The sequence below is a fragment of the Ochotona curzoniae genome, unplaced genomic scaffold (genome assembly GCF_017591425.1).
Source record: "Ochotona curzoniae isolate NIBS_2020 unplaced genomic scaffold, NIBS_Ocur_1.0 contig_2364, whole genome shotgun sequence".
Taxonomy (NCBI): Eukaryota; Metazoa; Chordata; class Mammalia; order Lagomorpha; family Ochotonidae; genus Ochotona; species Ochotona curzoniae.
Window position 1 is genome coordinate 948,422 of NW_024465434.1, and position 72,089 is coordinate 1,020,510.

The 72,089-nt window shown below is 40.0% G+C and overlaps 1 pseudogene; it reads left to right on the forward strand.

Annotated features, from left to right (window-relative positions):
• The first annotated feature begins 20,226 nt into the window (after positions 1 to 20,226).
• On the forward strand, positions 20,227 to 42,708 carry LOC121152135 (annotated as a pseudogene).
• Positions 42,709 to 72,089: the final 29,381 nt, after the last annotated feature.

Genomic DNA, 72,089 nt, shown 5'->3' on the forward strand with positions numbered 1-72,089 from the left:
CTGTGTCTTAGTATCCCTGCCTCATGCAGACCAGTTGGTGTAAGAGCCCAGCTCAGCATGACATGTGCTCCATTCTGATTTCTGTTCTTCCTTGTGAGTTGAGATTTGGCTTGGCCCTGTCTGGTCAGCCACCTTCCAGTTGCAGCTTGGCTCACCCCACATCCTATTTTAGGATGCGCTTTTGGGTACTGCTGCCTTGACTTGCCCAGACTGTTGTTGGTTCCTTTATCATAAGTGATGGCAGGTTTCAGTGTCACACCTAGCTCAGCCCATTGCTACCCCAGCTTGCGAGCTAACCAACAGGACTTCTATTTCCATAGGGTTAAGGCCACATTTCCCCCAGAGCATCTACCCCCAGACCTGGCTCTCTCACGTGCTGATTAGTGTCATTACCCGGCCTAATGTGACCCATGCACTGTTCTACCACCCAGTCAGGTACTGGTGCCTAGCCATACCATAGCTTTCGTGTGGACTGGTGTATGGCAGTCAGTGATGCTCTATGCTAACGGCCCATCTCAGGATTCACGTGGAGGCTGGCGTATCAGTCTGACACGAATAGATCTTATGGACTGTCCCCTCCAAACCACCAGGTCTCAGTCCCCATGCTTGCCAGAAAGTTTTGGGACCCCGTTGTTGGGAATCACACAAATTCATCTCTCACCTACACTAATTTGGCTTATTCATGTGTGTTCCTTTTGGCAGTAACTTTGGCCTGAGTCCCCAGGATTGGGTCCGGCTTGGCTGGGGCACTCCCTATAGCCACCACACTACAGGGAGCTGCTTTTGCCCCAAATCCATGGTCCAAACCCCTCCCAAGCTTCTCCTGATGCAAGATATTAACGAAAGGGCTAAGATTTATTTATTTTTATTGCAAAATCAGATATACAGAGAGGAGGAGAGACAGAGAGGAAGATCTTGCATCTGATATTTACTCCCCAAGTGACCGCAATGGCTGATGCTGCGCTGATCTGAAGCCAGGAGCCTCTTCCAGGTCTCCCACATGGGTGCAGGGTCCTACAGCTTTGGGCTGTCCTTGACTGCTTTCCCAGGCCACAGGGAGGGAGCTGGAATGGAATGGGGTTGCTGGAATTAGAAATGGTGCCCATATTGGATTCCAGTGTGTGCAAGGCGAGGACTTTACGCACTAGGCTATCACACTGGACTATCACACAACTTTTACTGTTGTGTCAGTGTGGCTTGAAGTATAGATAACAGAGAAATAAGAGGTGCTATTTTCTTTAGACAAAGACAAGAGGACAGGAAAATTGGCAACACATAATTTCAGTGCAATGGCATCCTCACCTGGAGAGGTAGAAGGAGCTGTGTCTCCATGAATGTCCATGTCTCTAGTCATTCCCAAATAAGCTCGGCTAATTTTTAAAATCCCATTCTTTTTAAGACGTTGGTTCTTTCCTGCTGTCTCTCATGTCTTCCTGTTGATTTTTACTTGAGTTTCATATTCCTGGCTGCTGCTCTGAGAGTAAAGTCCTGTTTACACAGTTTGACTATTTGGATCTGGCTTTCTGGTTTCTGGGTGGTTAGCTCTGCAGTGGGCTGTGTGACCCACGACTTCTCTGGTCTGTTCGGCCCAAGGTTTTGGTGTTATTGACCCCAAAGTTATCAATATCCTAGTGTCCCTGGGTATATTCTATGTGGAGAGGATAGATTTGGTGTTTTAAAGGAGATCCTGGGTTTTTTTTTTTTTTATGTGGTTATGGAATGAGAAGCCAGAGGGACACAGAAGCTTGCACAGTTTGGAATGTTTGAAAGCGCCTGTGATAGTTTGAGACAAGCACTAGTGCTTGTGTGAAAGTTATGAGATGAGCATGTCAAGGGTGGGCAGTCGCCAGGCTTTGAAGATTGAGGAACATTGGGTTTTATTCCTAAGCAGGAAGACCGCATGGGAGGATTTGAAGTAAGGGAGCCATGTGTTGCAGTTTGTTTTTTTAGAGAGCTTGTGAAGCTTGTGGAGGGGAAGACTACCACAGTGGTCCAGGAGAGAGATGATGGTGACCAAATGTGTGATGTTAGTTGGGCAAAGAAGAAACGGGATTTGAGAGGCCTTCATTTTACATCAGATCCCCAAACTTTATAATTTATCCAAGATGAAGGTTAGGTGAAGGGAGGAAGTAGCAGAAGGTGATTGAAGTGTCCTGACACTGACATTGGCTGAAAATTGCAACTGGAAAGATAGAGGATCAGGAGGAAGTGTTTTGTGGCACATTCTGTTCTTTTGTCTATCCTTCATTAAAAACCATCAGATATCTGAGTTAGCCATTGTTATTCCTCTCGTCTTTTATTGCCCAGCCTAAAACATAATTCACGTAGTTCTTTCAGCTATGTCTTTATGTTTCTCATCATTTTAATTTGCTACTCAATTTTTCCTTTTGCTTTCTGGCCTATAGAAAGTCTCCCTACAAGACAGCGGTGTGACAGCTCTTCCTCCATGATACATGTTGACATGGTACAGACATTTGCAGAGCAAGACTTTCCCCCTTCTACTTTAGAAGCCTCACCAAACTTTTCTGGCTATGTGTAGATTTCTTTAGTGTTGTCAAGTATGTCAGCTAGGATATCTTCAGCTAATAGGGACTCCAACGATAAAAACTTTTATGTCTATTTGCTAAGTCTGGAGAAATGTAATCTCAGGCTTGCTTGGTGGATAAATGATGTTATCAAAGAACTCATTTCTTCTTTCTATGCTGCTGTTCTCAGAGAAGTAATTTTCCCTTCATGTTTGTGGCCACGTGGTTTCAAATTGGCTGCTGCAGTGCTAAGCATCAGATCCTAATGAACTTTTTCTTCACTCATCTTTTATTCTTTCTTTTTTATTTCTAGAAAGAAAAAACTTCCCCAGAATTGCCCAGTGGACTTGGACTTTCCCTTATATCTCATTGGTCATTCACTGGACCAAATGGATTGAGATTGCTAATAGTTGGCAAAGACCAAACAAAATTCATGTCCTTGAAACTAATGTTGCCTAAAGAAAACCATGGTTTAGTTATCAAAGAAAATGGTATTGATGCCTACAGAAAATCAAAGAAATATCTGATCAGATATAGGAGTAGTATGGATCAATTCAAGGTTGAAGTAACCTTTAATCTCTATATCATATATTTTGTCATGTATCTTATGTTATTATCTATCTAGAGAGCTGCTTTCTATTTCCACTAGCTTAAATCCAATAAACTCATGATCTAACTTAAATTTTTAGCATTTTTATTCAAAAACCAAGGCAGAATTTTTGAACTTTATTAAAAATGAAAATAATTTGCCATAACATTATTAGTAACCTAGCAATTTTAGAGATCATCAGACATTATTTTCTATATATTCACGAATCTATAGGCTGGTCCAAACTTTTCTTTGGTATTACTGGAATTCAACTTTTGCTTTTGGCAGATTGGGGCAGTACTTAAAAAATATCCCTTAAAAGATATCTTCCGTGGTTTAGATTTGTTACTTAATAACTAGTAGCCTTGATGTGCTCTCAAGGCTCAGTGTAAATGTTTTGGACTTCAAAGATTGAGCTCTTTTGAGATGATCTGGTCTTAACTCTTTTGTATTTATCTTGCATTGCTGATAGTTTGCTACGTGTTCCAGCTGGTTTCTTTCTCTCCCTGTCTCCCTCCCATACACACACGAAGTGCAACTTAGTGCACTGTTCTTTATATTGCCTATCAATACTCACCATTCTTTTTCAAGTTATAGGCCAATCTTTACCTCATTCTTCTGGATTTAAAACAACTTGTTTTTTTTTTTTTTGAATCTCTAATCCCTGGTGCACTGGTATAACGATACCGCTCTCTGTCTTCATTTCTATAATCTAGATCACAGTGAAGGCAAGATTAATAAGCTTTAAAGAGGCATATTTAACCTTGCCAAGAAAAATTCCTGGTTTGCAGATTGGCTAAAAATATTTCCTTTGATTCCCATAGCAAATCATTGCTAGGTGTATTTTTATTTGTTTAATAATATAAATATTTTATTAAAATTTTAATTAGAGGGAGAGAGACAGATATCTGCTGGTTTACTTCCCAAGTGTCTGCAGAAGTGGAGCTGGGCCAGGTTGCAACCAGGAGCCTGGAACTTAGCCTAGGGCTTTTCATGTGGGTGGCAGGGGCCCAATGAGTCATTACCTGCCACCTTCTTACATATTATCAAGAAGCTGGATTCAGAAGAGGAGCCAGGCCTTCAGTTCAGGCACTCCATTATGAGTTGTGGGGGTCCCCAGCAATAATTTGATTGCCATGCCAAGTGCCCATCTTAAGTAAAAAAAAAGCTTAATTTAATATTTTATGATTATATATTGTTATATAATTAATAATACATATAGTCATAAAATTTTATAAGGCCAACTCCTGTTTCATTCCAGGTTGAATAAATATGGTGGTTATTACTGATTTTTATATCAAAACTTCTGACCTTTTCCCTTTAAGAGGTTACCCTACAAATAAAAGATTGAGGACAGAGCTTATCTTTGGGTTTGGGTTTGGGTGGGGGCCAGGAAAGAGGGAACAAGAAATTTTCTGACTGTATTCTTAAATGGTTTGTTTCTTTAAAAAGGTGGCACCCTAATACTATACACTTTTTGTGCATATATAACATTTCATAATTAAATATGATTACTTCTATAAATGAAGTACTTGAAAATAAAGGTATAAATTGAATACTCTACTTAATATTTTAAGATAGAATTTTAAGCAGTTAATTCCTTTATTAAAACAATTCACTTGTTTATTCAGCAGACACTGAGAAACTTAGTGTTTAATGGAGCCATTAAGGCAAATTATGTGCCTCAAGTGCCCAGCATTTTGTGGGAAACCATAACCATTACCTTCACCTGACAGCCATTATGGGGGATGATACGGAGTTTCCTCAAAATCTAAAATCTACATCTACTGAATGATCTAGCTATTTCACATCTTGGAATATATCCAAAAGAAATGAAATCAGCCTATCAGACAGCTCTATTGCCATGTTTATTGTACCATTCATAATAGTTAAAATGTGAAATCAGTTTAGATATCCATAAGTGTATTAATTGATAAAATGTAATACACACACACACAGAGTGGAATATAATTCAGCCGTAAAAAAATTAATGAAATCTGGGCCCAGCGCGGTGGTGCAGTGGTTAAGGTCCTCATCTTGCACGCCCTGGGATCCCATATGGGCGCCGGTTCTATCCCAGCAGCCCCGCTTCCCTTCCAGCTCCCTGCCTGTGGCCTGGGAAAGCAGTCCAGGACGGCCCAAAGCTTTGGGACCCTGCACCCGCTCGGGAGACCCGGAAGAGGCTCCTGGCTTCGGATCGGCATAGCATCGGCCATTGCGCTCACTTGGGGTGAATCATTGGACGGAAGATCTTCCTCTCTGTCTCTCCTCTCTGTATATCTGCCTTTCCAATAAAAAAATAATAAAAATAAATCTTAAAAAAAATAATGAAATCTAGACTTCTACAACAAAATAGATGAAGAGATCATTATTGCTAAGGGAAACAAACTAGACATAGAAATAAGACGATCACATTTTTCCATATGCAAAAGCTAATTATGTGTCTATATATAGGTGATATAAATCTAAAATAATGATTATTAGAAGCTGAGAAAGGTAGAGAGCTAGTTGGGCATCTGATACTAAATTCCAAGAATAGGAATAAATAAATAAATACATATATCTTAAAAATTTATTTTTTTATGAAACAGTTACATAGGCTCAGGGACTTCCCTTCCCCCTCCCCCGCCGCCACTGATTTCCCCTATTACTACAAAAATATAGTCCTTTATAAACAGTCATAAGATCAGCATCCTGCTATTTAAGTGTATCCTGACATTGTATGTATGGGTAATGACAGACTGTCCAAAATCATATCCAATGAAACTGCTAAATATATCTTGACAATAGGATTTTGGACAGTCTGTCATTGGAAGTATAGATGCATACTGCATTGTATCTTCACATCTGGATACGGTAGTCTCTTTTACACAGTTATTATACATCCCCTTACAGGAAAAGCCATAAGACAAAATCACCAACAGGAAACAAATAGAAAATTTGCAACAACATGAAATTAAATAACATGTATTGAATGACTAATGTGTTGCTGAAGATATGAAAATCACAAATCTTCTTGAAGCAAATGATGCTGCTCTATGACCTAGGAGTCAGTGAAGAAATTAAGAGAAATTCCCTTGAAGAAATGAAAATAAATATCTCAAAACCCATGAGATATACCAAAAATAGTATTGAAAGGGCGATTGATCTCATATTTTTGCATGAAGGTTGCCTTCATGCAGAGTGAACATATGATGAGAAAATCTTTGCAAGCCACACAACTGATAGGAGGCTAATATACAGGATTTGCAAGGAGATTCAGAAATTCAATGACAGCAAAACAACCCTATGAAGAAATGGGTGAGGGAAATGAACACTTTTTTTTTAAAGATTTATTTTTATTATTTTTTCATTGGAAAGGCGGATATACAGAGAGGAGAGACAGAGAGGAAGATCTTCCATCCGATGATTCACTCCCCAATTGAGCACAATGGTCGATGCTATGCCGATCCGAAGCCAGGAGCCTCCTCCGGGTCTCCCAGAAGGGTGCAGGGTCCCAAAGCTTTGGGTCGTCCTGGACTGCTTTCCCAGGCCACAAGCAGGGAGCTGGAAGGGAAGCGGGGCTGCCGGGATTAGAACCGGCGCCCATATGGGATCCTGGGCGTGCTAGGCGAGGACCTTAACCACTTGCGCCACCGCGCGGGGAAATGAACACTTTTAAAGAACAAATTCAAATGGTGAACAGACATATGAAAAGATGCTCAGGCTCCCTAACTGTCATGGGAGCATAAATGAAAACTACATTGAGGTTCCACCTAACTCCACTGAACTTGGCTTTCCTTCAGAACTCTACTAGCAACCTATTAACTCTACTAATTTGTTGGCATAGATGTGGGAAGAAAGATACCTTTCTTCATTGTTGGTAGGAGTGTAAGGTAGTATAACTACTATGGAAGTCAGTATGAAGAATGCTAAGAGAACTGAAAACTGACATGCTGTATGACTCAGTTATCTCACTTCTGGGAATATATCCACAGGAAATGATATTTGCATGTGAAAAAGGGATCTGTGATCCTATGTTTATAGCAGCACAATCTCCAATAGCAAAGACATGGAAACAACCCAGATGCCATCAAAAGAAGAATGGATAAAGAAACTGTGGTACATCTACTCCACGGAATATTACTCAGTGATTAAAATTAATGAAATTCAACCACTTGCAACCAGATGATCTCAAGTAGAGACTGCTAGGCTCAATGAAATAAGTCAATCCCCAATGGTAATTTTTACTGAGTCACATAAGTAACATAACACACAAAGCCTCTTCTCTTTTCCCTGAAAGTTGCTCAGTTACCTAAACAAAATTTTAATGTCCCTGTGGAGGGACAAGCCATATTTGGAAAATTTTTTATTTTGTACAATTGTGATTTTATATCTAATTGAATTATTTAAATAAACTCATTCATACAGTTGAAAAAAAAAACAGTGATATTTTCTATTTCAGCATTGTTTTGGGGAAACAAAGAAGAGGCAAAGAAGGTAGTTTCCTACCCCTTCCCTAGAAATTAAAGAATCCAGAACACTGAAGTAAGTTATAAATAGCCTAGGTATTAGGAGGGGACCTGGCAGGAAAGGATGAATTGAGGAGATGGAAAAAACATTTCCTGTGCCTTCTGTTTTCTTAGGGTAAACACAATGGAATATCTTAGAGCAGGGAACTTTGAGAAACCACAAGGGATGGTCTGACACCAATTATTACTGCTGAGAAACAGAGAGCAACCTGGCTTTAGAAAGGGCTAGTCCTGTGAAAGGGAAATAAATCTTTTTGTCAGTTTCTAACTCTTAAGACCAGAATGAATCAGGGATTTTATTTGAGGTTGGTAGTGACTCATCTTTGGGGGAAAAAAAAAATCTAACCAAAGTTTAAAATCAGAGGTCACCTTAGAAGATGAGATTCTGACCCCCTCATAGTAAGCAGTGTCTTATCAATATTCACATTTAATAAGAAGAGATTGTGGTCAACTCAATTGTATTTTTGCTTTTCTATTAATAGATAATGAATGGCAAAGGATTTGTTTATCAAGTACCATTCTAAAGAGAGAGCTTATTTGACAAACACAAATATTTTCTGGTGCTTGCATTTTAGTGCATATCCTAAATTATCTGGAATCAGATTCTGAGATGAAGATGGATATTGGAATACCCTTGAGACCGGCAACTGTGTAAGGTAAGGAAGATCATTGTGTAGGGAGTAAGGTTGACCTGAAGAGCAGTTCAATGAAGGTTGAAGTCACCTCTACGGGAAATCTTGAAGCTGGGATCACTGCAACCAGTGCAGCATGAGCCGCGTTGGAGAGGAGGCAATATGCAATTAAGAAAATAAGAGACAAACACAAGATGTAGACTGTGAAAGTGGGAGGCCAGAGGGAAGCATCCCCCTCTGAGGAAGGAGGTTTACCTAGAAGGCTTGCTGCCTCAATCTTTTATTGAAATGTTTGGGGAGTCAGATTTCAGGAACTGGTGTAACACAAATGTTGATAGCTACATCTCATACTGCTGTTAACCAGCACATGTTTAATGAGCAGGAAGTGATAGTGTAGCCCAAGGACAGAAGTCAGTATGTGCCTTCCCAAGGATATCTGATAGCATTCAGTCCTTGGACCATTGCCCAGCTGTGGACTGGTCTCGGACTTATGTCCGTCACAACAGTCCATTGCCTGCAGAATTTGATCTCAGTCTCTGGCACCGGCGGTCTGTGAACTTAAGACTCCGGACACAGTCTGTGCTGCTCTTCTATATCAAGTCATACTGTTAGTTTTCGCAAAATGCCAGCAGCAGAGATGACCATTTGGGGTTGACCTGAGTGATGGCAGGCATGAGGCCATTGCACTTTTGTGTGAGTCAGTCGTCTGAGTTTGGCAATCCTAGAAAGTGACTATGATCTTGGCTGAGGCAATTCTTTTTAGTTGATACAGGAATTCTGAGAGCTTCTGTCTTCAACACTCCCAGGTGAAAGTAAGTCTTATTCCTGAAGGAGGGCTCAGTAGTTTATTACAGCAGCCACCGCAGTCTATCCCTCGAGCCATTTGGAGCCACTTTGTTATATAAGCTCTGAAAACAGACCTCTAGGATTTCAGTGGATTTCTTCTCTTGTGAAAACCTAAGAAAAAAAGGCAATTGAAGAGAAAGATTGTCTTTGCATTTGCAGTTGGTCTTGGGGCTACAATAGATACAGCCCTCCTCCACTACCCTTCATTTTAAATGATCGTCACCCTGTTAGCATCTCTGCTGATTTTACTCGTTGGTATGATCTAGACTTGATTCTTGAAGGATCTGCACCCTGGGTCATCATGCCTTTCCTCTGGAAGAGGCTCCTATATTAATAATCCCTTTGCTATCAAAATAGGGAAAGGAGGTGCAAGGCAGCACTCAGCAGGATCAACAGTGTGTCAAGGATAGCCCGTCTGTCCAAGTCACTTCTACAGCAGCCTGATGAACAGGACTCGCTACTGCTAGAATGGTGACTCTTCTTGCCTCCTGGTCACTTGTTATGAGAATGAATGAACCATCCAGGCGTTCTTTGGAGGGAGGAAGGATTCCTTCTTTGGGGGCTTAAAATTTCCAGTGAAAGTTCTGCTTGTGTCTACAGCTAATGTGGGCACAGAAGTTTGGCTACCCATTATAGAGAAAGTTTGCTTTACTAATTTTTTTTTACTCAGAATTACGTAAACTAAACCAATTGAGATGCCCTTCCATTTTAGAGTCCATGGTGTTCTGGTAAGAGTTCTTTTTTCTTTTTTTTTTTCACTTTTTATAGTTATTATTTTCCATGAAACAGTTTTGTAAGTATAGGTGTTCCCCCATCCCTTCCTTCCCATTTTCTTCCCCCACCATTTTCCCCCATATTATTACAGGATAGGCTTTTAGTAACCATTACAAGTAAAACATTATGCTATTTAGGCGTATCATAAAAGAACCCAAACAAGGACAATATTCTAAAAGTTAGGGGGAAATGATTGCTCATACAGCTTACAGTACTGCTTTAGCTCCATCCGACTAATTTTGTTTCCTAATTTTAAAAAGCCTTTAAAGTATTTCAGTTTTCTTCAGTTACAAATGTTAAAAAATGCATTTACATGGTTAAGTCCCAGGCCCCTCAGCTCTTTATTGATTGATTGTTGGTCTGTAGCCATTGCTTACAAAGATGCCTTAACTTTTGGTGAAGTTTATGTTGATAAAGCTTATACTTTTTTCTCACATGTATGTACTTCTAATTTTAATTTTAGATGATGTTAACATAGTTGACCAGAGTGGGATAGATCAAGGGCCAGGGAAAAGTGGATGTAACCATTGTTTCCAAATTTTCTGTTTCTCCTTCTTGTTTTGGGGGAGGGGCAGGGATAAGGGGAGAAACCATACCCAGCCTCCCAACTGCCCCAGTACCCGGGGATGGGGAATGGTCACTTGATATCAAGCCAGGGTCCCAATGTGGTGCATACTCTGAGCGTTCTGCACAGGTGGTTTTGATGGTTCTGAAATGTTGTTGATATTGCCAATCCAAGACTGAGGGAACCCTTTCAATGTCCATTGGCTGATACAGTCGACCTTAGAGTTTCCATTCACCCAGATATTTTCTCTCATTGTTTGGTTGGGGTAGTTGTCCAATTGTTCTGTCCCCTTCCTCTGGGATGGTACAGATGTCCTCTGCAGGGCCCAATGAATTGCCATATCCTCCACTTGGATCTGGGCCAGATGTCTACTACTATGATTTTTCCACTGAGGAGGACCTGTTCTTGTAGGTGGTCTAAGGACCCTAACCAGGCAATCTGAGTCCTGCTACACCTCCCACCACTGGGGCTTATGGGCATGGTATCCACTGCGCAGGTGAGCCAAGGACCTGGGCCCCACTGGACTCCATACCATACCCGTGGGACATGCAGACCCAGCTCCCCTCCCTGTGCAAAGGTGGCCCAAGGATCCAGGCCAAGCTACCTGGGCTTCGCTGTCCCCCAAGTCTCATGGACCCAGTACACACCATATAGGCTGGCCAAGGACCTGAACCAGGTGACCAGGGCCCTACAAGACTCCCCACTCCCGGGGCTCATGGACTTGCACCCTACCATGCAGGTGGGCCAAGGGCTCAGGCCAGGAAGTGCAGGCCCTGCTGAACCTTCCGCTTCACTCCAGGGGCTCATGGACCCAGCACCCACCGCCCCCTGACTGTCAGGGTTTGTCTCACCTCGACATCTATCAGTGGGTGCTGCAGACTGGCTTGGTCCAGCCTGCCCCCAGTCCTGGCCCTGATGTGAAATGGCTGGTGTTGCAGCCCTACCCAGTCCCTCCTGCATCCCATCCTGGTTCTCAGATCTGCCAGTGGATGTTATGAACTGGCCCAGCTTGGTCTATTCCCAGAGATGACCCACATGTATGCCAGTGAATATTGTAAACTGGCCTGGTCTGGGCTGCTCTTTGCCTTGGCTTTGCACTCATCTGCAAGGACTATGTTCTGACAAAGGAGTTTCAAAGCTCCTCCATCAGGCCACTTCCCAGTGGTAGATGTTACACACATCTTTGGCCCAGGTAGATTTTGTCTACCTCTTGTCCTTGCAGGAACAGTAGCCTTGCTCAACTAGCCCACAACCATTCCATTTCTTACTGTTGGGTGCTACAGTCTAGTCATACCTGGTCCACACCCAGTCATAGGTCTCATGTGGTTCAACAGGAGCTAAGACCTAGCCCAGCCCATTATACACCTATGCTGATGCTCATGTGTACCTGTGGGTGCTGGAGTCTAGCCCAATATGTTACTCCTCAGACCCAGTCCATACCCATGCCCAGGAAGCCTGCAGCCATGACCAGCATAGATCATTGCCCCCATTCTGGCTCTCACACTCACCAGTGGGAACCCTACCTACCTAGGGCATCTCCTTAGCTCCCCAACCAGGCCTGTTCTCTGCCACAAATCTTGTCTGTGCCAATGGAGATTGTTGTTCCACAGCAATGACAACCCCTTCGGCCCCACAAGTTCTGCTTCCAGTCCTGATTCACTCACGTGCTGCTCAGTGTCACACGTTACCCATTCACTGTACCAGCTCTCACTGGCACCTTGATCCAGCCCTGCCAGGAGGGCCCACATCCCAGCCTCAGTATGTGCCTGTGAGTGGTATTGGTGATGGTTGATGTTAACTGCTCCAGCTCAGGACTCCTAAGTGAACTGGTACTTTGGTCTGATCCTTAAAAATCCTCCCACTCCCTCCTCCAAACAACTCAGTCTCAGCACCCATGTCCATGGAACTCCCCTGGAAGTCATTTATCATCTGGACATGGAACTCTTAGGTTCCTATATGCCCCCACCTGTGCCAGCCAGAGGCCCCTTTTAGGCCCACATCTGCAAGTCCATAGAGGTCATTGCCAGGTGATTAGAGGGCTTTGCCTGTTGTCATCGATGCCCTGGCTGCCTGGCCCAAGATGGTGCCAGCCACATCCAAGCAGCTGGTGGAATGAAATTCACGGGTCAGGAGGCCAGGCTGTGCTCCCTTAAAAGTTTATACTTTTTATTTGTGTCTTTTAGTTCAATTTTCCCACAAAAATTTTGAAGTCCCTTTTATATCCTGTAATGAGAATTTTTTTATTACTTGAGAGAGAGAGATGACTCTCATTTTGCTTCATTCTTAAAATGCCTGCAAAAGTTTGGATTGGGCTGGGCCAATTTGGAATCCAGAAATTCAATACAGGCCTCCTACAATGGGTTTGAGGAACCCAGTTACTTAATCCATTACTGCTTCCTTTTAGGATTTTCATTAGCAGGCAGCTGGAGTCAGGAGCCAAGAATTAAACCTAGGCATCCAAGCTGGTCAGATAAGGACATCCAAGCTGGTATCTTAACTGTTATGCCAAAAACACATCCATCCACTTTTCTTTTATCATAATGCTTGTACATATTTATCATCCCATGATGTTCACAATTTCCCCTTTGTGATAGTTTTAATATATTTTTTTGATGATAACTGCTCTAACAAAGATAACATGTGGTTTGTATGCTTCCTTGGTTAGTGATATTGGGTATTTTTTCAATATATTTGTTGGCCATGTATGTAACTTCTTCCTTTTAGAAATACCTTAATGAGCATTTGCCCATCTTAAACTAAATTACTCTGTTTTGGTTGTTGCTGAGTCCTTTGAGTTCCTTAAATATTCTAGACATTAAGCTGTTTCAACATGAATCGTTTATAAGCATTTCTCTTATTTTTAAGTTTCTTTTTATTAATTTGATAGAATCTCATTTATCTATTTTTGTTGCCTGTGCTTGTGGAATCTTGTGCAAATAATTTTTGAAAGATCTTTGTTATTGAAAAGGCAGATATACAGAGAGAAGAAGAGGCAGAGAAAGATCTTCCGTCCGTTGATTTACTCCTCAAGTGGCTGCAATGGTCAGAGCTGAGGCAATCCAAAGCCAGGAGCCAGGAGCTTCTTCAGGGTCTCCACGTGGGTGCAGGCTCCCAGGGCTATGGGTTATCCTCTGTTGCTTTCCCAGGCCATAAGCAGGGAGCTATATTGGAAGTGGAGCTGCTTGAATATGAACTGGCACACATATGGGATCCTGAGAGATGCAAGGCAAGGATTTAACCACTAGGCTATTATGCCAGACCACAAAAAATTCTTTGCCTACACCAATTTTTTTTTTTAAAGATTTATTTTTATTACTTTTTCATTGGAAAGGCGGATATACAGAGAGGAGAGACAGAGAGGAAGATCTTCCATCCGATGATTCACTCCCCAAGTGAGCGCAACGGGTCGATACTATGCCAATCCGAAGCCAGGAGCCTCCTCCGGGTCTCCCACGCGGGTGCAGGTTCCCAAAGCAGGTTCCCAAAGCTTTGGGCCGTCCTCAACTGCTTTCCCAGGCCACAGGCAGGGAGCTGGATGGGAAGCGGGGCTGCCGGGATTAGAACCAGCGCCCATATGGGATCCCGGGCGTGCAAGGCGAGGACCTTTAACCACTTGCGCCACCGCGCCGGGCCCCCCTACACCAATTTTTTAAAAAAAGATTTATTTATTTTTATTACGAAGTCAGATATACAAAGAGGAGGAGAGACAGAAAGAAAGTTCTTCTGTCCGATGATTCGCTTCCCAAGTGAGCGCAATGGCCAATGCTATGCTGATCTGAAGCCAGGATCCAGGAACTGCTTCCTGGTATCCCACAGGGGTGCAGGGTCCCAAAGCTTTGGGCCATCCTCTACTGCTTTCCCAGGCCACAAGCAGGGAGCTGGATGGGAAGGGGAGCTGCCAAGATTAGAACTGGCGCCCATATGGGATCCTGGTGCATTCAAGGCGAGGACTTTAGTCGCTAGGCCATGCTGCCAGGCCAGACACCAATGTTTTGAAACCCTTTTTCTCTCTATTTTCTCCTAGTGGTTTCATAACTTCAGGGTTTGGATTTAGCTGAGTGTGATGCTTTCTGGGATGCCTAGTTAGTCTAAGTCTCAATGGACCATATCATGGCAGACGATACCAAATATTTACTGTTGTTTATTTCAGATGAGTAGAGAACTGTTTCTGAGCTTCTTTTCTGGTAGGGATAGAAAATGAAGCATACATCTGACCAATGATTACATGGAAGGTGCCTGGAGCTGCTGTAGCAGAGAGCTACTACTCAGTCCTGAAAAAGAATGAAGTCTTGTCTTTGGCAGTAATGCAGCTGGAAACCATTAGGCTTAGTGAAATAAGCCAATCCCCAATGATAAATATTATACGTTCTTCCTGATCGGTGATAACTAATACAGAGTACAAAAAATGAATCTATATGAGAAGATTGACGTTAATGTTTACAGCGTTTGTCTATAACCCAGAGGAACAGTGTATCTAAAAAAATAGTTGAACTTGTTGTGTGTTGATAACTTTACCCAATGGAGTGTTAAGTCTATCATGGCAGAGAAGCAAAAGTATACCATTGTGCTATTGTAAAAAAAAAAAATAATGGAGGAAGGTGGGTGGGGAATGCAGGCAAGAGGAAGGGTAAGGTGGGAACTATTACTTTGCTTTTAAGTCTGTATTGTGAGATATGTGAGATTTATTCACTTCACATAAATAAATGAAAAAAAAATTTAATAAGCATAAGCCTGACCAATGACCGTATTCCATGTTCCTGGAGCTACGCTAAGCAAGATTCCACCTACGGAACATCAGAAGCAAGTGGGGCCTCTACTTAGTTGAATTTGTGACCATTAATTTCTTCTCCTTAGATACTCAATATTTTCTTGGGACCAGAATTGTCAGCTAAAGACCATTATATGAGGTGGCGATCCTCATCCAGTTTTATCTCTTAATCCAATATGCATAATGCTCTCTCTGCCATGGTCCCTGGTGAGTAGTTATATTTCTGTTTTTATGTTTTGTTGGTGATGGAGGTTGTAGTTTTTTTTTAGGAGTTATTTATTTTTATTAGAAAGTCAGATATACAGAAAGGAGGACAGACAGAGAGGAAGATCTTCTGTCTGATGATTCACTCCCCAAGTGGCCGCAATAACTGGAGCTGAGCCAATCTGAAGCCAGGAGCCTCTTTCCCGTCTCCCAAACAGGTGCAAGGTCCCAAGGCTTTGGGCCATTCTTGACTGCTTTCCCAGGCCACAAGCAGGGAGATGGATGGGAATCAGGGCTGCTGGGATTAGAACCAGCGACTATATGGGATCCTGGGTGTGCAAGGCGAGGACCCTAACTACTGTGCTATCGTGCTGGGCCCCGGTTGTAGATTTATTGGTTACCACTTGTGCTTGCATGTTGCTCTAGGTGCTGTAGTAGACCAGGTGGACCAGTCTGTAGACCAGATGCTGGGTGCAGGAGTTCTGCCAGTCAGCACGTGTGTCCATTCCAACTGTGTACTGTAAGATGGAGCTTGGGATAGCGAAGAGAACAAAATGTGTCCCAAGCTTCATGTTTACTCTTTTGCATGTATCGTTTCATTTGTGTTTGGGAAACCTATTAGCATTTCTCCAGTGCTGATGTTGTTTGATTTCTTAACTCTTTGCAAGTGTGTTTTCTTTTGCTTAGGAATCTGCCTTCATTTTGTTGGTGTTCGAAAGTTTTCCTAATGTCCCATATTTAACTCCAATTCTCTCTCCCTTTTTGAGTGCTTCTTGATTCCAGAAACAGGTGTGGTGTTTCTCAGAGCACCTTGTGGGAGTAACTCACAGAGCTCTGCTTGCAGGTCACAATTACTGTTTACATCTGTGTCTCCCTGGCTCTTATTTGAGTTCTCAAGTGGTAGATTCTGTGCTGTTCACTTCTGTGTCCTCTGGGTCTAGCACAGTTTATGTCATTGAGTGAAAACCCATTGCATGTTTATTGACTGTATGAAATGGGATTGATTCAACAGTCTGGAATAAGAAGTCTCAAGAGTATAAAAATCTTTTTCTTTTGAGGATTAAGTTCACTACACAACTTCGGATAAACTTGACTCCCTACTTGCTTAAGAAAGAAAATACACAGACATATGCAGTAATAGAAGGTATACTTTTTACTGAGGAAGAATGCAGACTCTTGAGAGAGAGTCAATTCTTTATATCTGAAATTTTTAAATTAATTCCATATGATTGGATAAAGGATGTAGCATCTGGACTATGAATGGTAGTTACTACTCTTCGAGATTAACCAAATATTTTAATTTTTATTATAAAACTGCACACACAATACAATGCTATCAAAAAATAAATAAATTTAAAATTAAAAAAATGAGCTCATCTTGTCTATCCTGGTTTATAAATTTTACATAACCAATAAGTAAAGCTTATAGTATCATTCTTGCTTTTTTGAGCCATATCCCTCTATTTATATGTGATAGAATTTAATCAGCCTGCTAAATATATATTTTTAGTTTTTTTCTAATTATTTTTCACCAGGATGACAAAATTTTTATGACCATCTTTATCCATGTATCTTTAGACATATTTCTAAAAATGAAATTGTGTGGCCAAAGATTGTAACTATGTTTTTAGGAAATGTGCAGTGCAAATGCATATGTGTAAAATACTAATAAACAAACATGTATTTGCATGCATATGCATATTTATTTTATCATCTTTGTCGAGACAATTTTAAAACTCTCCATTGATTGTATAGATTGTTGGCCGCTTCCTGAGCAGAAGTCCGTGTGTCACTTCCTGGGCAATGTTGTTTTTCTCCTAGCTCTCAGCAGAATGTTGATGTCTGCAGAGACATTAAGTATCGTTAGAAATGTTGGAGGTTGTTAGTCAGATTTTTTTCCTTTCTATAAATGAGAGGCCCTGACCACCAATCAGGATTATCTGCTTTGGACTCCAAGTGAGTAAGAAATAAGTCGTGCTGTTAAGGCATGGACATTGCATGTTCGTCCGTTACGGTGCATAGTGGTTCCTTACCCAGTGCAGGCAGTTTGTTTTTCAAGAACGTGGCTCCTCTAGAATATCATATGAATGTCTCTCCCATCAGTCTCACCAACAGTTTATAAAAACTGCTAACTTCAGAACCGGCAAATTGTAGGTATCCCATTTTTAAAAACATGTATTTATTTGAAGGTTAGTTGCATAGACAGAAGGAGAGATACAGAGAGAGGTCTTCCATTTGCTGTTTCACTCCATGCATGGTGGCAAAGGCTAGGGCTGGGTCACACAGAAGCCAGGAGCCTCTTGGGTCTTCCATGTGAGCGCAGGGTCCCAAGCCCTTGGGTCATTTTCTGCTGCTTTCCCAGGAGCATTAGCAGAGAACTGTATTAGAAGTGGAGCAGCTGCGACTCAAACTGGTGCTCATATGAGATGCTGGTGTCATAGATGGCAGCTTAACACACTATGCCACAGTGTCAGCCCCAGGTATACCATTCTTGTTTGATCTTGCAGGTTTTTGCGTTTCAGTAAATTTTACATGTTCACTGACTGCTTGTACAAATATTTCTTCTTAGCGTAGAAATCTGTGACTTCAAGAATTCCTGGAAGTTTTGAAAAAACAAAGTTTTAAAAGTTTCCTACATGCATATTTATGAACACTTGGAGATACTGTTTTTAAGCCAAAATCTCTGGGCTGAATGAAGAGATACTTGAGAATAACATAGTTTATCTGGGGCTGCCAACAGCCTCTTTGTGGAACTGTGAGCCAACCTGAGGGGGCTATGTATGAAGGAGAAGGAAAAAAAAACTCAATGGAAGTCATTCAGTTGTTTTAATGAGTCTTGAATTCACAGGACTAATTCATTTTGTTTAGCCAGTGATGATAACTGATGAGAGAAGATTATCAGGAAGGCTGAGCAGGGCAGTTATTCTATGTTTTTTTTTTTTTTTTTAATTTTGCCTCTGATGTCTTACTTTTCTCAGTGATCTGTGTGCAGATTCCAAAAATAACCTAATATTTATTTATGATTTATTTATTTTTATTGGAAAGGTAGAATATACAGAGAAAAGGAGAGGTGGAAAGATCTTTTGTGCACTGATTCACTCCCCGAGTGGCTGCAATAGCAAGAGCTGAACTGCTCTGAAGCCAGGAACCAGGAAAGAGGTATAGGATCCCAAGGTTTTGGGCTATTCCTAATTGCTTTCCCAGGCCACAATTAGGGAGCTGGATGGGAAGTGAAGCAGCTGGGACACCAACCGGCACCCACATGGGACGCTAGCACTTGCAGGCAGAGAATTAGTCAGTTAAGACATCAGACGAGAGAGAGAGAAAGAGAAAGAGAAAGAGAAAGAGAAAGAGAAAGAGAAAGAGAAAGAGAAAGAGAAAGAGAAAGAGAAAGAGAAAGAGAAAGAGAGAAAGAAAGAAAGAAAGAAAGAAAGAAAGAAGGAAAGAAAGAAAGAAAGAAAGAAATAGATCTTCCATTGATTGGTTTACTCCTTAGATTGCTGAAGTGACCAGGCTAGGCCGAGCAAAAACTAGGAACCAAGAGCCTCATCTGGATCTTTCAAGGGGTTGCAAGGCCCCAAAGACTTGGGCTTTTTCCAGGTGCATCAGTAAGGAGATGGATCACAAGTGGAGCAGCTTGGTCTTGAACCAGAGTCTATATGAGATTCTAGCATTGCAGCTGGTGACTTACTCTGTTATGCCATAATACTGACACCCCTTCAAGTTTTTAAATCAGAAGTTGGATCACTGAACATGAATTAGAGTTTGAGGGAAGAAAGTGATTTGCTAAGTGATAGGAGAGTTGGGCACCATTTTGGCATGGGCTGGGAACCCAATTGGTATACCACACTGGCTGCTTTTGGCTGGTGGGGGAGGTGCAGCCTAGCTCCTGTGCTGGGAATTTAAACCTCAGCTGCTGTAAAGTGGCTGGTGCCATCTTGGCTTGGGTGGCCAATGGGCTTCGCCTGGCACCATTGGCGCACTGCCTCCCTGGTGACAAGCTCTGAGGTCTTGGAGGTGACGAATTACTATCTATGGACATCCATGGATGAGGCAACTGTACGTGTTGGTGAGAAATGACTCCTGAGGGACTGAATGACAGGGCCACTGTACTTGCAGGTAAGCGAGGGGACTGAGACCTGGTGGTGTGGAGGGAGAGACTGGAAGAAATGTATGGGTCAGACTGATGCACCAGCCAACATGGGAATCCTGAGTTGGGCTTGTTAGCATGGAATATTGATGACCACCACATGCCAGTCCGCACGGACACTAGGGCTGGGGGTCTGACAGGGCTAGATCCCAGGACTTTAGTGAGTGTCAGAACAGGGGGTGGGTCACTTTAGGCAGGGTCATGACACTAGCCAGCACGCAAGAGAACCAGGTCTGGGGGTAGATTCTAAGAGGGATTCACAAATCCTGTGAAATAGGTGCAACCCTGTGGAAATATGAATTCCACTGGTTAGCTCAGAAATTGGGGTGGTCCTGTAAAACTACAATCTCTGCTGACATGCCCAATAACTGTGGATGGGAACAGGCCTGGCTAGGGAGCCCCAGCTGGGTTGGGGATTGCCATTGGTGAGCACAAGAGCCAGATTGAGGGTAACATCTGGTCTGGGCATGGCTCTAGCCTCCCTCAGCGTAGATGTGGACTGGGTTTGGGGAGAACATATTGGACTACCCTCCAGCACCCACTGATACTCATGAGCACCGGGGTGGGTGTACAATAGGTTGGACTAGGTCTTGACTCCTACTGAACCACGTGAAAGCTGTGTAGGTGTGGCTGGGCTGCAACACCCAATAATAAGAACCAAAATGAGTGTGGGCTGGTTAAGCAAGGCCAAGTTCCTGCTAGGACAAGAGGTAAACAAAGCCAACCTGGCTGAAGGACCCGCAGATGTGCACAAGATCTGCCACTGGGAAGAGGTATGACAGAAGCAACTCCTTTGTAGGAATGTAGTCCATGCAAGTTAGCACAAGAACCAAGTCAAAGAGCAGCCCTGACTATGCCAGCTTACAGTACCCATTGGCATACATGTGGTTCAGGTCTGGGGACAAACCTGGATGGGCCAGTTCATAACATCCACTGGCATATCTGAGAACCAGGACAGGATGCAGGAGGTGCCGGGTCAGGCCACAGCATCAGCCAGTTCACACTGGGGCAATACAATAGAGGATGCTGAGGTGAGGTGAGCCATGCCAACCCTGGGTCACTGGATGCTGGGTTCATGAGACCCAGGGGTAGAGGATCTGGTGGGACTTGGTTCACCTGGCCTGGGTTCTGGGGCCTGCTTGTGGGTACCAGGTTTTTGAGCCCCAAGGGTGGGGGATCAGAGGGGTTCAGTTCCCCTTTCTCTGGTCCCTTGGTACACCTGCAAGGTGGGTGCTGGGTTCGTGAGCCCTGGGGTGGGGGATCCAGCAAGGCTCAAATCACCTGACCCTGGTCCTTGGTCCTGACCTACAGAGAAAAAGCTGTGTAATGGATGCAGACCCTGATGCACATGTAGAATAAGGCAGCTTATTTGATACCGTTACAGAGGAAGGAGTACAGAACGAATTGGACCCCAGAAAATAATGACAGCAAAAATCTGGGTGAATGGAAACTTGAGGTCAACTATGTCAGCCAATGGACACTGGGAGGTTGCCTCACCCTTGGATAGGTAAAAATCGACAGCATTGTAGAATTGTCTGAACTACTTGATCAGAACCTTTAGAACATGCACTATAGTGGGACCCTGGGTTGATATTGGGTGGTGGTTCCTCGTGTCTGTGTACTGGGGCATTTGGGAGGCTGGCTGTGGCTTCCTCCTTTCGCTCTCCACTTACCCCAGAGACAAGAAAAAAAGAATTAGGAAACAATGATTTTACCCACTTTTCCCTGACCCTGAATCCTTCTCACCTGGTCAACTCTGTAATCACTAGCAAAGAGATAAAATAAATGAAAAAGAGAAGTGAGAAGGGGGTTAAAAGAAAGGAGAAAAGATTTCCAGGAAGCATTAGACTGGCGTTGAAGAAGCAGAAGAAAAATATAGTTGTTTCTCTGCATCTGCAGTTCTGTATCCACGGATTTAATAAATGGTGGATTGAGGGAACTAAAATGCATTGCATCTGGATTGGATGCATAAAGAATTTTTGTGTGCTAATATTCCCCCAATAATACTGTACAACAATTATTTATGTAGCATTTAATTAGAAGTAATCTAGAACTGTCTTTAATGTATAGATGATACACAAATACTATGACATTTTAAGGAAAGTGCTTGAGCATCTGTGGGTTTTGGCATCCTTGGGAAGTCTGGAATCAATCCCCCGGGAATACCAAGGAAAGAGTATGTGTTGTTTTTACCAGACTGGAGACATGATTCGCCAGGCTAGGTCTGGTCCAGAAATCTATCAAGTGAGGACCCAGTGGCAAGTTATGAAACAGCAAGATTCTAAGTAAGTAAGCTGCATTGTGCGCAAGAGGGGACCTGATCTCAGCCTACGTGTATCTTTCTGCATTTGGAAGAGCTTGGGAGCCACAAGAATTTTTCTGTGGTTGCAGAGAGTATGTAAATCTGGGACAGTGGATAGCTCAGCAATAATTTATGACGCCAGATGACCTCAGCATGACCTTGGTCAAGAGGGGCATGCCCCAGTAAGCTGCAGGATGAAGAGAGTTAGAAATTAAGTTTATTTATTGAAACCTGGATTATCGCACACACCTGAATCGGTAGACAGAGATTAATGCCTACTGTAACCGCATTTCCTGGGGCCAAACATCTCAGATCGTTATGTGCTCATGAGGAGCCATAGTTTTACTTAATTGCATTTGTTCATTTACTGTAATTTGATAGTATTTCCTTTGAGCACACATTTAAATGATTATTCAACTAAAATGATTTTTTCAGAGTTAGCCTGGCAAAGGGGCTTTGGAATCAGAAGCTGCCATGGCCTATGATTCCTTATCACGTGATTTTCATTTGAATTTCAATATGACTTAGCAAAAAAATCAGAGCAGCTTTGTTATGTGTATTTAACAATCATAGAGGTATGTGCAGAAATGTTTCTTAAAAACATGAAAAGAACTGTAAAGTGCCACTGAGCTCAAATCATAGGATACTGGGTGTTAAATTTCTGAGGGGTAGTCCAGAATTGCTCCCTGAATATTTGCATAAGAATATCTGAGATTTGTATCACTATTAATGAGGAATCTTCAAAAAGATCATGAAATTAAAAGGCATTTATTTAGGTGCAAGAATGTTTGAAATCTGTGTCTTTTTTTTTTCATAATGTATACTTTACGCACTTTACGTACTTTAATTTGGGAAGACTAATTTCACACTGAACTTGGAGTTACTTTGAGCGGATGTTAGAGGAGGGTAGGGACTTTGTTGGCCGTGTTCGCAGAGCCAAGACCTTGGTTCTAGAAGGCTGGAATCCTTTTCTATGCGAATGTACCCTTCTATCAAGTCCTCCGGCTATTGGTTTGGTTTGAGATCTGGAGTCGTGCTGGTTTCGGAATGGGCCACTTTTTTTCCTGTGTAGTTGCATTTTGAATAGTATTTGGGAATTGATTTTATTTATGCAGATCACACTGCTGCATAGGACACGGCCAGCCCTTGTTCATTTCTCAATAGCAGCCCGTGACACATTCAGAGATGTGGTTGGCACTGGCGAGGTCTGTGAGTGGGAGTGGCCAAAAATCTTACGCGGTTTCAGTCCAATCAGATGCGCGGCTTCCGTGGAGCCCATCCTGATACAGGTCTTCCTCCTCATGTCTGGGCTGCTGCTGTGTGGGGAGCCGGTGCTGTTGCCGTCGGTCAAGCGATGTTTATCATGGGGGGTTTGAAATACTGCTTCCGTTTGTCTCGAGAGTGTCGTTATTACTCCTGCGGGAGATTGACCGTCTTCCAGCAGGCACTGCTCAGCAGGGCTGTTCGCAGCACACACCGTGGGGTGGATGCAAGGTCACTTCGTCGGTATAACTTTGTAGCCGATCAATACATCGACCCCCAACCCCCGGCCCCAACTTTCTGAGTCCAGTAAAAGTTGTTCCCAAGGCAAGTGAAGGCCTGTCAGGAAGTCCTCTTTTGTGCAGGAAAACATTAAGATTCTCTTTGTCACCAGTGTGAAGGAAGACAGTGAATGCTTCCTTAGTCCGCTATTTGCGTCAGTTGTGCAATTAAGGATCTTGACCTGACCTGGGAAACTGGGTTAATTTGGAATCCCTGTGCCTCCTTATTCTTGTGTTTTGCATTAATTTTGCTTTTTCTTAATACAATCAGTCTGCATCACATTCTAAATTTAATATAATATTGGGGCAACATAGAGATTTCTGTCTTTTCCTATGTTTTCTTTCCTTCAACTGCTACATTAAAGCAGGTGTTTATTCCTCTAACATTGTCTTCAACTGCCTTGGATGATAACATCACAAAGTAGATGATCCAATAATATTTCATACTTTAATTCTTTGCAGGGAGCTGGTGGCCAGTGAAAAAGAAATCCCTGTTTAAGATGCAGTGGTCTTGGGAGATGCCTGTGTGGGCAGCCATTTCTGTTCTGACAGAACAGGTGTGCAAGAAGTATTGGGTGGGGAAGAGGAGGTGTGTAAGGGCACGCTGCACACTGCTCCTGTAAGGAAATGACATTGCAGTCCCGTGGCTTGATTCAGTGAAGAACTGTCTCTTACTATCTTGCAGAAACCTGTGCTTTATAGAGCAACTCTGTGTGGAGGCTGGCAGGGTCATTTCCTTTTGGGAGTTAGAAAAGAACCTGGAATTTGTGACCCATGGTAATATTTACCCATGGAAGCTATAATAGAATAAGTATCCTGCCTTGAAGCGTGGATGCCATCTCTCTTGGTTAACATCTTTTTTTAAAAAGAAAATTTGATTTTTTTTGTTTTTGAGTCAGAGTGAGTGAGTGAGCTCTCACTTGCTGTTTCACTATTCAGGTGGGCCACGCAAATGTCGGGAGCTGGGGTCTCAGCCTGGTGGGAGGAATCCAATTGCTGCCTCCCTGCATATGCATTAGCAGCAAGTTGGAATTAGAAACCAGAGTTCCAGACAGACCCAGGTATTCCAGTGTGGACATGTTGCATCCTAAGCAATAGCTTAACCGCTTGAGTAATTGCTCCTGCGGTCTCCTCCATCAAGGGCCATACTGCCAGTGTGGCACTGGCAGGAGGGGTGTCCACCTTGCATCTGAGGTCAGCCACCCTGAGAGCTTCTGCCATGGGCTCATGTGAGAGTGGAGAACAAATACAACAGAGAGCAACATTTTGTGCAATTCTTTGTCTTTCATGCATTTTACTTCTACTACATGGGAGGGTAGAATTTTGGAAAGTAGAATTTTAGAAAGCAACCTCTGATTCCTCCAGTTCATTTAGGAGCCATCTGGAATAGCCCTTCAGGTCAAGAGGGTGCTCTGCTTCTCCAGTCTCTGAGAACTGCTCCTTAGGAGTAAACACACACACATTCCAAATCACCTCTGTCATTGGTACTAAATTAACTTTTAAACCTTGTAAATTCCTGAAACAGCTATTAGCAAGATCCTGGGTGGCAGGATGCTGAGCCATGTGCTTGGAACTGATTAAGTAGAAATTACATTTGTTGTAATATTTAATACATGCATTAATTGAGGTGACAGTGGTTCCAAATGTTCCTCTGTTACAATGGAATCCGAGTCACCTAACTCTCGGATGAAAGGTCCCCAGGGCCCATCCATCTCAGACCACCAAGTCAGAGTTGCCTTGATTGAAAGAGGAGATTCTTTTCTTGAACAAGTATTTAGATACACAATCTGGTTTGGGGCTCACTGCTGATACGGAAGTTTAACGATCTGCTAGCTGTATTCTAGTGTTCTCATGTGATATGGTATTTGACACATCACCTCACCTTTCTGGCCTCAGTTTGGTCATCTGTCGAAGGAATTGAATGTATTTCCTTTAAAGAAATGTTATTCAGAGTTACAACATAAGAGTAGGTTAAAGTAGGACACTCTGGTTGAAGTAATGGTCAGGTTGTCCTTTTTTACTCAAAATGGTCCGTAGACTTCAAAAGAATTCTAGAGCTTTCTGGGATGCGGTCTGACACTGTAAGGGAGTGATCACTTAGAGCTGTTCCCCGCCCGAGTCCTGGTAGTCTGAACTGTGGCCATAAGGAGTGAGATGTGTCCTGTGCTCTGTCTTTTTTCTCATTGTCAATCTCTCTCTCTGTTGCTGTCCACCTGTTTATATCTGTTATTGTTGTTGTAGTTTTATCTCTATTTCCAGCTTTTCTCCCTTCCTCTCTCTGATTTCTCATTCCTTGCTACTGCCCTTCCTTTTTCCCTCTTTCTTCTACAAGAGATAAATGCCAAAAACATACACTTCTTTCCAAATTCTCAGGTGGAACAGAGAGCTTTAGGAGGAGACTTTCTGAAATCAATTTAAAGGTACACAGTTATTCTGCCCATAGTTTTCTTTCTTCTACTTCCCTTCTTTCCCAGCTTCCCTTTTCACTCCTTGTTCCTTCCTCCATTTCTTTTTTAATCTTTAATGGAATCTTCAAATTTATATCAGGAAGTTTTGACGTTGAATTTATCAACTTAAATACTGTGATATTCCCTAACATGTTTGACCAGAGTCCTGGCAAGCAAATCAGGCAATAGGATAAAGTTGTATGATTTGTGGTATACATGGTACAGTGGGCTTTAGTTTTATTACTGCACTGAAAAACTCAGATAGTTCCTGAAATCCAGATGTTTCGATTAGGTGATGCCAAGTATTATTATATTAGAACAATATGAGATCAGGCAACAGAACTCCTTTAGGAGTAACAAGCCTTAATTAGATCCCAGAATTGTCCTGGTTTAACAAAGGACTGGCTTGTACAGGTCTTAATTTACAGCATTTAACAATTTCATTTTAAAAAGAAAGTCATTCTTTCCAATATAGAAAGCAGTCACAACTAACATGTAACTTCCAGGTTGCTTAATATTTTTGCTCCTAAATACTACAACACATTGTTCCCAAGAACAAAGATTCTGAAACTATAGTCACAAAGATTGCAATATGTTATAATGATAAGATTTAGGAAAGTTAATATTAAGATAATATGGATTAGATATATGCATTATAGATTCAGTATTCACCAGTTACTATTCATTAATAATGGTATGAATATGGATTTTTGTCGCTGTCCTACAGTGATGGGCTTAGTGCATGGAGCCGATAATAACACGTGTGGACTCTGACTGATGGTTGAAAGCCAAAGTTTATTAGTGGCACCGGACTTTATGCACTGAGGGTCATATAAGGTAAGGGAGAAGTTGTTGAGCTTATCAACAAAACCCATCAACTGTTACTATACTTTTGTTGGGAACTCTTGTATATTCTACAAAGTGTTCTCATTCACATGCTGTCCACTCAGCTGTTCTCATACAAATGACATCCATTTAGCTATAGGAATGGTACACACTCAGTTGTTTTCCTGCAAATATTATCCTATCAATTATAATCCTGTGCTCGCTGACCTTCTAGGGTCATAATGTCCTTCTACAGATTTTCACAGTATTTTTGAGTTTAGATATGATAGCCCTATTGTGGTATGAATAAAGTATTATAATATTTATGGATATATGTAACTTTTGAGTGGCATAGATTTTTTTAAAAAAGATGTATTTAGTTTAATTTGCAAGGCAGATTTATAGAGAGAAGGAGAGGCAGACAATGGCTGGTGGTAGGCCAGTGTGAAATCAAGATCTAGGAGCTTCTTCTGCGTCTCCATGGGTACAGGCCTCAATAACTTGGCCATCCTTTGCTGCTTCCCCAGGACATAAACAGGGAGCTGGCTGGGAAGTGGAGTATCCAGAGCATAAATCAACTGGTACCCATATGAGTTATGAGCACTGCGATGTGGAGGATTACCCTATTGAGCCACCATGCCAGCCCAGGGGTATAGATTCTTTTAGAATTATTAAAAAAAATGCTATTTATTTCCATATTACTTGAAAGGGAGATAGAAGAGAAGAGAGGAGAGAAATCTTCCAACCTGTTGCTTTCTACAGTCTCATATCAGCTGGACTTGGTCTAGGCTGAAGTCAGGAGACCATCTGGGTCTCCCATGTGGGTGGCAGGGGCACAAGTGCTTGAATCATCACGTGCTGCCTTGTGGACTGCAGAGTTTTAGGAAGCTGGATCAGAAATAGAGCCAGGTCTTAACTCAGACAATTTAATATGGAATGTGGGTATCCTAAGCAGTGCCTTTAAAATATTTAAGAAAGATTTATTTATTTATATGAAAGGCAGAGTGATAGGGGAGAGATGGGGGAAATAGAGTGCCCTTCCATTCATTGGTTCATTCCCCAAATGCCGATGACAGCAGGGCCCATGCCAGGCTGAAGCTAGGAACTAAGAACTCCATCTGGATCTTCCACATAAATGGCAAGAATCCAAGTATTTGGGTCACCACTCACTGTCTCCTAGAGGCATTAACAGGAAGCTGGAATGGATGTGAAAGCAGTTGGGACTTCAGTCATCTCATATGAGATATGGGCAGCCCAAAGGCTGCTTTAATCCTTCGCACTACAATGCCTGCCTCACAAATGATGTCTTAATGACTTCCATATGCCGACCCCTGTCCCAGGTAGTATATTAGATCTCATGATCTAGTGGGACTCATGGAAGTAGGCAGAAAACCACAAACAGCACCACATGTTGTTGAGAAAACCACCAAGTAACAGGAAACGGGTGGGTCCTATTCAGAGGTATGGGGAGAACAGGAGGACGTGGTTTGCAGAGGTTGAGTTAGGACATGTTTTGTTGTGTAAAAATCAGGTGGAGACTTTTCTGTGGACATGTGGACTTGAAGATCTGGAGAGATCAGAGTGAATTCTGCAGTTCATGAACTCTTAGAGTAGAAGCTGGAACTCTTGGAGAGGATACTTTCTGTAAAGACAGATAAATATAAGCAATTGAGAACAGAAAATTGGGAAGAAGATGAAGATTTAGAAATCCCTAACACATAGTTTCATTTAGCACTACTTTTTAATCAAATATTTTAATGAAATTATTTGTTTATTAGGCCATTGCAATTCATGTCTTGCTATTATGAAATCTCTTTAGTCTACCTTCTACTTTAGAGGTTTTAAAGAAAACGGTGTGCGTATAACTTTAAATAGGAAGTTAAAAACAGTGGCCTTTTTCTGTTGAAATTATGATCTGAATCATTCTTATTTGGGAAGCTTTATGGCTAAAATAGGTAACAGCTTGTAGATTGGCTCTCACTATTCTATTAATTGGACCACTGGCATGTTTATGTTCTGAGACCTATTTTAGAACTATTAGATTTGCCAGATGAAAAACACAAAGACCAGTTCAACCTGGGAGATAATCAATTTTTCATGCTCATTATCATTTAGATGAGTCTCTTATAAGGAAATGGTTTCAGCATGACGCATTTTAATGCTGAATAACACCTCATTCCTCTAGGTAGCAAAGAGAAAACTTATATACTTCCAGTGAAAATGTTAGGATCTTAAATTTCAAAGTAAAGAAAGAAGATCAAGAGGAAATTTATGGAAATGAAATGAGAGCCAAAACACTGGTGATGTTCGTTGCCTCAAATCGTTCTACTTTGGTCGATTTTTATGGGTGTTTCACCTTTGACTTTCTTTGTATGTCTTCTGGCTGTTCTGAGGATAAAGAAAAATGCTGAAAGTTTAGGAACTTTATTAAAATTTGTTATGTTTTGGTGTTATTTGGAACCATTTCAAGACTTCATATGGAAAAAAAAGACCCCTCTTATTTCTGTGCAAAATTAAAAATGAGAACAGAGGTCCGATTACAGTGATTTCAGGTTTTGGTCAGTGGTTCAACATGGAGCAGTCTCACAAATGACTTCAGAAACCCAGTTATGAGTCTTGCAATTCTGGTTCTTTGATGAGTCATGCTTTTTCAAGAATCAATTTACTAATGATAAGTAGATATTATACTTAAAATGGAACTATTCCAAGTTACTTTCCTCTATTTTTCATTCTGAAATTTAAAAAAAAATGTATTTATTTGAAATCTCTACAGAAAAATGGAGAAGATGAGGGAGAAGGTGAGAGAGACTTTCTCATCTAATGTTTACCTGCCCAGATGATCAAAACAGCAGCAAATGGGCCATGCCAAACCAGGAACCAGGAGCTTCTTCCAGCTCTTCTCCGTGACTAAGAGGGCCAAAGCACTTCACCCATCTTTCACTGGTTTCCCCAGGAGGAGGTTAGTGGAGAGCTGAATTGGAAGTGGAGCAGCGGGGGCTCACACTGGTGCCCATATAGGATGGCTAGCATTACAGGTGGAAGCTTTACCCATTATGCCAAAATGTCAGCACCTGATTCTGCAATATTTATGAGTGATATTATATAGCATGAACTCATTTTCAAAGGAATATTATGGAAAAGTTTACCTATTGTTTGTTCATTTTTTTTTTTTTGCCAGTTTTTGAGAGAGTTAGGGCTAGGATAAGTCTCCCAAGGACTGGTTTATCCCTCAAATGTACATGATAGGCTGGGATAAACCAGGCTGAAGCCCAGAGCAGGGAGCTCAGTCTGAGTCTCCACATGGGTGTCAGGAATCCAAGCCCACATCAGCCATCAACTGCTGCTTCCCCATTAGTACGAAGGCAGGTTACAAGTGGAGCCAAGACTGAAACTAGGAACTCTGGTTGTTTTAACTGCTGAGTCAAATGCTTACTTGTTTATTAGTACTTTTAAAAATATCTTTTGGCTGTTAGCTGTGGCTTTGGAGCCTACAAGCATGAATTCATGTTGCCTACCTTATTGTAAACTTATATTGTTTTTTCTCTCGTTACCAAGCTGAGTGTGTGACATGGTTTACAACTCACACATCCATGTCAGATGCATAGGAAGATGTCAGAAATGGAATTAAAAGATATGCTTGCTTTGGTGCACATTTTTTGCAACCCAAGAATAATTTTTTAGTATACATTTCCATTTACGCACTTTTTTTCTTCTCCAGTTCTTGTTAATTTTTTCTGTGAGGTGGGGGATATCAAAGGATTATTTATTAAGTAAACAATTATGTGTATTCACTGAGTTGTGAGGAAAGCAAATCATTCACACTGCATTTATTCTGCCTTGTCAGATTTCATTTCTCTTATATGTCAGCCATTGATAATTTCTACCAAAAACCTCAAAAAAAAAATCCCCCAAAAACATCAACAACAACAACAAAACCCTTCACATTTCTATGATGCATCAGTCAGTTCTCCAGTTCAGGAAAAAGACTACTATCTGCTTCTCAGATTTCCATTTTTTTCTTTCCTTACTGAGCAAATTCTCCATGAGGTTTAAAATGACTATTCCACAGTAAGCAAATTTAGGTGTTCCTCCCATCTAAGCCAACTTGCTTCTTCCAGCAGTCTCACATCTCAGCCCACTTTATGGGTTAAGCTTGAAACAGAGACCTTTAGCACCTGGAACAATGTCCTCAGTCCATTTTTTTTTGATTTTTACATTATTATCATCCATGATATGGTTTTTGTAGGTATAGGTATTCCTCTCTCACTTTTCCTTCCTCCTTCTCCATTCTCCACTCCACGCCACACCATTTTCCCCCATATTATTACAACAGAAAGGTCCTTCAGCTGTGCTTACAAGCCCAACATTATGCTATTAAGTGTATCCTGGCATTGTAGATATAGGAAGGCATATGTAACAGTTTCGTTGAGAATCCTTTTTTCAGGAGTAGAGATGCCCCCTACAAAATATCTTCACTTCCTGGTATGCTAGTCTCCATTATACAGTTTATTTGTGAGAATATGTGTATATATATGTTTAGCTAATTTTTTGACTTTTTTTGCATGAATGTTGCTTTTTAACAGAGAAAATATATGAGATTTGTTCTTTTGGAATTGGCTAATTTCACCTCATGCACTTTTTGGGTGGCACCCCTTACATGTCCATACAAGGGAAATATGTTTTAGAAATGTAATGACTAAACAGGGAAACAAGACATACTGCTGTCTGCTCTCGAGATCAGATTGCAAATTCATTTTTAAGTATAGAAACTTTATATTCGTTTCCACATAAAAGCCTCTGGCAATGATAAGCGTGATTTCCAAGATTTTCCCTAGCACCAGAAGAGCTCCAACTAATGTGCCCAGCTTCAGTTTCAACGTTGCTCATTAGACCAACAATGCAAACCAGCTGTCCCCTGGTGTTTGGAGAAGAAAGATCCAATTAACTGGCCGTCTTCCACCTGGTTCCAGATTTAGCCAACTCCTTATGAGCCTGTAGGAGCAGCCAGTTTGCATGAATTTTAGTCATTAAGTGCAAGCCAGGGGGTGAGGGGAGCCAGGCAGAATATGCATTTCGCTCAACTGCTGAGGGCAGAATGGTGGGGCAGCAGCAGGGGAGGGGTGTGGAGAGGGAAAGGTTCCCTAGGGCTTGGCCATCTGAAAAGGCAGCATTGAATAAATTAGAGAGATGAGTTTATTGGCATTAAAGCTGTTCCTTACTGTGTGTATGTTGATACGAGGGCCAGAAATAGGTGATATGCTTATGGATGTAAATATAGAACCATTTTGGGATGCAATTCCTTTGTTTAGATTTTTTTCTTTAGTAATAGATATGTTTAAAGCACGAGCCTTTATTTATATTAGAATAAATCATATACCTGTATCAAAATACTCATATTTCACTGGAATGCATTACTCAGGCTGTCTTGTGGATTTGTCAAAAATATAATGATTAACTCTGATATGGAAGCACTGACGAGAGCCAATAAATCATCGTAATTCCATCTTTAGGAGTGAAGCACATAGTTGGTATCAGGCCATTTAGGCCTTGGAATAAAACATTTAATGAGATGACTCCTAGAAATGTCTCAGGCCTATGCATTTCTGGAATAGTATCACATTCTCAATAGAGCCATCAATAACACAATCATTTCTCAACACTTGAGACCGAAAAACCTGTTGTATTACACTTTCCCATCTCTTCAAAATCACATTTTTAAAATCCATTTTGTTGCAAGATGACCAGTCTCATTTGATTTATCAGCTGCGGCCTCGGAGGAAATACGGGAGGCTTGGATTTGAAGCCAGGAAACAGATATGCCAGCTGGAAGCAGATGCTTCCTGCATTTCGAGCAGTTTCCAGTACATGCCTTACACGGTGTCGGTTTACAGGTTTGAAGTCATGTGTGGAAAACAATCACTGATTTGGCAGCCTGAGTGTGATGTCTCTGTTCTTCAAAGGCTTAGAGTTAGGATAACGTAGTCAATGGTGTCTCTAAGAAAGCATATAAATGGATGCTTATTTAGTAGAAATCTTCTTACTATGTCTTTGCCTTTAAGACTTATTTATTTGAAAAGCAAAGAGAGAAATACAGAGATAGGGAGAAAGAATGAATCTTCCTTCTGCTGCTTCTTTCCCCAAAATGTTGCAATGATGGGCTGGGCCAGGTTGAAGCCAGTATCCTGGAACTCCATTCAGGTCTCCTACTGGAATGAAGAGACCCAAACATTTGGGCCGTCTTATGTTGCTTTCTTAGGTGCATAAGAAGGGCCTATATCAGACATGTCAGCAGCAAAGCAGCTGGGCCCTGAATCAGCATTCACATGGGTTGCCTGTGTCACAGGTGTTGCATTAACCTACTGCCCTTGTGCTCTCCCCACCTCCTTTCTTATTATGTCTACATTTAAAACTTTTTTTTGTTTTTCATTTCCATTTCTCAGATCATCAGAAAACCTTTAAGTGACCTCATTTCAGATAGGTCTTTGGCTCGTGTCTCCTCACTGTTTGTAATATTGCACTACATTTTTGAAAACCATCTCAACGTTCTATGCTGTGAGTTGCAACCTATAACACACAGGAGATAGAGTTCTTCATGAAGTGTGCTCAGTGGAATTTTCTTATGGGATTTGGGAGTGGTATGTTTTAATCCCCATAATCTTTCAAAGTTGACTATCTATATCCTATCCATTGCTGCAAACAAATAAATAACTTGATGTCTTTGAATTTTAGTGACCTTAAATAAAAAAATTGAAGAGCGGATAAAGCTCACTACACTACAATCAAAGTTCAAAGGTCTAAACATTTTTCTTCTAGAAGTTGCTTATTTGCTATGGTAAATTGTTTAGCCAACACTTGATTTGGCTGGGTTTGATCAGTATCAAATTTTGGTAATTCTCAAATATGAGGTTACTAAGTTCTTGGTGGTTGGATGGCTGTTTGACTTACCAGTTAAGCTGCTGGTTTGAATGCCTACATTCCTTATTGGAGTGCTTGGGTCTGAGTTCCAGCTTTGCTTTTCCCAATTCCAGCTATGTGCCAATGCACGCCCTGGGAGGCAGTAGATAATGGCTCAAGTAGTTGAGTTCTTGTCATCCAGGTAGGATACCTGAGTTCCTTGCCTGGCTGTTGAATCTGGCATGGCCCAGTCCACCATTGTGGATATTTGGGAGTGCACCAGAGTATAGGGGTATGGACCTCTTTTTGTCTCTCTGCCTCTTAAAGAAATACAATGAAATAAATAAAATTTTAAAGTAGTTCACGGAAAGTAGAATTAAGGAAGAATGTGCATTTTTGTGAGGTTTGAAGACCCCTTGTACATGTCCCTCTCCATCCTTATCACCAAGCCTGCGTTTTCTGCAGATGCTCTCATCACATGATTTAGTGACTTCAGTGCTTCGGCTGCCCTTTCTCACTGCTCTGCTCTGGTCCTGGTTCTATGGAGTCAGCTCTTCTATGGTTTTGTATTATTTCTTATTTCTTTTATGTTCATATCTCTACTCATCTTCATATCCACTCTGGGCCCCCAATAAAAATTATTCTAAAACTTGGGCCTCGAGGCCTAACGTGTTCTTTGTTGTAATAGTTCCTTTAATGTTTTAATAACTCTAGCTTACTCTTGTTGATTAAATTGTATCTGCGTGTTGCCACAGTCCAATATTTTTGTCATTTAATTCACGGTGATTGAAACTTACTGTTGATTTTCTGTATCTTCCATTCTGCAGCCACAGATTCAACCAAATAGCACTGTTCCTGTTGTTTTTAGTATTTGTTTATACTCCAGTGGAACTGTGATCTTTCTGCTTTTTACTTGTTGAATGTTATGGTTACTGGTGAATTAAGCCTGTGATTTCAGTGTAAATTGCAATTATGTCCTTTCAGGAACTGAAGAAGAGTAGGAATGGAAGAAGGGAAGAATATTGGAATAAGAAGGTATGTGTGGGGAGAGATAAGGTTATCATTTTGAAACTGTACCTAAGAAGTACATGAAATCTGTTTCATATTAATTTTTTTGAAAATTGTATCTGTACAGATATATATATTTATATATTCTTGTCATCACACCCCAAATGTGTTGTTGTAAATATTAAAATAATCTGGAGACGATTTCAAGTATCCAGGACGGTTAGGTTGCATACAATTACTCTATACTGTCTCTGATGGGATAAACATTTGGGCATTTTGGTTTCCTGTAGGTTCTTGGGACCAATGCCCAACAGGTACCACAGGACAATTTGTCCTCCTACCAGGCCTGATTTCTGGTTAGCTGCCATAGGCAGAAACCAAGCATTTTGGAACAAAACTTTGCTAGTGCATTCTGTGTGTAAGGCAGCAGGGGTCAAAGCTGAAGCTGAAGCACTAGAGGTCATTAGGAACGGCTGTCAGTAGCCAGAGAAGGACCAAGAGCCACCAGTACCAGGTGTCTGAGAAGGGAAGCTCTATGTGAGTAACACTGTATTGACGAGGTCCAAGGTGGGAAAGACCAGAGCCTCAGGCAGTGCAGATTCCTAAGGTAACTGGCCACATGCTGTGGGCACTTTGTCTCTGTGGGCACTTGGTCCATCCAGCTGAAGACCTCCAGGCTAGGACAATGCTTGGGCAGAAAACCAAAACCCACAGGTGAATGAGGTTGATATTAAATATGATTCTTCAAATGAATAAAAAACACCCACGGGACAGATATTAAATCATTTTTGTCTAAGAGGAACTTTTTGGCCTTCCTGATTTCAAAAGGCTCTTTTATTTTCTTTTCTTTTCTCAATAGAAATTGTCCCATCTTCAAACCCTTGTTCATGATGCACAGGTCACTTAGTCATAAAAATGATGCCTCACCAGAGTTCTAAAATTCCTTAGTTCACTTCACCTGCCTATTATTGTCCCATTCTCACTTGCTGCTTACTAAAAACTGCTAGAGAAAGTCACAACATTATGCTAAGTAAACTCTCACTTATTACTGGCAGGATAAAGACTAGATTACTTTGTAAGGTCTACAGGACCCCTTGGGAGCCAGCCCAGCCTAATATCCCTCTCTCCTCTTCGCCTCTGTTCTTTTGATTTCTGAAACACATTACTTTCCTTGCTAGCTACAGGTGAAGGCTTAGAACAATTTCTCCTTCCTTCCCTCCCTCCCTCACTTCCTTCCTTCCTTGCACCTGCATGGATGTTAGCTTTTATATGTTATGTTACTATGAAGTTTAACAAGAGTTGTTTTTTTTTTCTTCTTATTGAGTGCAAGATTTCTGAAAGTAGTTTGGATCACAGGAGTAAAATATGGAAATTACATCTCAGAAAGAAGCTGTCTTTTACGTTTCAGATTGGCACTTGGTTTGCACAGCAATCATCGAGCAGCTTTGACCCAGTGTCCTGCGGGTGATCTGACTTGCCTCAGTTGTTGTGGAACTCTCAGATGAACTGATCCCCGAGTCTGTTTCCCTCTTTCTCTAGTTATGGTTGACACTTTTCTTATAAAATGTATCTGATCATCTGAGCTATGACATAATTTGCTTTTATTATATAAATTGTTCTTTAAAAAGAAGACAGGTTAGCCACAGAATTGGTATCACTGCAGAAATTGATGGCTTTTTCTTAAAAATCCTATAATATGAGACATTGGAAAATGAGTAGATTTTTTTGACATGTTATATTTTTAACTCAAAAGTTGTTACATTTTCAGCAGAGTATTTAAAATTTCCATGTAGAATTAGAAAATACTAGATATTGAAGACAGCTTTAAAAATAAATACAGTGAATATCTTTTAAATCACACATTTCCTTGGTCATTGACCTGCAGAAGTTTCTTAAAATATCTCTCAGTAATCAGCAGCAACCTCCAAAGGGTGCAGAATGAATATCAACTCTAAACCCAGTGTTTTTTTTTAAAGATGTAATTGCTTTAACTTGAAAGGAAGATTTTGCAGAGAGATGAAAGACAAAGAATGAGAGAGATCTTTCATCTGCTGGTTCACTCTCCAAATGGCTCCCTTGGCCAGAGCTGGGCCAATTTGAAGCCAAGAGCCTGGAGCCTCTTTGGGTCTCCCATATGGGTGCAGGGGTGCAAGGACTTGGGCCACCTTCAGCTGTTTTCCTAGGCACATTAACATAGAAATGGATCAGAAGTGGATCAGGAGAGAATCAAGATGGTGGAATAGGGTACGGACACGTTTAAACAGATGGAAAAACATTAGCCAGTGTGAAGCAGAGAGGGCACATTCCAAGAAATAAGAGAGGACAGAATGACCACAGAGGGGTACCTGGACTGACAGATACAAGAAAGCAATGGACACAACACTGTGGCAGTGATCAAAACCCCAGCATCATTCAAGCAGCAGTGGTCTGAACTGTACCAGCAGCTGGAACTCCACCTGCAACAAAGTGGGAAGGGACATTCACCAGGAGCTCAGGAGGTGAACCCAGACAAAGAACCACCGTCCTGCTGGGCTGTTTGATTTGGCCAGAGCAGAGACAGAGTGGCAGGTCCCAGATGGGCAGTGAGGGAACAGAGTGGATTTCACAGCCCAGTCCATTCCCTAGCACTGAATTGGGTACTATTTTGTGTAGGGAGGCAAAGGCTATGGGGCAGTACTGCTCATGCACTGAGCTGGGAGTGAATTCATTTCTGACTCAGTGAACTGCAACAATGTGGCATCCTACAGGTTCCACCCAAGATAGGTTCCAGTAGCCCTCAGGCTTGATGGCCAGCAGATTAAGAACTCTAGTAGTGGTACATTAGGCACCATTTCTTACAGTGTGGCAAAGGGTTTAAGGCTGCAAGGACAACTGTGAGTTACAAATGTGCTGAGCTGGGAGCAAACTCTCTGAGCTTCCCACAGGGAAAGTAATACCTACTTTGGCATCGTATGGGTCAAAATACATCAGTGTGGCCCTCAGACCTAATGGAAATTCCAGGGCCTATGGACCTGTATCATAAAATGATAATAATAATAAAAGGGAGTAAAATAAATAAACAAGAAATGGAGCAGCCAGGGCTTGAACCAGTGTCATTATTGAATGCTGCACCATAGGCAAAGGCTTAAGTTGCACTTTGGCTCCACTAAATCTGGTCTTAGGAGGCTTTTGTACTTAAGTGACAAGATGGACTGTTGTTTTGGGCCCTGGTCACCTCTGATCCTAATCCTACCTAGGTAAAAATCATCAACGGGGCTAAGGCACTGTGACTTCTTTTAGACCATCCAGACAGACGGATTGTGGAATTCCCAGAACATCTCAGGGTCAGGGCTGCTCTTCTTAGTTTTTCTATCCTCAGGCTGTAACTGACCTATGGATGCTCCAGCCCAGAGGCAAGGGGCAGCTCTTTCTCTTGGAGTAAGGATGCTGTGGGTCTTTATCTTCCTTCACAGTTGGTGGTCATGTAGGGTACACAACCACTGTGGAAGTCAGTATGGAGAGTGCTAAGAGAACTGAAAATTGATCTACTTTTTGGCCCAGCTATCCCACTTTTGAGAATATATCTACAGGAAGTGAAATCTGTATATGAGAAAGTGGCCTGCAATCCTATATTGATAGCAGCACAATCTACAAGAGCAAAGACATGGAAACAACCCAGATGTCCTTCCTCAAAGGAATAGATAAAGAAACTCTGGTACATCTATTCTATTACGCAACTGTATTTGTGTTCGGGGATGATTACAGGTTGGTGTTAATGATTCCCAGATTATAGGGCCAGCAGTGAGAGGATGAAATATGTAGGCCAGGGGCTTGGTTCTCACTGCACTACCATCAACTGCTAAGCAATTCTAAGGAATTGAAAATTTCCATATTCTAATCAAGTCCTTGAAGACTTTTTTTTTTTTGCTAAGAGATAATAGAAGATATTTTGTTTAAGTTTGCTAGGTTGATTCCTGACAAGTGCACTTTATGCATATGGTATGGGAACTTGCTTTTGCAGTCTTGTCCTATATTTCTGAGTGTTGAAGATGACCTGCCTTGCATGTAAATAGCTCATGAACTGAAACAGAAGTATTTAAAAAAATCTACACTCCATTAATTTTCACAGATATCCAAACCTTTAATAACCTTGAGCAATTTTTGCAATTTTTATGAATTTTTGAATAGAATATTATGTATTTTTGTAAAACAATTGTGAAGCAATACAAATAGTTTGTAATCCTCCACATCTGTCTCCTGTTGTTAATGTCTTGTATTAGACTGATATATTTGTCCTACTCTATAAACCTCAAGCTGTTTCCCCTCATTAATATTTCATTAACATAAGGTGTTTATCACAATTAATGAACCACATCCAGACTCTCTTATTTTTTTTTAAATAATCCATGTCTATCTCTTCCATTCTAGGAACTTTCACTCTATGTTCAGAGTGAGGCTTTATTTACTTAGCTCCTACACATGAGAGAGAACATGTGCTATTTGCTTTTCCATGTCTGACTTAACAACACTCAGCATAATGTCTTCCAGTTTCATCAATTACGCTGTCAAACTCAGGGTTTCATTCTTTTTTCATGACTAAATGATATTCCATTATGCATGTATATTACATTTTCTTTATGCGTTCATCTGATAATGATTGTATGTTTTGGCTGTTGTGGATAGTGTAGCAATAAACACAGGACAGACATCTCTTTGATACAGTGATTTTATGTCTTTTGAATCTGTAATGGGATTGTTAGTTGATATAGCAGTTCTATTTCTATGTTTTTAAAGACCTCTCCATATTGTTTTCCATGGTGGCTGCACAAAATTACGTTTCTAATGACAGTCTGTAAGAGTTACTTTGCCCATTGTTTATATCCTCGCCAAAATAAATTTTAGTGACTCTACACAGTGCACCTGTGTTAATCTGGTCACTTGAGGTTCTAATCTTTGAGAACCTGGCACAATTAAAGACCCACTCTGACCATAACCAGCCTTGTTGAACAATCAGAGGTGGTAGTTCTGCTAGTTGGCTCTGCGAGTTGGCTAGTTGACTGCTAGTTGACTCTGGCCAAACAGAAGTAACTACTGGAAGCATCTTCCTTGGAATAAGCCTTTATCTGTCCCTCATGATTTCCTTTCATTCAAGCTATCCTGATTTAGCATCATATTGAGTGCTGGTGCTTTAGTAGGCACTGGAATCCAAAGATGAAGAGGTTCTGGATGGACCTCGAAGCATTTACGGTCTGCTGGAGGTCTGGGTAACATGTGCTGATGGCTGTGGTTAGGACAGACACATCAGGCTAGAAGCATATTCTCTGACTGCCATGCACTTTATATGCCTCAGAATGTTGTATGCATCATTTATAAATTCTGAATCAGGAATTATAATAACATAGCACAATCTACTCATATCATTGTGTCTTGCCAAGATTTGGTAAAGTCAGGTGTATGAAAGAGCACTTTCATTCTGCAAGTTTAGATATCTAAGCATGATATCCTGTGACAGCTGACATAACACCCACCCCTTTAATTGTTCTGTCTTTTCTATAGAAAAGGAACAGGCATTGTTTGCTTTTCTTAAATCTGGATGATCAGAGAGTCCCAAGAGTTCTCCAGTGAGGACTCCTGAGGGTGAGTGCATTCCGTTGCAAAACCATGACATCGAAGGGTGGTGGGTAACATTCTTTATCTGCCTGGAGTGCTTTTCACTGTGGCTGCAATAGTTTACGTTATCACCAAACTGTTTTCCAAACTGTTTGAGCCCTTTTATATCCATGCTGCAATTTTAGAGGGTTTCAATTGTTACCTCCTTGTCAACAGTTATTTCCAGACCTTTTAATTTTAGTGATAGGAGTGTGGATATGATTATGTTCAGTTTGGTTTTTATTTCCCATTTTTTGAAGACTAATGATGTTGGGTTCTCATGAACTTATTGTCCTTGGTAGTATTTAATTTAGCAATCTTTGATTTTGCTTTCTCTGTATTAAGAGAATTTAAAAGTAGATAAAATGAATAAATGGTAAAATTTAAAGTAATGTGGAGAAGTTTGTGATAAAAATTATGTGAATCCCATCCACACTTGCTTTGGTTTTCCTATCTTTTTCTAAAGGCAAGCATTATAAGCTTGTGCAATGTATTTTATTGTGTAAATATTTTTAATACTTATAGACATGGCATATTTTTAATACTTAAAGCTCTAACTTATGTAGGTGATTTCTTTTTAACTTTTTACCTATATACAATATGCAGAAAAGGGTACAACATTTACAGTTTGAGGAATTTTCAAATCAAACCTATCTCTATAAGCAATATCCAGATAGAACATTATCAGCACCCCAATGTTTCATTCCAGTTATTCCTCAACACTTTATCATGATTTTAGCAGAATACATTCTGCTCCCATTTTTGTGCTCCAAGTAGAATCTCTGTATACACCCTTGTGTGTCTAGCTCCATTACTGAACAGTTTGTGTAACTCTTCATTCCCATTGGCATTCCGTATTACACTGTAAAGATATACCATTTTTTCCTCTTTTCATTGCTGATGGGCAGCTGTCTGTTACCATGTATTTGCACATATATTATCCACACATTCATGAACATCATATGCAGTTGGGTGTATCTACAGCAGAATTTTTTGTGTGATGGATAATGGGGATAATCTGTTACTGGATGCTACCAAGTACCTCTCACAGACCTTGGTGCCAGTTTGTATTCTCACAGAGTCCTGCTTGCTGTGGGTTTTCAATTATCCCAATAATTTTTAAAAACCCAATAATTTGAATTTTAAAAATTTTGCTCTTAGTTTTTGCATTGTGAATTTAGTTTGTATTTGCTTCATGACTAATGATACTGGTAACCTTGTTGTATGCTTACTGGCCACATGAATACCGTCTTTTGTGAATTAGTTATTCAAGTCTGCTGCCCAGTTTTTAAAAATTAGGTTGTTTGTCCTTTTAATATTAATGTGTAAAAGTTCTTTATACTCATTATTCTAAGTGTGAATATTCTGTCAGTTATGTACACTGTGAATATCTCAGTATATGAATTGTTCTTTGCTCTTAACTGTTTTACCATGAATAAAAATCAACCACCATTTTTGTGTAACTATATATAATTTTTCAAATTTTATGTTTCAGTGCTCTATGTTTTCTCTAGAAAGTTTTTTTTTTCTCGAAGATAGCGATGTTTGCTCTAAAAGCTTGTTTTTTTTTTTTTAACATTTTCTAGTTGGCACTGACATTTTCTTTACTTTCTTAACAAGATTTATTTAATATTATTGAAATGGCAGACCCATAGAGAGGAGAGGCCGAGGGAAACCTCTTCCATTCCCCAAATGTCTGCAATGGCTGGAGCTAAGCCAGTTTGAGTCCAGGAACCAGGAGCTTCTTCCAGGTCTCCTATGTGGGTGCAGGGTCCTATGACTTTAGCTCATCCTTCAATGCCCTCCTAAGCCATAAACAGTGAACTGGATGGGAAATGGAGGAGCTGGGACATGAACTGATGCCCCCAAGAGATCCTGACCTTGGAGGTGGAGGATTAGCCAATTGAGCCATCATGCCAGGTGCAAATTTGGAATTAATATTTTATTGACTTCATAACAGTAATTAAAAAGTACTCCCAGAAGGCCTCTGGAAATGATGCCGAGGATAGAAGGAGCAGGTGATGGAGTGGGGTATGGGCGGGAGCCTACTCAGGGGCTGTGTGGTTAGTGGGACCTGGCTGCAGTAGTTGTGGGGCTGTGGAGAAAGTAGTAAAGTTTCAAAGTGTCTGTGGAAGCAAAGAATTTTCTAAGAGCATAATAAATGAAGAGAAAACTTATGGTGGAGGCCCTAATGCCATATGTGCCAAGTTGATGTCTTCTGATGGTCATGAATTTATTGTGAAACAAACATGGCTAGCATTAGGAACGATTAAAGCCATGTTGAGTGGCCTGGATCGGTTTACTAAAAACAAAACCAATGACGTGACTTTTAGAGAGATCTCTTCACAAGCATGACCAAGAATATATATGTATCTTACCCACAAGATTGGCTATAGTAACAGTTGTTCTGAGATTCCCGAATTCCCAACTTCATGCCAAATTGCATTGGAACTGCTGATGGCTACAGATGTTCTAGATTGTAAAACCTATTTATCATAAACTGTTAACTTTTCCAGTATTTAGTATTTGTAGTTCAGTTATAGCTTTTCATATTTAGCTTGTCATCTGTATACAGTTGAACTATGAAGTTCATGGCAAAACAAATATCTTCTGTTCCTTATTTCAGCAATCTAAATTGAAGCTTATTAGCTAGAGCAACAAATTGAGGTTATTTTCATGAATAAATAAGCATATGCCAATTCAGAGATGGTTTTACCTTATCCTTTGGTGCACTGATCATGCAGTTATTGTTGAACTTCGGCATAAGTGAACGTTTTCTACAGATAAAATAATGGGGCTAAATATTTTTCTATTCTTATTGTTTTTAAAAAGCCTATTCTTAGAGTTGTGAATAGCATTACTTGAGTTATGCAAACAGTTGCATTATAAAAATGTGACATACACTTGACCAAATTTTTATAACTGATTTTTATAACTCATAGAAGAGTTGGAATGTCTTGTGTGTTTTGATAAATTGCTGTATTATTTAAGTGTATCTTGTCTGTTTATTGCTACAATTTGAGAACATTACTTAAAAATAATATAAGAAGGTTTTTAAGAGCAATAAATATTCACCTACAGCCAGATGGTTAACAAGTAAACTATAAGACTTAGAGATCTTGTACATTGTGTATCATGGTGAATTTTTCCAATTTTAATATGTGCTTCTGAATTGCCCATGTGCTATGAGAAATCTAAAGTACTATATTTCCGTCATTTATAAAGCTCCCTTTGTGAATATTTTTGTTCTTTCTTTGCAGTCCCTTGGGATTACACTTTTGATTGCTTAAATGTTTCAAAAATTCATCACGAACTTTACCCAAATCTTAAAAGCTAGAATTTCCTGATCTATTTCAGTCTTCTGCCAGCCAGTAAGAATGCTGTAAAATACTAAAAGCACGTGGGGAGATAAAGTGTACGTGTGTGTGTGTGTATAAGATATATAAATGAGATATATATGTATATTTACACATTATTTATATACTTAGGAAGAGTACTTGATTTATCTTATTACTTTATAAAGTAATCCCAATGAATGTAATACCCATAATCAGTGAGTTTTCTACTGAAGAAAACCTCATTGGGAAGTGATTTAACTTTCCTAAGAGGCAGATAAAAAGAGCATATGATGAATCATGAAGAAGAAAATTTGCATAGACATCAGAAAAGAGGAACTGAAGTTGGATTTAGCATTGTCTGTAACTTTGATGTAGAACAAAGCTACCTTTAGAAGATCTATAGGAACCTGGCGTGGTAGTCTTGCTGCTAAAGTCCTTGCCTTGCATGATCCAGGATCCCATATGGCCACTGGTTCATATACTAGCTGCTCCACTTCCCATTCAGCTCCCTGCCTGTGGCCTGGGAAAGCAGTCGAGGACAGCCCAACGCCTTGGGACCCTGCACCTGCTTGGTAGATCCAGAAGAGGCTCCTGGCTTCAGATTGGCTCTGCCCTGACCCACAGCTGCTTAGGGAGTGAATTAATGGATGGAATTTCTTCCTTTCTCTTTCTCTCCTCTTCTCTATGTATCTGACTTTTCATATAAATACATAAATCAATAACTCTTACAAAAAAAGATCTGTAAAGTGTTGAGCTTATTTCTTCCAAACTAGCTTAATATGGACTGATTATTCCTGGAAGCTGCAAAAACCACAAGCAAGTCATTTTTCCTTTTAGAAAACATATGTACTATGCTGTCTGGCTTATTGAAAACAGTTAAATATCATTTGCATATATTCAGTAGCTTCTTAAGACATACTGGTATATGTTTTAGTGTAGATTATCAAGTTGAAAAATTTTATTATGCTCCTTGGTAGCAAATGATGCCAGTTAGAAGCTTCCATAATGACTTCAAAGGTAAAGATGATAGCTAGAAAGAAAGCTTAGGTTTTGTTATTTTGTGTGTGAGATCCAGAAATAACGATCAGTTGCAGACATTAAAATGAAACTGAAGCCGCGATTAGACAAGCCTGTGTATCTTCCAGCAAGTGGCACTTGTATGGATGAGAAAGATATGGATGGGGAACAAAGAGGATGCATCTCTGTTTTGGTTTTCTTTATAAAAAATTTGTAAAAGTTGACATTTTCATCCCTAAATGTGTGGAAGAATTCACTAGTGAAAACTGGTGTAGGCTTAGGCAGACCTGTGTGTGTGTGTGTGTGTGTGTGTGTGTGTGTGTGTGTGTGTGTGCGTGTGTGAAAGCTTTAAATAATGGACCCAGCTTTCAAACGAACATCTTACTGTTTTCCTTCAGACAACTTTGATAAATCTTATTTTTTGAGGACGTTCTTCCCACCTTCATCAAATTGTTGAATTTTTTGGCTTCAGTCTTATCCTTTTCGTGCCCATGGACTCTCTCATGCTCTTCCTTTATGATATCAGTAACTTATGATATAAATTTTCTTCTTTAATGGTCTCAGGGTTTTTAATTTTGTTAATATTTTCTTTTTTGTGTGTTTTTTTTTTTGGTTAATATTATCAAAGACATAGCGTAAGCCTTGAAAATATCTAATTTTCACATTTATTTCTAATTTTGTACAAATTAATTTCTGCCTTTCCCTTCATTATTTCTTCACTTTTACTTTCCTTAAGTTTGATTTGCTCCCGGATGATCTGTATACATGTTACTTAATCTCTAAAACAAAACTACATATGAAAATTTATTAAATGCTACAACAAAATTTAGAAGCAAGAATGCAATTTCTGTTTTTTTTTTTTTTTAAAATCACTGCTGGAAAGTCTCAAGAAACTTTTTCTCAATGTGAAAGTATTTCACACTTTTCAAAAAATGTACACTTTTGAGGGATGAAGTTCGAAACTTCATTATATGTATACTCAGATTCTTCTGGTCTAGCTTCCTGCTTAGTTTATTGCAAGATGTGACTGACAGCTTGTCTGTTATACTCACTTGAACTTGTCTTAATTAGCTGCTCTGAAACCTGACAACTTTGCTCTCTCCAGCTCAGATCAGCTGCTAATGACTATACAGATTATTGCAGAATTATTTTCGGCAGTTTTCTTAGTAGACAGCTTGAATATGGCACATTTGGGTAGGGACTAGTGGTATTCATTTCGTTACTTTCATGCAGATATCAAATTTCCTTCTTGAGCATTCCATCCCTCAATTCAAAATATCTCCCAAACCTATTCTTAATCAAGCCAACAGATTTTCATTAACTTAATGAGTGGGAATATTTTGCATTTGGTTCTTACATATCAGTTTGGACTTTTGCTTTCAGTGGAAATATATCCTAGCTCTTAAACTGCTTAGGATTTAGGCGAAAGATGGGTTGAGGCTATACAGAATTTTGGAGGATATAAAACACCAAGAAGAGAGATATTTGACTGTTTCAGATGGTACTGATCTCCTTATGGTGTCTGTGCAATTAATTACAGGGTTAGCATGTTTCATGCAGCACAGTCAATCTTAGGTTTATAACGTGCCTATCTGTAAGTTGGTTGTTGTTATTAGCATGCATACTTCTCTGCTATCCTTTGTTTGTTTCTATACTTGTTTTACAGTTAAAACTTCTCATAATGATGTCACCAAGAAATGATATTCTTGTTCAGGATTTCATAATTGTATTTTTAGATGAAAACTACTACACCAAAATGGTTCTCCTTTCCACCACCCAGCTCTGGAGCTTGCTCGGATCCTGGCCTTGATGAACCTGTGCTACTTCATCCTGTTCCACCCAATTGCACTAGAGAGGAGCTGGGGAGGCATTAAGGTGACAGATTGAGGAGAATAACAATGTGGTTGATTGGTCCCCTTGCATAAACACTGAGCAAAGAGTGAACACTTTGAGTATCACAGACCAGAGTTGTGCTGTGGCTGATCTGGCATTTATTTCTTTTTTCATTTTCTCCCTCCTCTTATTTTGTATTTAAGGTTACTAAACTGGGATTACTTTGAATTTTGGGGTTATTTTAAGAGGATTGTTGTTTCAAAGAAATTTTCAGATCTCAAGAGAGGCAGACACACAGTTCTTTCTTTTTCTTTTCTTTTTTTTTTTTTAAGATTTGTTCATTTTTTTTTAATTGGAAAAGCAGATCCACAGAGAGAAGGAGAGTCAGAGAAAGATCATCTATCTGCTGATTCACTCCCCAAGTGGCCCCAGTGGTTGGAACTGAACTGATCTGAAGCCAGGAGCTTCTTCTGGGTCTCCCACACAGGTGCAGCGTCCCAAGGCTTTGGGTCACCTTTTACTTCTTTCCCAGGCTACTGCACCGAGCTGGAGGGGAAGTGGAGCAGCTGGGACATGAACCTGCACTCATATGGATCCTGGTGCTTGAAGTGTGGAGGATAAGCCAATTGAACCACTGCACCTGGCCCAGATATGTAGTTCTTTACGTTTGCTGGTCACTTCTTTTCAGACCACCAGCTTCAAAAAGGAGGTATGGATTCTTGGCCAAACTGAAGGAATAATGATTTTGTGTAGTCAGAGGATTCTTTGTTTCACAACGCAAATTAGTGCTGCACAAATAACACTGAGTTATTAAGATACAGCACATCTGTATGACTGATTTTCTTTAGCAAGTTAAATTAAAAAATTGAGATATAGCATACTGCCATAATAAAAAGAACAAAATTTAAGAATACAGCCTAATAATTTTTCTTATCTATTCATGTATATTGGCTATTTACCTACCAGCTCACATACATATCTAAGAAGTACTTCAAAAAGTTCATGGCAAGTACAATGAAAAGATTAGTTTGTTTTGGTGCAAAAAAATCCATACATATGAGGGCTTTTCAGAGTTCATGAAAAATTGCATTAAGAAAAATGATGCATAGATTTCAAATTTTTTGTACAAAGATAAACTCATATTTTAAATAAACTATCTAATACATTTTATTGTATTTCTTTGAAAGGCACATGGAGGGATGGTGGGAGAAAATGAGGGAGGGAGAGAAAGAGAGTGAGAGAGAAGAGAGCATGTGTAAGAGAGACTTTCTATTCACTTCTCACTCTCCAGTAGTCGTTGACAGCCAGAGCCGAGTCAGTCCCAAGCCAAGAGCCAAGAAGTCAACCTGCATGTCCTGCTTGTGTGTCAGGGACCCAAGTACTCACATCCCCCCATGCTGTTTCTCATGTGTGCACTAGCATGAAGTCGGATTATAAGGAGGGCCAGGACTCAACCCAAACGACTTAATATGGATAGCTCAAGCGGTGTTTTAACTGCTGTGTCAAAATTCGAATCCTAAAGTTGTCATTTCATTTCCATTTTTTCATGAACTATGTGGAAGTGCTTTCTCCTTCCTCTTCCCACATCCCCAGCCTCATGTCCCTCATTTTTTTCTCCAGGTATCAAAAAATAAGATACAGACTTTGCCCAGAAATGTCAAGCCAACGCAGAAGGTTTTCTGCTGGACTTTCCAAATTAGTATTTCCCTACCCTGAATTCTCACTATTTCAGTTTCTGCCCCTTATAGATATTATTTTACTGTTTTTGATTTATATATATAATTTATTTTGTTTTTAGGTGAAAGGCAAAATTACATAAAGAATGAAAGAGAAAAGGAGACAGAGAGGAAGAGAGAGAGAGAAAGAGATCTTTCATCCACTGATTCATTCCCTCACATGACCACAATAGCCAGAGCAGAACCAATCTGAAGCTAGGAGTTTGTTTTGGGTCTAACACCTGGGTATAGGGGCTCAAGAACTTGAGCCACCCTGTACTGTTTTCCTGGGCCATAAACAGAGAGGTGGATTGTAAGTGGAGCAACCTGGACATGAACCACTGCCCACATAGGATGCCAGTGCCATAGGTGGGAGCTTAGCAAAGTATACTGAGCCATGGCACTGGCCCTACCTGACCTTCATACACACAGAATCTCAACATGTGCTCTTTTGCTATTTGGGTTATTTCACTGATCATTATGTCTCCAATTTATTCACATTGTCCCCCAGTGCACTCTTCCAGATTTTATTTAAAGAAAATTCGAACATACCCACGTTAAAAGAATTGAACATCACACGTAGCCTACTCACCATCCAATTTTCATATAGCCATCAACCTCTCCACTCAGTTTTTGATGCATTTTCAAGTAATTTGCATTCATATCGTTTGTCCCAGTCTATTTTATTGTAGTTTTACCTTTAGCGTGTTCTTCATTTCTGAAATCAGGTGTATGACTGTGTAAGGAAGATTGATGTGTGGTTCTGAGAGACAAGGTAAAAAAGTCATCGGAATAGAGTGCTCGAATGTAGGCCATATTGCTTAACATTTTGCACTCCTGTCTTCAATATTTCTGACTTGAAGTGTGGGAGTTGAGTGAAGAATTTGATTTGTAGGTGATTTCTCCTTTGGGAGAAATGAGGCCCATTGGGTCCCACACTGAAGACATGAGAGATTTCATTATTCAGATAAGAGGAGGCTGTGAGGCAGCAATACAGGGAAAGAAGAATGGGGTTTGGGTTGTACTTTCTTATTTCAGAAAAGAAAAATTAAGGAGCTGTTTGTTCATTCTGGCCAACTGTATTTCATTTGGAGGAACTCTGCTGCCCTTACTTAAGGGATGGGGAATATGTTGGTAGGGAGTTGAGAGTGAAAAATATTTCTGAATTTTCATTTGTAAGGCTGTGAGGCACACCCGAGGAGGGAGAAGGCATGATGTGTTTCTAAAATGTAGCAAGGAACGAAAGGAACTTTGGAGACCATCTAGTCTCGACTCCAATTACAATCCCTTGGGGAGCTTTGGAAAAACCACTGCCAAGATGCTGATTTGATTATGCTCAGCCGGGGCTTGGACAATGGTGTTTGTTCAAGTTCCCCAGGTGATTCTCTCATGTGCAGTCAATTCTATGACTCCTGATGCAGTTCAAGCTCTTGGCTTCTAGCTATAGCTAATATTTTTAAAGTTCAGAGGTAGCAAGAAAAAAAAGTGACACTGGATGCATATTTCTTGGCTAACCAACGTACAATTAAGGTTGAAGCTCAGTTACAGGTGTTAGTTGCAGATTATCCCCTGTAAGGAAACCTCTCCATGAGTAGACTGAGCCCAGAATTCATTCTATAAATGGCTTGTTTTTATGAGGTCAGAAAACAGATCTGGGATGGAACTTATTTTTCTACATGGATTGAAATGATCATCTAAGGACGCCATGGGGTGAATCACACAGAGTTCAGCATCAGCCGAAGAGCTCCTATTCTTGTATCTGTAGGCCTGTGGTCTGCTGTGCATCCCATGCTGTCAGAGCGGCTGTAGTCAGAAGTAACACTGTGTGAAGGGAATGGCTGACTTACGTTTCATATTAAACATCCGTTTTCAGCTCAAAAAGACTGCATCCTTTGTCACCTGAGTCATCTGAGGGCCCTTGTAAATCTGCTTTGTTCTGGGAAGCAAGGTGATATTTGTATTTAACAAGCAAGCTTTTAATTGTTCTCATTTAAAATCCCAAGTCAGTTTTAAATGCATATCATAAAGTGAATTAGTTGGTTTGACATCTATGTACATGAAAAAGATTTGAGCTGATCATTGCTAATACAAACCAGTCATCTAGTGATACCATTACTGCCTTCCCACGGAATATGTAAGAACCAGATACAATGTCATTTGAAGAATGATATTGAGAATATTGAGATTACTCCTAAGGGCTTAATTGCCGTAGGAAGATTAACCTGTGTTTCCCTAGAAAGTCAAATTGAGGTGAATACCTGGGTAACACTTGGAGTGAATCTCATTTTGACCCTTTGTAGTAATGCTGGCTAATATTTGTTGGCACTTGCCCTGTGCTGAAGCTTTCTATGTAGTTTATTTCCTTAAATTTTTAACAGTAATCCTATGAGACAGATACTGTAATCTTTAGATAAATGAGGAGAGTGAGGCTTTGAGAGAAGCATGATAAAGCTACAACTCAGACTTGGGCAGTGTAACTCCAGAAAGTAGCTCCTTATTCATGCCTCCCAAAGAAAAATCTCCAACCATGATTGTTGACTTCTGCAAGATATAGCAGCCTTTCTGTTCTGTATGAGGAACTTACACAAATGAGACAGACATTAAGAGCTTTCCCAGCTGTGAGAGTTAAGTTGTATTGGAATTGGACTGTGCTTGGTCGAGTGGACAGCTCAACATCTTCTGGAAAGTAGTCAGTTCAACACTGAGCTAAGACACCTCCTTGTGGTTCTGCATTGAACAACTTAACAACATTTTGGGTTTCTATTTCCTCATTTGTGAAATACAGATAAAAATTGGCATCTTTTATTATTGTGGATATTAGAAATGATTCACATCCAGTGCTTATCAGTCTATCTATGGTTATCATTGCTATTGTTTAATCAACCTAGTTTGGCATAACCTGCATCACAAGGTCAGCGATGATCTTCCCAGGCCCAACTCTATGCAGTGATTTGGCAGAGGAAAAGTAAGGAAGAAAGATTTTGAAGTTTTTTTTTTGTTGAGTATGGCCCCAAGCTTTGGGATCCTGTATCCATGTGGGACACCTGGAGGAAGCTCCTGGCTTCTGGCTTTGGATTGGCGCAGCTCTGGCCATTGTGGCCACTTGGGGAATGAATCAGTGGATGAAAGATCTTCCTCTTTGTCTCTCTCCTCCATTCTGTATATATGATTTTCCAATAAAAATAAATAAATATTTGAAGAAAGTGATCTCCAAGTCTGGAAACTTGTTCATAAAATATTTTAGTCACTCTTGGAAAAATAAAAAAGTTCCTTAGGTTATACACTAAACATCTGATAACGTTTTAAAATCTGTGAATAGGGGCCAGCTCTTTTCAGAGTTAAAATGTGCAGCTTCCTGGTTATCTCAGGGAAAAGAGATTGTTAATTTAGTTTGGTTTACAGCATTATATTTTTAAATATTCAAATGAATTTTCATTACAAAGGTCAGATAAGTTAGATTAAAATTATTGCATGCTATATTCCTATGTAAAGATAGAATTGGTGGCATTGTTGCCAAGAGTGATGGCTTGATTTTGAAGGATTTCTTTTCCCGTTGAGTATTCCTGATTTGGGGGGAAAAAGTCAATGGGGAAACTTTTAAATACAAGAACAAATCTTACAGGGTTTCTATATGGCCAGCATGTTTAGCTAGCCTGCTGTTTTTAAAATCAGGCATTAGTTTAACTTTGTTAACAAAGTAAGTTGAGGAAGTACTTAAGTTCAGTATGCTGGTGAAGTGGGAAGAAATAGGGGATCACTGAGCAGGTGGAGGGGGAATAATAAAGTAGAGAAAGACTAGCGGAGGGAGTTGGGGAGGTGAATGCCTTAAAAGAAAAAAGGAAATGGCATACAAATAAAAAGGAAGATGAGTGGAGGAAATTTTTGCTGAAGATGCTTTGACAAATATGTTTTATTTATTTGTTTGTATTTGAAAGGCAGACTTTATAGACAGAGAAGGCAGAGATATAGAGGTCTTTCATCTGCTGGTTTGCTCCACAAATGGCAGCCAAGACTAGAGCTGAGGCAAGAGCTTCCTCTGCGTTTCCTGTGTGAGTGGGAAGGGGCCAAGTATGCTGCCCATCTTCCACTGTGTTCCCAGGCCACAAGCAGGGAGCAGGTATCAGAAGTGGAGCAGCTGAGGCATGAACTGGCACCCTTATAAGGATGCTGGTGCGTCAGGCAGAGGTTTAGCCTGCATGCCAACTTGCTTCCCCATTCCCAAACTTTTTTTTTTCTTTCTTTTTTAAAGTTTAGCTATGTCAAACATTTTATCTCTCTTGCTTGGAGGTCAGACAATGTGTGACTTAGTAACTTTTAAGTTTCATCATGGGGAAGTGTATCAGCCTGGGGCTGAATAACAGAATAATCAAATTTTGTCTGAGGATGAGGGAAGGTATAAAATGCCTTCATATCCCCAATTTAGAGTATTGGCATTTGTGTTAGTAGCACAGATAAATTCATAAACCAGTAAGACCAAAAATGAACTTAGTACCCAAACCTGGCCTACTTGCTGTTCATTCTTTCCTCAGTGACTCGCCCTGCTGGAGGTGGGAATGAGTGTCACTTGAATCAGAACTCTACTAGCACGGAAGAAGGAGAAAATGAACATTAGTGGACAATAACCAGGGTCCATTCCAGGCAGTCGCAGGGGGGTTCGTGAGTGTGATACCAGGAGGAAAAGATACATGAAACTTCTCTAGTTTTGAAGAGAGAGATGAATAGGGTGAGAAGTCATGGATGTCAGACAGAAGTGCAAAGAAATGGAGACCCTTTACTTCTGGGACCTGTGCTGCTTTTGGTCTTTGGCTAGCAGATGGATTAGATGACAGCACAGTGGATATTTAATCCTTTTTTTTTTAAAATCTTGAATGCTGCTGTTTCCTAATCCTCCCTTCCCTCCCCCGCCCCCCCTGCCCTTTTATTTTCTCTCTGTTTCTTTCAGGTGCCCTCAGTGCTTTTCTGTTTGGCCTGGTTTCCTCCTGGGGTATCCCATATTTCTCTCTCCCATCTTCTCACATATCTAAGTCTCCATGCACTTCGTCTCTCTTTGAGTTTTGTTAGATTGCATTACCTTCATTGTCTCATGGATGGCAGACAGTTTCTTCTCTCCAGTAATGTTTGGTGATAGGGAGGGGAGAAGTAAGGATGGTCCCATAAACAGGGGCATGCTAGGAGTAGGCAAAGAGGAGTCTAAGGAATGCCTTCTCTGTGTGACCACTGGCCTCTTAGTGTCCTTTTAAAATTAGGGAATTTGTCTTCCACATTTGAAGGAGAAACTAAAACTTGAACATCAACAACTAATAATTAGTATCTAAGTATTAATTAAATATTTTTAATTCTTTTTAATATTTTTCAGGGATGACTTTGCTTTGTTATGTCCAGGCAGCATTGATCTCCGTATAGTATCAGCCATCCTCAAGAGGATCTTAACGAATCTCGGTACAATTACATCTTTTGAATCTCTAAGCTTATTCCACCATCAGGGACAGGAGAGATGGGAGTGTGAAATAGATCAGTGATCTGGTGAGACAGGATGCTTCGAACAAGGCGGTGGTGCTTGGAAAGAACTTTAGAAACGAGATGTTTGATGAACAAGACTAAGGATGAGGATTGGGAATTTGGGGGCTGTGGGAGCAGTTGGTTAAAACACATGGAGGCATACAAATGTATGAGGAGTCTTCCAAAAGTTTGTGGAAAAATTATGCTTGGGTTTCAGGCTTTTTTGATTCAAAACTAAATCCATATGATAATTCCATTTTCCATAAACTTTTGAAGTACTGTCATGTAGCCTGTGTTATTCCTGAAAGAATAAAATGTTATTTTGACAGTTTGATTATATCCTTAAATCTTTGCCTCTTTTTTCCTGGTATAAAACACTTAATTGTGAAGATATTTTAAACTAAATTTAGTACAGCAGGGATCCCTCAACCTTATTTTTAATTCTTGATTGATTCTGTAAGCAGGAGTGACAAATGAAATTGGTTTTAATTACATTACTTCATTCAGTTTAAAAATAAAGGTAAGTGATGTTGCCATGTTTTGAATCAATACTTTACCATGGAGTTGGGGGTTGGTAGGAGAGAATAGAAAGTGATTCTTGAGGGGAGTTATGGCTAATAAAGGATATTTGATTTTAGTTATGTCTTAATTCTTCATGTGCCAAATTAAAGTTTCAGGCTAAGAAATTAATTTCATATCCTGATGATTTCCCCAAAGTATCAATCATTATATGATAATTCTCTTAAAGCCTAGCAATACAAAGCTACACGTCATCCAAATTCTACGTACTACAATCTGATTCTTTCTTTGCGGGCTTTTATTGTTTCTTTTTTCTCTGGCCAATTTACTATTTTACTGAAAATAAGAGGAACTCATAGACATCTTGATGGAAAGAAATTAACATGCCTGTGGAATATCTGTTACAATTGTTAGTTATATTTGGGAACAGCTGTGTTCATCTGATATGCCTTTTGATACTAGACTATTTGAAGAAAAACAATCCAATATAAAAGGGGCACTGATTTACCCCAGGATAGTTTCTTGGTATCGTATTTTGTGCTTGTAGTGTCTGATTGGGGAAGGAGATGCCAAAAATTGTTGTGAAACCTATGGGTAGTTATGGTCTGTCAAAATCTAACCAATACTGGCTTACTATTCTTAGAGCTTTAAAGTATTTTTTATCAAATTGTGACTGGAGACATTTAAAAACAATTCCTTATTTTGGGAGGAAAGAGGTGGGGAAAGAGGGGGGCAGATGGAAGTAGGGAGGAAGGAAGAATGCAGGGACAGAGATAAAGGAGACAGTCCACAGGGTAGTTCACTTCTTAAATGTTCCAAGGGGCCGGATTTGGCCAAGCCAGGAGCTGGGAATTCAGTTCAGGTCTCTTATGTGGGTGTTAGGGACTAATGAGAGAGATGATAAACCTCAGAAATAAATCCCCTCATCCACAACAAGCTAACATTTGAAAAGCATGCTGAAATCACTCAGTGGAGAAAGGACAATCTCTTCAATAAATGATGCTGGGGAAACAGAATTTCCACATGCAGAAGCATGAAATAAGACCCCTACATTATACCCTATATAAAAATGAACTCACAATGGGGCAAAGATTTAAATCTAAGACTTAAATCATAAAATTGCAAGAGGATCATTTCCTGGCCTTTTGGCTAAGATCCTATATCAGGGGAAGGGGGAGAAAAGGAGAAAAGCCACACCCAGCCTCCCAACCATCCCGGGGTCCCCAGAGTGGGGCATGCTCTGAGGGTGCTGCTCCAGTGGGTTCAATAGTTCAACAGTTCTGAATTACTGTTTGAAAACTAACTCTGCTGGTTGTAAATACATTGGAATCTGACTTAGGCCCCAGTTAACTTCAAGGTAGAGTTCTGCAACAACATAACAGTTACAAAATTAGCAAGAACGTTGACAAGCTGACATGCTGAAATTTAAAAAGTTGTAATTCTAACACAGTGACAAACTAAACTAAATGAACCCCCCAGCAGGACTATAAATATGACTCAAGCATTTCAAATTTGTGAGATTCTCTTTCCAAAAGTCAGATAGCCTATGGAACTATCCAAACCTGCAGTTCTCAGTTCTGACTTTCAAATGTGAACCAAGCTTGACTTGCACAAGTACTGTTTGTTGAGTGTTTTAGCTGAGAATCCATCATCTGTAAATATTTCAAGAGATTCTAAAAGCAAAATGTGCTTCAAAACAGCTACCTGGACAAAACAGAACATAGAGCCACCGAGGGATAAATATAAAGAGAGTTTTTTTTTTTTTTTTTTTTTTTAAGGCTAGGCTAAATAAAAAACTTCAGGTAGACTACCGAAGAAATAAAGAGGGCTTTATTATACATTATATATTTATATATTTATTCCATCTATTTATTTATATTACTATATACAGATTATATAATTATAGAGAATGACATATATTTGAATGATATATTTGAAAACAGAAAATATTACTACAGATACTATGGGAATACAAAGGAGCATGTAAGAATCCATGAACAATTACACCCTAATATGTTGGATAACCTAGAAGAGATGGACAAATTCCTAGAAACACATGAACTACCAAAATAACTCATGAGCAAATAGAAAATATCAACAGGTGGGTAAAGAATAAGGAATTTAAATTAATGACCAAAAACCTCCCAACAAAGAAAACCCAAGGTCAGACAGCTGTTTGAATTCTACCAAATTCTTAAACAAGAGCTGATATGAATCCTTCTCAAGCTTTTCCAAAAAATGGAAGAGGGAACATACTATAGGAAAAGAAAATCAGAGACCAACATTTTTTTCTTACAGATTCATTTTATTTTTATTGGAAAGGCAGATCAGATTTACAGAAAAGAGAGAAAGACAAAGATCTTCCATCCACTGGTTCACTCTCCAATGGCCACAATGACCAGAGCTGAGCCAAGGCAAAACAAGGAGCCAGAAGCTTCTTCCTGGTCTCCCATGTGGGTGCAGGGTTCCACGGTATTGGACCATCTCTTACTGGTTTCCCAGGTCACAAGCAAGAAATTGGATGGGAAGAGGAGCAGACAGGACATGGACTGGTGCCCATGTGGTATCCCAGTGCTTGCAAGGCGAGGATTTAGTCAGTTGAGCCATTGTGAGGGCCCCGACATTCTTAATGAATATACATTCAAGATCCTCATTAAAATTAGGAAAACCAAAGCAAGTGTGGGTGGGATTCACATAATTTTTATCATAAACTTCTCCACATTATTTTAAATTTTACCATTTATTCATTTTATCTACTTTAAAATTCTCTTATTACAGAGGAATCTTACTTTATTATTTCATTGAGTAATTCTTCTCTTTCTTTGCCTTTTGGAATTCCAATAACTCTTATATTTGGCCTTTTAATAGAGTCCCTTAATTCTTGAAATCTTTTTTTAGCTTGACTTAGTTATACTTCCAGCTTTTTGATTTTCTCCCTATTGCTGAAGAAAATGTTTTCCAATTCTGAGATTGTTCTGCCTTACCAATTCTATGATCGATGCTTTCCATTGAGATTTAATTTGCTCCATTGTTCATTTCTAATAATTCAACTTGATTTTTCAGTGTTGCTATTTCCTGTGTGACAAATCATTCAAATTCCTTGAGCTCCAATATGTGCTTCTTGTTATTAAGAAGCTTTATAACAAGTTTAAAAATTCTTTATCTCCCATCTTCTTTTAAAAAAAGATTTATTTATTTTTATTGCAAAGTCAGATTCTATCTATCTATCTATCTATCTATCTATCTATCTATCTATCTATCTATCTAGGAAGATCTTCTATCCAATGATTCACTCCCAAAGTAATCACAATGGCTGGAGCTGCACCAATCCAAAGCCAGGAGCCAGGAGCTCTTCAGGGTCTCCCACATGGGTGCAGGGTTCCAAGGCTTTGGGCTATTCTTGACTGCATTCCCAGACCACAAGCAGGGAGCAGGATGTGAAATGGGGCAGCCGGGATTAGAACCAACGCCCATATGGTGACCCCGGAGCATTCAAGGCGAGGACTTTAGTCACTAGGCCACCACATTGGGCCTTCCTCCGTTTCCTTGATGTCTTCCTCATTTAACTCTGAGGTTGACAAAGGCTTTTGCTCCTTTGTGGGTGAGGTATCAGTAAGATTCATTGTGCCTCTTCCTCTTCTTTTACTCTTGGTCATTGCTATTCTGGTTAGCAGATTCCTTTCTTTAGGGCTGATTTCTAAGCTGTATTGCCGACAGGTGTACAGGTCAATTTTACTGACTGTGTTCAGTATTCAGTTTTTCATTTGCATTCCCTCCAGTGAGTTTCAGTTCCAGGCTCTTGTGTTAGGCTTCTGCCATGCGCTCTGTAGCCCCAGCTCCTGGCTCACTACTTTCTACCGCCTGTGATCCTGTGCTGTAGCCACTCCACTCTCTCTACAGCCCTTTTCCCATGTCTGGTTTGAGCAGCTGTCCTAAATCACTGTGGTGTCAGTAGTTCTGGTCTTGCTAGAACCTGTTGGCTATTAGGTCTCAAGGCTACCTGCACCTATTTTGGATGGAACCTGTGAGATGCCAAGTCGGTACTGTTTCCCCTGTGAGACCAGCAGAATGTGTTGAGCTGGGAGTGAGTCCCCTCCCGGTTCACCACCTGCGCAGCTCACTGTGGTTCTTTATCCACACAACTTTTTCCTCTGAATGCAAATTGCACTCAGTGTGGCACTGGTGGGGTTCATGGCCTGCTAGCCATTATTTCTGGGGGCCACCTGGACATAGTTTGAATGGAACTTGTAGGATGCTAAGTCAGTACTGTTTCTCCTATGGGACCAGTGCAATGTATTGAGGTGGATGTGGATTCTCTCCCAGCTTAACACATATGGAGCTCATTGTTGTTGCTACAGAATTCCCTTCCCCGCCCATATCATTTAAATTCCTTCAAGTGTGATCTGTAGTTTCTGTGACACATTTTGGGATATTTTATTGATATTTTACTTTTGAAAGTTTTAATATAAGGTCTGGTACAGTAGCCTAGCAGCTAAAGTCCTTGCCTTGCATGCACAGGGATCCCATATGGACACTGATTCTAATCCTGGCAGTCCCACTTCTTATCCAGCTCCCTTGCTGGTGGCCTGGGAAAGCAATTGAGGATGGCCCAAAGCCTTGGGATCCTGTACCCACGTGGGGGACATGGAAGAGGGTCTGGGCTCCTGGCTTGAGATCTGTTCAGCTCCGTCCATTGAGGCCACTTGGGGAATAAATGATTGGATGGAAGATCTACCTCTCTGTCTCTCCTCCTCTCTGTATATCTGACTTTCCAATTAAAAAAATCTTAAAAAAGAAATATTTTTTTAAAAACAAAAGTTTAAATGCAATGTGTCATAGTTAGTATCTTTTCTGATCATGCCAATTTGGTGTCCATGACTTTCTGTACAAAGACATCAATGTCTTTTTCCAAATTAGGGAAAATTTGTGCTATCATTTTGCTGAACATGTTTTGAAGACATTTACTTTTCTATTCATTTAGAAACTACTAAAACACATGTATTTGATCATTGTGATAGTATTCCATAGCCTGAATACTGTTTTTGGATTTTCTATATTTTTTCTCATTTTGTTTTGCTGGAGATATTTATTAATTTTTTTCTAGCTCAGGTATTCTTTTCTCTGCTTCAACTAATATGGTGTTAGTATTTTTTTGCTATATATTTTTATTTAGATGTTGAATTATTCATTTCTCAGCTGAATTTTTTCTTTAAAAACCTTATTTCCTCGAGGAATTTCTTGTCCATGTAATATGCTGACTTTTTAAGATTGTATAGTTGCTTCTCCATGTTTCTATATAATCTTTTATTATTCTTTTGAATCCTTTTTTTAGGTATTTGATGAAACTCATCTTTATAATTGAGTATTTTTATGCTCTTCTTTGTGTATCATACTGGCTTCCTTGTTCATGTTTGTTGTATTTCAACATTTGTTTTTATACATCTGGGTAAGTGGTTGTTAATATCTCCACTGAAGGCTTTGTTCTAAATGTGCCACTGTGGCTTCCTGCAATGCCTAATATTGCCCAATCAGCAGATACCCAGAGGTGGGTGCTAGGTGGGCCAGAGAGCTCTATTTGTAGCTCAGTCTGTTCAAGTGTCTAGAGTGACACTAAGTTTGGTGTGGTTGATTTTCTTTTTCATCAGAAGGGAGCAATATATCATGCTGGCTGCCATGCTCACCAGCCCTTTTCTTCCAAAGTGAACCAACTTCCCAGGTGAGCCCACAGTGCCTACATAACTCATCTGCTCAGGCTCATAAACCACACAAGGAATTTATTCCCTCAATAGGGTGAGCAGAAAGCTCTCTGTGATGACCAATCCCAGTACTCAGTTAGCTCCGAGCTTCTGGGAGTCAGGCCTAGTGATTGCCCAAGACCTAGCCATACCCAATGTCTTCTCAGTTTCTTGATCTATTGCACAGTCTCAGGATTCTCTTAGTCACAGGGTATAGGGATTCACTCCCTGCACCATAAGGAAGAGCTGTGAGTTAGCCACTCATCCAATAGAGGCTGCCTGAGTGACAGCACGGAAACATTGTACTCTCCCTCCATGGAACCAAGTAGACACCTTTCCTTCCCCCAATTCCTCAAATCAGGCTCAACGCCAGTGTGGACCACAAATTTCTCCTTATAATCCACAAGTGGTACTCAGGACGTAGAAGCCTTTACACCTTCTGTGAAGATGGTGCTTTCTTCTCATAGGTCAATGGGTGGATTTTTCTAGAGTGGAGCAGCCATTGTGCCTTCCCTCCACAAGCTTAATTGGGTATTCTGATATCTTCCATCTCTTCAGGCTATACCCCAAGTCAATGGGGGCCATGAGGTTCCTCCTGAGTAAAGATCACCACTGTACCTGATGCATAATCTTCATATTCTTTTTCTTACAATTGTATGTGTATATGTATTTAAGTATGTATGTATTTTAAAAGCACAGCTAGTGAAGGAGAGAGGAAGCGAGGGTGGGAGGGCAAGAGGGCAGGATGGAGGGAGAGAGAGAGAGGAGAGAGAGAGAGGAAGACAAAGAGAAAGAGAAAGAGAAAGAGAAAGAGAAAGAGAAAGAGAAAGAGAAAGAGGGAGAGACAGAATACTACCTTCCATCCACTGGTTTACTTCCCAAATGACCACAAAGGCCAGAGCTCTGCCACTTTGAGGCTAGGAGTCAAGAGCTTCTTCTGGGTCTCTTATGTGTGTGCAGGGGCCCAAGTACTTGCACCTTCTACCTCTGCTTTCCTAGACATATATTAACAAGGAGCTAGCTACCAAGTGAAGTGTCAAGATTCAAATTGGGGTCCATATGTGATGCTGATGCTGATGCCACAGGCAGAGGCTATGCTTGCCATGCCACAGCACTAGCCACTCCTCTTTTTCTTAGTATTAGCATTTCTTTTGTCTTTTTCCCTCAGTAGTCTAGATTTATCAGGTTTAGCATTATCTTGAAGAAACAGTTTGTAATTTTATTGATTTTTTCTGTTATGTTCTGATTTCATTGATTTCATGCTGATATTATTTATTTTTATTTTACTGTTTCTCTAGTTTAATAAACTGAGGTAACTAATAATACTTTTCTCCTCTAAAAATAGACATTTTAATTTTGTGCTGTGGATTTTTTAGGGTACTGTGTTACTTGAATTCCATACATTTTGATAATTCTTTTTTTCAGTTTCATTCACATTAAAATACTCTCTGATTCATCTTTTTGTTTAGTTGTTTCACTATCTCCTTCTTACTGTTCTTATGTAATGTATACATTTTGAGGATTTTCAGATCATATTACTGTGACTGATTTCTAAATTTTATTGTGATCAAAGAAGACATTTTGCATGAATTGAATTTTTTGAATCTATGAAAACGTATTTTATGGATCATAATGTCATGTGTCTTGGTAAATCTGTGTACAGCTGGATAACGATGCGTAATTCTGGGTTGATAGCATTATGAATATTTTCTCCAGGTTTACTAATTTTAGTTTAGTTTTATCATTCAAATGTAAGTTAGCTGCAAGTAGATACAAAGGTAATTCATGCAGTTATGGAGGTGAGGCAGATGCACTTGTCTGCCACCCATACTGCAAAGGGCTAAGAGAGAGTGACTGCTCCTGTCCTGGAGAGCTGTAAGGGTGGCAGACAAGTGAAAAGGGAACTGGATTTGAAATAGAAGGTTTCCAACTCAACTGTTGGTGATACTCTGTGTGGACTCTGTTTCTCCTTTTCCTTTCTGAATCTTTGGGCTTAATGTACCACTAGTATCCAGGACTGCGCAACGAACTTTTCATCTACTTGCTTGCATTTTTTAAAAAGATTTATTTGTTTTTATTGGAAAGTCAGATATACAGAGAGGAAGATCTTCCTTCTGCTGATTTACTCCCCAATTGACCACAACGGCTGGAGCTGAGTTGACCCAAAGCTAGGAGCCCTGAGCCTCTTCTGGGTCTCCCATGTGGGTGCAGGATCCCAAGGCCTTGGGCTGTTCTCACTTGCTTTCCCAGGCCACAGGCAAGGAGCTGGATAAGAAGTAGGATCATAGGTATTAGAATCATTACCCTTATGGGATCCTAGTGCGTTCATGACGAGGACTTTAGCTGCTAGGCTACCCCACCAGGTCCTTGCATTTTTGTTTTAATGTCTTCTAAGGAAGTAGGTTCAATTGGTGCTTTAGGATGTTTTTTCTCTTCCTGTTTTTTGAAGGATTGTTGACTTTTTGATCCTGGTGTTGATGGTTTTGAGTCTTTTCCACTCTGGTTTGATTTTTGTACATTTTTTTTCCCCTAGGCTAGCACATACAGACTTTTTTTTTCCTTTTCTTTCTTTCTTTTTAACTAATTATGTTGCATTATGTGACACAGATTCATAGGCTCTGGGATTCCCCCATCCCCTCCCCATGCCCTCTCCCCTTGTTGGATTCCTCCACCTTGTTGCAGCATTACAGTTGAAATTAAGTCAAGATCTTTCGTTGCAATCATATACCAAGCATAGAGACCAGCATCTTATTGTCCAGATAAGTTCAACGGCTTTTTGAGGAGACCTTCTCTGGCACTGACCAGTAATTTTTATGATCATTTTATTCCTAGAAAATGGTATTTATAGTATTTAGTTCTTTCCCACAATGTTATACTCCTCTAAAAATATTTTGTGAAGTCTTCCAGTAATTCTTAAGTATGCTCTATTGATCCATTGTTTTCAAGAAACCAATATATGTTACCAACAAAAAGGCCAAAAGCTTTCAGAAGACATTTGAATAGAAATTAATGAAAAGAACATATACCTACCTAAAGCTGCAATACATTAATTTTCAGATTTTTTATCACTTTAATTTGAAAGCATAGTCACAGTCTTTACAAATGAAATGTTAATGATGAGTTGATAGGCAGTTCTATCGCAATGTTTATGCAATGTACTTGACTCTGCAGAGTACCTATACTTGTACTTCAAATCTGTTTCTACCTTAGACATAGCACTAACAAGCAGATCTAATACTATAAGGGGTTAAATATTGCTAATAAAAATTAAAGCGAAAAATGAAAAATTACAAGTTTAACGTTAAAGAATCAAGAGAAGGTGCTATCTAGTTTGACAGCAGGAAGAGATAGATACGTAAATATAAACCTAGTATAAAACTGGACATGTAAATTAAAAGAAAGGTAGAATTGGGCTTTAGCTCTTGAGTGATTTCATCATTGTATTGCAGCACAATATCTAATTCACCCATTCACATATATTGTTTTGTCTATCTGTCTATCCACCAATCTGTGCCAGGGCTCAAACCACCTGAACCATCACTTGTTGCTTCCAGGGTACACATTAGCAGAAAGCCAACATGGGGTGTACAGCCATGGTTTGAAACCTGGTCATTCCATTCCCATATGTCCTAATCACTACTAGTATTTCAAAACACAACAGCTGAATTACAATATTTTGAAATCACTTAATTTAGTGACCACTTGGTCTTCTGGTTCATGAATTTGCCACTGATCTGAGAAGTTTTAGATTCTGTATGTCAATTTTCTTCACCAAAAAAAGAATATCCTTAAAATAAGATTATAGCTGTGTTGAGATATGTAAAACGAAGTAAAATATTAATTATGTAATAGGCTTCCTAGTAAAATTAAAAAAAAAATCTTATGTTGTCCTTACTCCATTATATAGGATTATATTTCTGCAATCACTTTTACAGCTATTGGTTGAAAGCCAGAGTACCATAAGTTAATACTTCAAATATTTTCTCTAAAAAATGAAATTCATTTCATTTTTCTGTGCATATCACAATTGCTCTGAGCTCAGCCTGCCTACTAATTGAGTTACTTATTTCAATGGTGAAATGGTTTCTTAATAACTTCTTTAATTATTTAGCCATTTAACAGAGCTCGATCTTTTCATCTAAAAGAGAGTGACGTAAAAACTGTTAGCTCATGATCCTAAGTGCTAGCATTATTTCTAGTTAATGATAATAACCCACAGTCCCTAATCATGCTTTTGTCATTGTATTTCATTGGTTTCCACTGCATTTGCATTACCTCACTTTGAAATTCAAAGCTTCAACGTGCTGAAGAAGGCCATCTTTAACCATTGAAAGCACGTTTTATTCCCAGACTCATTTATTTCAAATTAGGCAGGGTTGGCACCATCTCTGCATAGATGAATGGCTTTTGACTAAATTGTGCCGTGTTCTCCTCAATAGGAAACAGCTTTTTCTCCCCTCACTGAATAAACACTGTCAGTTTTATTACCAGTCGTTAATGGTTAGACATGGAGCCGGCTGTCCTCTTGCTGTTACCCTAGCGATTACATGTTCATTTACTACGTGTGCTGTAACCATGAAGACTCTGCGTCTGTTCTGCATATGATCAATTCCAGATAACAGCCTACAACCACAATGTTTCTGAACTCTGACCCTATCATATGGCATGTTTGGTGTCATCTTGGTTGTTAATTCATTCCTTGATTACACAGCTCTTACGCTTAATAGATTTTCATCACACCCCACAGCAGATTTCCATTATCCTTGGAGCTCAAGCCTCCTGTGTCTGCTTTGTCAGTGTCAGTTTGCTGGTAGCTGCACCAGCATTCAGTAATATAGTAACAAGGTCTTTAAATTTGATGGGGGAGGGCAATATTGGACCATATTCTTACTTTGAACAACCCAGCGATTTGGCAAGGGGATAGAACATAATACTCCATGGATCTGTTTGCAGCCAAGTGTTTTGAGAATGTTGAAATTTTCATTTTTGGAAGCCTTCACACTGTGGACCCATTGGAAAGCTGATAACCAGATTGCTTGTATGAAAGTCAATATAAAAATAGTCGGCAGGAATGCATGTCACCATCTGTGTTGTCTTATCTAGAAATTGTATTGCTGCTTCAAATTGACTTTCAAATTAATATGCTCATAAATATTAATTGATGAGAAATTAGAAAAAAAGTGTTAAGTGTGAGTATTATCAAATCTATATATATTTTAACATGTACACTTTGGGATGAGAGTTTCTTATGAATTGGCAGATGAATTCAGTTTGCAAGTTCCTTTTGAAATATCTATTAATCAAAGTGCATATAAGCACTTGCTGTATATTCCCTAGTACGATGCCAATTTTATGAATCAAAGGTTAATAATGGGGACTCATAAAAACCGTGTCAGCAGCTTCCAGATGCACTAAGGATTATGTTGACTTTTGAGTGTGATTGGGCACACCATACACAGCTATCACCATCAGGGGTTCAAAGATTGTAGAGGGAGAAGATGTGGAGCTACTGTTTATTAGACAAAGAAAAAAAACTGACGTGGCATAGGGAAAATGCTATGCTTGACTACAATTATTAACTCTTGAAGGAAAACAAATAGGTAAATATGATACTTTGCCCAAGTTGCTATTCTGATAAAAGCGGATCATTTTCACATCTGCCTCTCCCTCATTTTGTAAAAACTCAGTAACAATGCGTCCTAGAAGTTCTGTTTTCTGAGTTATTGACATTGAAGTTCCTTGCCTGCAGGAAATCTCTCTGCAAGCTGTGTTATTTAGTCCTTATGTGAGTTTTCTCCTGTGCCTTTCTAATTAAAATTGTTTTCTCTAGCCTAATATTTGTAGGAGAGAAATGTTTGGAAATGGAGTTTGATCATCGTTAGGTCCTTTCCTTGTGTAGTTTAATTTCCTGCATTGTGTAAAGTACTTTTCATTGGACAGCATAAGAATGTTGGTTCTGGGAGCAGAGAAAGGAAGCAGTGACAGGGTAAGTTTCACAGCCTTTTCCCACTGGAAGCAAGTAGACTAGTGCACAAATTAACTTTTTTCTCCTATTAAAAAAATCTTTTCATTTACTGTTTTGGGTTTGGTGCACTGTTAACTGCCTAGTAGACCTATATGGTGTGTTTGAGAGAATGGTTTTCTGTTGGAAGTTGGTTCAAGCATGCCAGGTTGGCTTATCCATCTGAAATAAACCCTTACCTGTATAACCTCCTTTGAAACACGTTGGAATGCAAAGAGAGGCAATGCAACAAACCCAACACACTAGTGGGTGGATGAGTCTGACTGAGTTGCTGTTGAAGGAAGGGAGATACTGAAGATATGAACATCCTGTGTTCCTGAAGGGGAGCAATTCAGAGGACCTCAGTAGGGAGCAGGGTCACAGGGAGCTTCCTGAGGGCACATCAACAAAGACACTATTCATGTTCAACTGCTTCCCGTTCCATACGTTGATCAGAAAAATAATGACACCAACAAAATCCCACGAGCTAGGTTGATGTGAATTGGTATGTGACTTGAGTGTGTTGTCTCTGTAAATTTAAGAAAAGACTCTTGCTGTGTGAAATTGCACCTGCTTTAACTGTATGGCTTATGTCCTACATGGTGAGGCAAGATTTTCAAGCACCTAAAACACAAGTTCTACCCTCAGCTTGTGCAGCTGGGGCCTGGTATTTCTCGCACACCTGGAAACAGCAGTATAACACCGTTAGTAAGACTGTCCCTTGGCATTTGCATGGGGGTGTGTGAGTTTGTGAGAGTACACCTGAGTTAGAAGCTGGGGAACCCTCTATAGCCTGTGCTGGCCTGCTTTATGTATCTTTTCTAGCTTGCATGATCTTACAGACCATCCTGCACTTAGTCTTCATCTTGATGTTTGAGATCACACTGTGGCTGCACTGTCCAGACTGGTTGTACAGTAGTGTCACCTGAGGAAGTTCTAGAAATGCCAGTAATTGGATCACACAACTACCTGTGGGTTCTGATGGGGCCCCAGACTTTGAGCCTTTTGAAGATCCTCAGTTCAGTCAGACTTATGTGTAGTAAGTTTAGAATTCTTGTATGTGTGTTTAAAATATTTCCATACATATAGTTGAAACTAACTAACATCTTGGTTATTGAAAGAAGAAAGAAAGCACATAGATGTTTTGAAATAATCCCCAATTATTCCATGAAGAATGAATCTCCAATGACTGCAATGTTTTCCCTTTCCAACCACTGCCTCATGCCAGAAGCCACACCAAGCCTTTTAGACTTCTAACCATACACCCTGTTCTAATAGCAATAGCCATACCATTAAAATATGGACTTCATGAAGAACTCGGGTATTAATAGACAGATCGTCTTGAGACATAGAGGAATCTATTAATTTTATTTGTGTATGCATGAGTGTGTCTGTGTGTGAGAGAATGAAAATATCTTCCATTTGCTAGTTCACATCCCAAATGGCTGCAATGATTGGAGCTGAGCCAATCACAGGCCAACAGCCATGAGCCGTGAGCTTCTTCTGGGTCTCCCACATGGGTGCAGGGGCCCTAGGAGTTGAGTTGGTTTCTGCTGCTTTCTCAGGTCATAAGCAGGGAAATGGTTGGAAGAGGAGCATCCCATATAAATGTTGGCACAGCAGGTAGAAGATTAGCATGCTGTGCTTTCCTGTAGGCACTACAACTGTGTTCTTAACCTCTAGGCTAAACATCTGCCCACAAGTTAGAGTGTTTGTGACTAGAAAGCAACCCAGCAGTGGGGAACTTAAGAGGTAGGGCTGATGTGTCTGTTACAGTTGGCTTTAGGCTTATAGCTAGAGCTCATTTTGCAGCCTGGCAGTACTGGACACTTCACCCAAGCTTACTTGGACTCTTCCCTGGGACCAAACCATTTTCCTGATTGCAGATTGCAGATGGGGCCTTTGGATGGTGTGTTGTATGGATTTTCATAGTTAGGCTATGGATACTTTGAAATTGATTCTTTCCCGCCCACCCTTGTGTCTTTTTCCCTCCAGTAACAGGAAGTTTCAGGGATTCATGGGAAACATGAGATCAAGTAGCATTATTCATTCAACACAGAGTAATTACTATGTGCCTCCCAACCCCCTGCCCTGGAAAGGCAGATAATTATTAATAACAGCTTGAAGACATAAGGTACCCGAAATGCAACACCTAACATTCATAGATGTAAAATAAGGATTGAAATATCACATTTGATAGTGGGGGATATTATAGTTTACTATTGCTGTGTAGCAAATTTTCATGAACTCAGCAGCTTGAAACAACATTTTCTCAGCTTCCGTGAGTACAGAGTCTTGACATGTTTTGGCTTCAGAAGCTGCTGCTTCCCTACCCTGTGCTGTCATCACAATTGGCCAGTTTGTACCTTTAGGGACAGCAAGAGAATCTGCAGAACCTCTTCGAAGACCTCAATGGATGAAGTTGTACATATCTGGGATAATTTTCCTTTGGATAAACTCAGTGTCCGATGATTAGGCCCTGAATGTGTCTGCAACTTTCTTCTGCTATTATAATGTGACATGGTGGTAAGGGAACAAGCTCATCCTATTCACAGGAGGATTTAGACTTGGGGAGGGGGATTGTGCACGCGGTGGATAACAGGGGCAGGATTCAGGAGACCATCTTAGAATTCTGCCGCCCAGAGTGGAAAATGAAACAAATATGAAAAAAGAATCCTGTCAACATCATTTCACAACTTATGTTAACTTTGTGTGTGAGTTCATTCTAAATGAAGAACCATCAATGAGTTGTTTATACTTAGATTTTCTGATCAGTTGTCATTACATCTTTTACTTCTTCCATGTTGTCATTCATTGAAAGGTATTTGAGAGTTTTATCAATTTCTCTAAAACTGTTATGATTAATACCTGTGAGTGACCAACAAAGGTACTACCAATGTTCATGCCTCCTGTTAAATATTAAGAAATAGTTCTACTAAATGGGTCAAATGGTGAAGGAATATTTTCATTTTTCGATTAATTTCCCTTTCCTCTGCAAACTAATAAAGAATTTTCATTGTATTGTTTTGTAGTTTTATTTTCTCAGTCCAATCACATTTTCTAAAGTTATTAAATATTTTTCCTCCACACGATTGTGGTGCGGTGATGATATCCTGATATATAACTGTGTCTCTTTCTTAGGAGCTGCGGTATTAGTTTTACTTTAGCAGTTTAATGGCTCTCATGAAATTTTGGATGAATCTGAAATATAATGAGTGTGAATCATACTATGTGTGGGTTTTCCTTTACCAATTTTATCCTGTTTTTATGTGTAAAATTTTTATGTATGCTGTAAGATGGATTCGATTTTTGTGTAATGTTTTCATGGATCTGGCTGTGGGAACTGCAGCTTTTTATGGACTTGTGGTACCTTTCATTACATTTTAGTTCTGCAGGAAAAGTCATCCTTCGTGCACCTCTTTAAAGTTTTTTTTCTTATCTGTTTTACTTATTCATGCTTTCCAAGAAGTTCAGAATATGTTTATCCATTGATAAAAGAATTTCTGCTAATATTTACTTTATAATTGAGATGTTATTAAGATGCTCAAAGAGAAAAATTTTATAATCTTTAGGGTATTGAGTATACTTGGCCTCACTGAAAATAATAGCGTTTAAATTATTATTTGACGAAATTTGGTGATTTTCTTCATAGAGGTTTTAATTTTTGGTTACTTTCATTACCAGACCATCTCTCTCTCTCTTTCCATGTGTATAAATGCACACATACACACACACACACACACACTAAATATTTATGCAGTATACATCTTTATTTAATTGTGACTGTAATATTTTTTTCCACTGTACTTGTAAATGGTTATTGTTGGTGTTTAGGAAAACTCTCAGCTTTTTGTAAAACTTTTTTTTTGTTAATAATTCTCTTGATTTTTACTCTGCAGAAAATAAAATCACCAGGAAATGTTGATTGATTTTCTCCTTTGCAGCAGGTAACTTTATCCACTGGAACATCTAGAAGGATCTATAATAGCAGAGATCAGAATGGAATTTTATTTAATTGTGTTTCTGACTTTTTCATGTTCATTTTACTTATATGCTCAGCTGCTACAGTAACAAGTCTGGAGGTCATTCCTGCCTCCTTCCTTTCCCTCAGTTTTCATTCACTTACCCAACTTAATCTGATCTGCCAAAAGTCTTCTTTCACTTGAGGGAGGATAGACAGAATAACATATAACATAAATTTAAAGTTCTAGGAAGATAAACTGTAATGGTTCGTGGGTGGACAAGGACTGCTTTTTTTTTTTTAAATCATCTTTTCCCAACGAGGTCACATGTGGAGTATGACCTGAATTACATTTTACAGATTAAAAATGGGAGATCTCGGGCAGAACACATCAACTCAGTCCTGACCCTACCACCTGCTGTACAAATTACCTTCTGCAGCTCCCTTCTTCATCTCATGAGTGAGTACTAACTCCTCCTTCACTAACTCCTCCTCCTTGTTTGGCAGGTGGGAAGATGTGTTTAGAAGACCCTGCTCAGATTTCTGACACAGGGACGCCCAGGGGCTGCGTCCTGAAGTCCATTGTTGCACTGGCACTGAGGCAAAGTTTCCCATTAGGCTCTTCTCAATCAGGGATTGAGCATGACATGGACCTTAGACAGGGACACCTCTCATTCCAGGAAATGTTGGACTTCCCTAACAGGTGACTTTGGCATGAGGAGCCTTGACGAGCTTTTTAAAGAATTGCATGGAAGTTTAAGATTTATCAGTCCCTCACTTCTTTCTTTCTTTTTTCCCCCTTCACCCGGGATCACAGCAGCATGGGTGTAGGGACCCTCTTGGCTTCCCAATGAATGCTTCCTCCATTTTCCTCTAGGGATATTTCTCCCAAATAAAGTTTTACACATTTAACTATATCTTAGTATGCATTTTTTTTGGTAGGGCTCAGTATAAAGTGAATGAATTCATGCAAAAATCAGCCTAGAGCTTAGTACTTATGGGCTTGACACATTTGATAAATTTGAGGTTGTTGTGGTAGCAGCACAAACTCAGCTGGAAGAACAAGGCATGCCAAGGCCCCAACCTGGGATGAAACTTGGCAGACTCCACATCTAGAAAGAAAAGTAGGTCTGCATCATAGTGAGCAAAGTGGGGAAGCAGAATAAATGAAGGTAGAGGATTGACAGGGCCAGATTATATAGGTTATAAAGGTCATTTTAGAAGAAACTTCCTTTTTTATTGTTGTATTATGATACAGTTCTATAGGTTCTGAGATATCCTGTCTCCCTCCTCATGTCCCCCTCCCCTCTTGATTTCTCCTCTAGCATTACAATGGGTGGTCCTTCATGAGCAATCGTAAGCCCAGCATTCCACTATGGAAGTGTTTCCTGACATTGCAGGGATGGACAGTGTTGGAGAGTCCAGCATCCTACTGTCAGGATATTTTCAACTGTTTCACCAGGAATCTATCTTTGGTCAGGTTGCAGAGAGGCATACTGCATTTTATGTCTCCGTATCTGGACATGTCAGTCTCTACTGCACTTCTTTTATGCATCCCCTTAAGTACAGACCCAGAAACCACAGTCTACAACAAGGAGAAAAACAGAAAATTCAGGTCAACATGAAATTAAACAACATGCTGCAGCATTACTAATAAATTGCTAAACTGATGGAAAAGAAATGTAAAGACCTTCTTGTAGAAATTGATGCTAGTGCATGACCCATGTGGCGATGAAGAAATGACAATGAAAACAAGAACATCATTACCCGTGAGATGTACCAAAAACAGTGTTGAAAGGGACATTTACAACCTCAGGTGCTTACAAGTGATCAAAAAGTCTCCTATGGATGATTAATTAATGAATCACAAGGACTTATTGAAAAAGATACAAATGACTAGGAAGTGCAAAGAAGTAAAGTTCACGGCAAAAATAATTAGATTTGATACAAAAAAAAAAAAAAACTCCGCAAATTGAAGCAAGAAAGAGCCATTCCCTAAGAAGATGAACAAAACAGTCCCTCAGCCATATTAGCAATGGGCATCACAATGGGACAACCACTTGAACTTAGAGATGAAAGAGAAATGGTTCTAACTTGTTGCTCTTTATATCAGTCATGACGCTGTTGGCATGGGCAATAGTAGGGATTGCATTTTTGTTGTTGTTGTCAAGATATATTTAGAAATTTCATTGGGAGTCTACCTTCATTCCTTAGTAGAGACGCATTCTGCTGCTTTTCCTTGATTCCTGGTAGTCTGGTCTC